The sequence below is a fragment of the Leuresthes tenuis genome, unplaced genomic scaffold (assembly GCF_036924035.1).
Source record: "Leuresthes tenuis unplaced genomic scaffold, fLeuTen1.0.hap1 SCAF_71, whole genome shotgun sequence".
Taxonomy (NCBI): domain Eukaryota; kingdom Metazoa; phylum Chordata; class Actinopteri; order Atheriniformes; family Atherinopsidae; genus Leuresthes; species Leuresthes tenuis.
In genome coordinates, this window is record NW_027325425.1 from 212,981 (window position 1) to 285,069 (window position 72,089).

The 72,089-nt window shown below is 43.2% G+C and overlaps 8 non-coding genes and 4 pseudogenes across 8 annotated transcripts; 8 read left to right on the forward strand and 4 right to left on the reverse strand.

Annotated features, from left to right (window-relative positions):
- The first annotated feature begins 139 nt into the window (after positions 1–139).
- LOC140286054 (U2 spliceosomal RNA) lies at positions 140–329 on the forward strand. Its single transcript, XR_011910962.1, has one exon. It is a non-coding gene; the product is annotated as a U2 spliceosomal RNA (small nuclear RNA).
- A 411-nt stretch (positions 330–740) lies between these two features.
- LOC140286084 (U5 spliceosomal RNA) lies at positions 741–854 on the forward strand. The gene has a single exon (XR_011910977.1). It is a non-coding gene; the product is annotated as a U5 spliceosomal RNA (small nuclear RNA).
- A 275-nt stretch (positions 855–1,129) lies between these two features.
- On the forward strand, positions 1,130–1,317 carry LOC140286060 (U2 spliceosomal RNA). The gene has a single exon (XR_011910967.1). It is a non-coding gene; the product is annotated as a U2 spliceosomal RNA (small nuclear RNA).
- A 2,513-nt stretch (positions 1,318–3,830) lies between these two features.
- LOC140286074 (U2 spliceosomal RNA) lies at positions 3,831–4,037 on the forward strand (annotated as a pseudogene).
- Positions 4,038–7,804: 3,767 nt separating this feature from the next.
- On the reverse strand, positions 7,805–7,954 carry LOC140286076 (U2 spliceosomal RNA; annotated as a pseudogene).
- Positions 7,955–18,090: 10,136 nt separating this feature from the next.
- Positions 18,091–18,257, forward strand: LOC140286064 (U2 spliceosomal RNA; annotated as a pseudogene).
- Positions 18,258–30,062: 11,805 nt separating this feature from the next.
- Positions 30,063–30,253, reverse strand: LOC140286057 (U2 spliceosomal RNA). The gene has a single exon (XR_011910964.1). It is a non-coding gene; the product is annotated as a U2 spliceosomal RNA (small nuclear RNA).
- A 13,576-nt stretch (positions 30,254–43,829) lies between these two features.
- Positions 43,830–43,943, forward strand: LOC140286082 (U5 spliceosomal RNA). Its single transcript, XR_011910975.1, has one exon. It is a non-coding gene; the product is annotated as a U5 spliceosomal RNA (small nuclear RNA).
- A 308-nt stretch (positions 43,944–44,251) lies between these two features.
- On the forward strand, positions 44,252–44,435 carry LOC140286061 (U2 spliceosomal RNA). Its single transcript, XR_011910968.1, has one exon. It is a non-coding gene; the product is annotated as a U2 spliceosomal RNA (small nuclear RNA).
- Positions 44,436–47,679: 3,244 nt separating this feature from the next.
- LOC140286080 (U5 spliceosomal RNA) lies at positions 47,680–47,793 on the reverse strand. The gene has a single exon (XR_011910973.1). It is a non-coding gene; the product is annotated as a U5 spliceosomal RNA (small nuclear RNA).
- Positions 47,794–53,582: 5,789 nt separating this feature from the next.
- LOC140286065 (U2 spliceosomal RNA) lies at positions 53,583–53,749 on the forward strand (annotated as a pseudogene).
- A 13,913-nt stretch (positions 53,750–67,662) lies between these two features.
- Positions 67,663–67,853, reverse strand: LOC140286058 (U2 spliceosomal RNA). Its single transcript, XR_011910965.1, has one exon. It is a non-coding gene; the product is annotated as a U2 spliceosomal RNA (small nuclear RNA).
- Between the last annotated feature and the right edge of the window lie 4,236 nt (positions 67,854–72,089).

Below are 72,089 nucleotides of genomic sequence, written 5' to 3' on the forward strand. Positions count from 1 at the left end.
TACCATTTAAAAGGGCTGAAGAGTGCTCAGTGCAGCGGGTGGGCGGAGGTGCAAAGTGACACTATGGCCATAAAAAGAACACCGCTACAAGTGCGCATTGTGCCAGGAAGGGCCCTCGGACGTGAACCAGTGGACAGTTATCGCTTCTCGGCCTTTTGGCTAAGATCAAGTGTAGTATCTGTTCTTATCAGTTTAATGTCTGATATGTCCTCTATGCGAGACTACATATTAAATGGATTTTTATCAATAGGAGTTGAAAAAGGAGCTTGCTCCGTTCACTCCAAGCATCGACCCGGTACTGCAGTGCCGCTGGGAACGGTGCGCTCTCCTCTGCTCTTGTGAAAAAGCAAACAGCGGTGCAGGATGGAAGTTTCAGGGAGCCTAAGATGAAACTTTCTTTTAATCTGCTGATAAAAGAGAGTGAATGCGAAGCAGACTTTAACACGGCTCTGGGAGCGAGCCGAGTGCGGGCTAACCGGGAGAATTGCTTGAAAGAAACGCGACACCGAATGAGCAGTCAGATCAAAGCCTCAATACGGTGTTCCCGTGTTGTTTGTGGCTGCCTTGTCTTTTGCACAGAGTAAAAGACAAGGCAGCCATCGAATAGGGCCCGATTGTTCCTACTTGGTCAGCCGAGGAGCAAGGGGGGGGAGCAAGCGTCTCAACCAAGCAAAGCTCACCATGGGGAAGGTGGCTATGCCAACTAGCCTGATGCCCTGCTCCCGCAGTGATGGATAATCATACACTGGTTTCTCTTCATAATGTACAAGTCTTTCGCCTTTTACTAAAGACTTCCGTGGAGAGCAGCACTAATGAATTGTTTCTATTTTTGGCAGGCTTTACCTTTGCGGGTGAAGCCCTTTCTGTCTGTGCAAAAGAAATCTTGTTACTGTGCAGAGTGACTTCTCTGAGTAGAGTCGCCTTACTTGTTGCGACTGTGCCGATGTTGCTTGAATGGTGCTCGCTGGAGCGTGCGGTAGTGTAAAGTTATACCATTTAAAAGGGTTGAAGAGTGCTCAGTGCAGCGGGTGGGCGGAGGTGCAAAGTGACACTATGGCCATAAAACGAACACCGCTACAAGTGCGCATTGTGCCAGGAAGGGCCCTCGGACGTGAACCAGTGGACAGTTATCGCTTCTCGGCCTTTTGGCTAAGATCAAGTGTAGTATCTGTACTTATCAGTTTAATATGTGATATGTCTATGCAAGGACTACATATTAAATGGATTTTTATCAATAGGAGTTGAAAAAGGAGCTTGCTCCGTTCACTCCAAGCATCGACCCGGTACTGCAGTGCCGCTGGGAACGGTGCGCTCTCCTCTGCTCTTGTGAAAAAGCAAACAGCGGTGCAGGATGGAAGTTTCTTTAATCTGCTGAGAAAAGAGAGTGAATGCGAAGCAGACTTTAACACGGCTCTGGGAGCGAGCCGAGTGCGGGCTAACCAGGAGAATTGCTTGAAAGAAACGCGACACCGAATGAGCGGTCAGAACAAAGCCTCAATACGGTGTTCCTGTGGTGTTTTTATAAAATGCGGTGTAAAAAAAGGTGTGAATGCCCCATAGAAAACTAAAAGGTGGAGCGGAAGTGTTCGGCTGCAAGAAGGTGTGAATGTCCGACTATATTTGGTGAAAAGCAGGTGAAGCAAGGTCTGAATGCCCAACCTTACATCATCAAAAGCGAGATCAGAGGTTTTTGGCTGCAAGAAGGCCATAGTTTGCCAAAAGCGGGTAAGGTGCGAATGATCGGCTAAATATCAACAAAAGTGGGGGCGGAGGTCTTCGGATGCAAGTGGGTGTGAATATCCCACCATACAAGTATGGTGGAGAGGAAGCTGTGAATGGCCGACCATAGTTTGCAAAAAGCGGGTGAGAAAAGGTGCGAATGTCCAACCATACATGATCAAAACAGGGAGCGAATGGAAAGCTATAGGCCGATCACGTTGCTCTGTGTGGACTACAAAATTGTGGCTCGAGTCCTAGTTGGTCGTCTTCGGAAGGCTCTACCTCATGTAATCCATGAGGATCAGACGTGTGGGGTGGAGGGAAGGCTAATACAGTGGAATCTGGGATTGGTGAGGGACTGTATTCATTGGGTGGAGGAGCGGGGGATCAATATGAGTTTGGTGGGGTTAGATATGGAGAAAGCGTTTGACAGGGTGAACCACAGGTTTCTTTTTGCAGTTTTGGAGAGGATGGGATTTGGGCCCCGTTTTATAGAGTGGTTGGAGATCATGTACAAGGGGGTGGGGAGCAGAGTTATGGTGAACGGGCACTTGGGTACAGTGGTGGCACAGAGAACTGGGGTGAGGCAGGGATGCCCACTCTCCCCGCTGCTCTTTGTGGCTTACATGGAGCCGCTGGGTTCGGTGGTGCGGGGGGACCCGGGTGTGGTGGGTCTGCACCTTCCTGGAGCAGGTCCGGACAAGTTGACAGTGATGCAGTATGCGGATGACATGACCTTTTTTTTGACAACAGAGAGGTCGGTCACACGGCTGTTGAAAGTGGTGGAGAGTTTTTCAATAGTGTCGGGGGCCAAGGTGAACTTAGGCAAGTCCACCATTAAGTTTTTTGGACCATGGGCTGGTAGGGTGGGAGGCCTAGCTGGTCTGCCCCAGTGCCAGGGCCCAGTGAGAGTCCTGGGGGTAGAGTTTCAGGGAGAAGGGAGTGCAGCATTAAATTGGGGAAGGCGTCTGGCTGCAGCCCGTTCGCGGATGGGGCTGTGGAAATCCCGGCAACTTTCCTTAAGTGGTAGAGTGCTGGTTTTGAAGGCTGATATTTTGCCATTTTTGGTATACCTAGCGTATGTTTTTCCTTTACCTCCTCAATATAGGAGAAGTTTCATGAGAGATGTTTTTTCCTTTGTATGGGGGGGGTATGAATATGTGAGAAGGGAGTGGATGTACCAGGAAGTTCGGATGGGAGGGAGGGGTGTGCCGGACATCCCACTTAAGTTGGATGTGGTTTTCTTTTCCTTTTTGTGCAGGTCTGTGCAACAGACAAGTGGCCATCATTTTCAGGCACTTTTGCTGTTTTGGTTGTCATTCCCCTTCAGGAGATTGGTGTCCTGGGACAATAGAAGGCCAAAGGGGGATGTCTTACCCCCGTATTATAGGCAGGTGGTATGCTGGGGGAAAAAGCACCCAGAGTGTCAGGAGGGGGACCTGTGCTTCAGTCACCGGCGCCTGTACAGGGCTCTGGTGGAAAAAAGGGGGCTGGTGGGGGTGTATGGGGTGGGGCAACAAGGGTGGGTTTTCACACAGCAGAAAGGTCTCACAAACAGGGCGAGGGATATAAATTGGCTCGCCTTACACAGGAGGTTGCCAGTCAGGGAAGTTTTAAATAGACACGGGTTGACACGGGGGAGTTTGTGCCCAAGGGAGGGGTGTGGGGCTGATGAGACAATTGAGCATGTGTTTTGGGAATGTGGGTTTGCAACAAAAGTGTGGGTTGAGTTGGTTCTTTTTTTTCCAAGATTGGGGTCTTTAAAGTATGACATGATAATGCTGGGCTTGGGTTTAAGGGGGAAAGGTAGGGAGGGTTTTCTGTTATGGTTGGTTCTGTCTATGGGAAAGGTGGCGCTGTGGGATGCAAGGACGGCGTTGATTAAAAACAATGTGGACTGGCAGGTGGGAAGGGTGGTGGCAAGGGTGAGGGCAGAGATTGGATGCATGAGAAGAATGGAGGAGGAAAAGTACGGGTATCACGCTGCAAGAGAGCGATGGAAGACTTTATTTTCATGAGCGGGTAGTGTTTCTTTGTGGTTGTTTCTTATGTTTGTATGGTTTTTGTGTCGGACATGTAAAGCATTACTTTGACTGTTTTGTCATGTTGTTCTAAATGTTTCTTGGAAGTTTTGTAATAAAAAAAAAAAAAAAAAAAAAAAAAAAAAATCTGTACTTATCAGTTTAATATGTGATATGTCTATGCAAGGACTACATATTAAATGGATTTTTATCAATAGGAGTTGAAAAAGGAGCTTGCTCCGTTCACTCCAAGCATCGACCCGGTACTGCAGTGCCGCTGGGAACGGTGCGCTCTCCTCTGCTCTTGTGAAAAAGCAAACAGCGGTGCAGGATGGAAGTTTCTTTAATCTGCTGAGAAAAGAGAGTGAATGCGAAGCAGACTTTAACACGGCTCTGGGAGCGAGCCGAGTGCGGGCTAACCAGGAGAAGTGGTTTAGAATTTCCAACCATTATCTATAAAATGCGGTGAAAAAAAAGGTGTGATAGAACACTAAAAGGTGGAGCGGAAGTGTTCGGCTGCAAGAAGGTGTGAATGTCCGACTATATTTAGTGAAAAGCAGGTGAAGCAAGGTCTGCATGCCCAACCTTACATCATGAAAAGCGAGATCAGAGGTGTTTGGCTGAGAGAAGGCCACAGTTTGCGATGCAATAATTAAAGGCCTCATGCCAGATGTCGCCACTGAAGTAAAGAACATTTACGTGGGATGGTATGAGGGTCCTCGTTTGGCTGACGTTCGCCGATATGCTCGCCATGCTCAGAACCAAGTTGAGACGCGTAAGACAACCAAAAGGGACAAGTGTGAAAAGGAGCTGCATTTGGCAGCCATGACCATGTATTACGCAGTTGGTGTAAACAGAGCACGAGGCCGAAGTCGAAGACGTGGACGTGTGAGAGAGGAGGTCGAAATGGGCCACGCCAGAGCTATGATCCGAATATTTGTTTTTACTGTGGCCAGACTGGACACTGGAAGAAGGACTGTCCACAGCTGAAAAGTGATGAAATTTGGCCAAAGGCTGACTGAGGGTGGGAGGCAGGTTCTGGACGTCACGCGGCAGCGGAGCCTCCACTAATGGGTGATAGCACAAACACACTCACACATTTTTCCTGCTCTGTGTAGTGAAGAAACGCTTGCCGACTGTGATTCACGTAGTAAAGTTTTGCATGCTATTTCCGTCCTAGAGCAAAGATATTTCTCTCAGAATATAGGAACTTATGTTCATCAGTAGTGACGTCAGGGGAGTTTGATTGTCCTCCAAAGTTAAGTGGAAACCACGTTTACTCTATGTCTGCATCAGGCCAGGTTGTGAAGGAGAAAATGACATCGCCCATTGCGTGTGTCACTCCCGATGGGCTCTCCTTCAAACACTCATTTTTGTTATCAGAGTTGTGTCCCATTAACCTAATGGGCTGTGATCTCATGTGTAAATTAGGCATTATTTTAACTTCTACACCAGAGGGTATTAACGTTATGTTACAGCCTGACAAAGTTTTCACAGCAGTGCAGTTTGATTCATCTGCACTTACATATGCTTATGAGTGGAAACTTCCCAGCTCTCCTTTTTCACAACAACTAGTGGAAGAAGCAAAAGCGTTAGTTTCACCCCTTTCTGATTTCATGCAACCTGCTGATTTGCACTGCACATCACACATTTCTTTGGGGCCTGACAATGACTATGAGAAGAAGTGAAAAAATATGTGCGCCTACTTTATTGGCTGTGTCGCTCACTCCAGAGCAATTCGATTTTTTTAATGTTTGTGGTACTCGCCCTCACATTTCCTTGGCCAAACCTACACACTGGCATTGACAAGGTGTGGGAGAGTTTGTTGCTACATGTCAGAAAGAAACGGATTGGACCGTTTCACCTGCTGATCCAAATTTGATGTTTTCTGAACGATTGTCAGCATACAAAAAAATATTTTTGAGTACAATGCATTGTCAAAGAACTGTGGAATTAATTCCTACCACAGAATCACATTTTGAAGCATGTTTTTAATCTGAAAAAGATTTGTCTTCGATACCCATGTTGGCTGAAGTGCCCAATGATCTTTGGGCGAAGAGCAAATATGATGTGGGGTTGTTTATTGTTGAAACTAGATTAGAAGTAGATAAATATGAAGGACAAAGCAGTTTGAACTTGGTTTGAGAGAAGGAATTAATTTTATTGCAAAATCCGAATTCATGCATAACTCGTCAAATAGATAGTGATGTGTCGTTCGTGAGCGATTCGTTCGACATGAACAAATTTTTTATATGACTCGGGAGTAACGAGTTGTCTCAGTGAGTGATTCGTTCATTTTCATGCAGTACCCTTCCTCACCACATGGCAGGCGGCAGCTTCATAAGCTCAGTCAGCAGGACAGGAAACAGTATTGATTCGTTCATGACTCAACTCCTCGACTGACAGGTCCTCGCACAGGAAACAGTATTGATTAGTTTACGACTCAACTCCTTGGGTCTTCGTTCATTTGTCACGTTTTAAATTCTACGTTTCATTTGACAGGCTGAAGAGCAGTAGGCACAACAGTTCGTTCACAAACCGGATCATTAATCTCATAGACTACTCTACCATCAACAACTTGGAAACCACAATCGACTCTCTAGATGCAGAAAAAGCATTTAATGGAGTGAACTGGAAATTTTTTTACAAACTATGCTCGGACATTCAAACCTTCTTGTAACCGAACACATCCAGTCCTGCTTTTGATGATGTATGGTTGGGCATTCGCACCTTTTTTTTTACCCATTTTTGAGGAATTATGGGTGGACATTCATACCTTCTTGAAGCTGAACACCTCCTCTCCCACTTATGATCATGTGCGGTTGGATATTCGAACATTTTTTTTCATGTTTTCTAGCAATTATTGATGGACATTCAGACCTTCTTGCAGCTGAACACCTCCGCTCCCGCTTTTGATGGTGTATAGTCGGGCTTCCGAGCCTTTTCTTCCCCGGTTTTTACAAATTATGGTTGGACATTTAGACCTTCTTGCAGCCGAAAACCTCCGTTCCCTCTTTTGATCATACATTGTCCGGCATTCGCACCTTTTCTTACCCGCTTTTTACAAACCATGGTCGGACTTTCACACCTTTTAGTAGCCAAACAACTCCGCTCCCGCTATTGATTGTGTACAGTCGGGTATTTTAACCTTTTCTTACCCGCTTTTTACCAATTATGGTCGGACATTCACACCTTCTTACAGCGGAACACCTCCGCTCCCTGTTTTGATAATTTATGGTCTGGCAATACTACCTTTTCTTACCCGTTTTTGAGTAATTATGGCTGGACATTCACAGCTTCTTGTAGCCGAACACATCCACTCCTGCTTTTGATGATGTATGGTATGGCATTCGAACCTACTTGTTGCCCGCTTTTCATTAATTATGGGTGGACATTCACACCTTGTCGCAGCCAAACACCTCCGCTCCCTGTTTTGATCATGTATGGTTGGACATTCGCACCTTTTCTCACCCGCTTTTTGCAAACTATGGTCGGCCATTCACAGCTTCCTCTCCACCATACTTGTATGGTGGGATATTCACACCCACTTGCATCCGAAGACCTCCGCCCCCACTTTTATTTATATTTTACTTCACTTTTACTTGATATTTAGTCGGTCATTCGCACCTTACCCGCTTTTGGCAAACTATGGCCTTCTTGCAGCCAAAAACCTCTGATCTCGCTTTTGATGATGTAAGGTTGGGCATTCAGACCTTGCTTCACCTGCTTTTCACCAAATATAGTCGGACATTCACACCTTCTTGCAGCCGAACACTTCCGCTCCACCTTTTAGTTTTCTCTGGGGCATTCACACCTTTATTTTCACTGCATTTTATAAAAACACCACAGGAACACCGTATTGAGGCTTTGTTCTGACCGCTCATTCGGTGTCGCATTTCTTTCAAGCAATTCTCCTGGTTAGCCCGCACTCGGCTCGCTCCCAGAGCCGTGTTAAAGTGTACTTCGCATTCACTCTCTTTTCTCAGCAGACTAAAAGAAAGTTTCATCTTGGGGTCCCTGAAACTTCCATCCTGCACCGCTGTTTGCTTTTTCACAAGAGCAGAGGAGAGCGCACCGTTCCCAGCGGCACTGCAGTACCGGGTCGATGCTTGGAGTGAACGGAGCAAGCTCCTTTTTCAACTCCTATTGATACAAATCCATTTAATATGTGGTCCTTGCATAGACATATCACAACTTGGTTTGAGTGAAGGAATTAATTTTATATCAAAATCCGGAATTGTGTAGAACTCGTGAAACGACGCTTATTCTCGGATTCCTGAAAAGGTTTAGTGTTGTTCTCTCCTATCCTGCAAAGTACAACGTTCTTTTTTGTTTAAAGCTATTTGGACATGGATAAATATGAAGGACAAAGAAGTTTTAACTTAGTTTGAGTGAAGGAATTCATTTTATATCAAAATCCGAAATTGTGTAGAACTCGTAAAAATAAGCTTATTCTCGGATTCCTAAAGGTTTAGTGTTGTTGTTTCCTATCCTGCAAAGTACAACGTTCTTTTTTGTTCAAAGCTATTTAGACATGGATAAATATGAAGGAAAATGCAGTTTTAACTTGGTTTGAGTGAAGGAATTCATTTTATATCAAAATCCGGAATTGTGCATTATGGCAGCAGAATTGTAGTCTGAATACCTTTATGCCAAACAGATTTGCTTTGCCAAGGGAAGTTTTATAATTGTTTATTGTTTATGTTTACAATATATAAACTAGCAGAATAATTAATTCATCCTCCTGTTCCCTCCCACCCCGGAGAGGGCAGCCAGAGACTGGCTGCAATAGGCATCCCCGCTACCTGGGACCCAACACAGGGCAGGAGGGCCTGATGTCCACCAGGCTCGGGGCCTGCAGTCACCATATTCCGGGAACTACTGTACCCCCAGAAGGAACCCATCCCGCCCCACCCCACTCAACCCAACCCCACCCCAGAGGACCTCTACAAAAACAAACAAACAACAACAAAAATCAAACAAACAAACAAACAAATCACCCGGTTACACCAGTCGCAGCAGCCCGGGCCTGAGACCCACCATCACCCAGGCCCCCCCAGGCCCCCCCCAACAGGGGAAAAGCACACCCCCATACAGACCCCCTCCTCCTCACCGCACGCCCCAACACCCTAAAAAAAACAACCACCTGCGGACACCTTGGAGTTCCCAGAGCAACAAGGCCGGCACCAGGACCTGCACCAACCCACGCATACTGTGGCATGTCCAGGGCAACCCAGACCCCCCAGGCACAGGCAGGGCCCCGCCCCGGGCACAAGGCAGCGGCAAGCCACCAGGTCCAGGCCCAGCTCCACCACCCACGCCAGAGCGGCCCCGTCACCCGGTACAGAGCCAGCAGCCACCACCCCAAGGCCCCTAAGGGACCCCGCCCCACACCGCAAGACAGCCCCACCCGCAAGCCCCCAAAACTGCCCTCCAAGCCCGACACACAGTCCCCCCCAGCAATGACCAACCCGGTCCCCACGACCCGAGAGACCACCAGACGCCCGAAGCCACACAGCCCCCCCCCAGCACACACCCAACCGCCCAGAGCGACGGGACATCAACCCACCACCAACACTATGTGATCAAGCTAATCAGAGGGGACCAGAGAGAATTAAATTCAGCCAATTGATGTTTTGAGGAAGCAGACATTGTTTCCATGCTAATATAATCTAAAAGAAAATTTCTAAACTGGTTAATACACAGATTGTTCTTCGCTTTCCAGTTCATGAGAATAGTTTTCTTTGCTATACATAACACTGTGAGGATCATGTGTGCTAAGCTAAATTCCACGTTGATGTTGTCTAAGTCACCCAGTATGCACAGTGTGGGGCATGCAGGAATGCTACACTTTAGCCATGTTGATAGGTCCGCACAGACTTCAAGCCAGAACTTCTGGACAGGCGCACAAAACCACAAAGCGTGTGCATAATCATCAGGTGTGTTATCTGTGCAATGTGAGCAGATGTTTGAGTGTGTTAGACCCATCCTGAACATCCTTTGTCCGGTATAGTGTGTTCTATGAAGAATTTTGTATTGTATGAGCTGTAAATTAGGATTTCGAGTCATTCTGAAGGTGTTCAAACATATTTGTGGCCAGAAGCTATGACTAGAACTGATGGATAAATCTGCCTCCCATTTTGAGGACGGTAGAGACATTGTGTCATCTATCTTAGACAATAATTTATATATTTTTGATAGTAGTTTTGGGGTGCAGATGCTTAGAAATTCTGCTACCCTAATCGGGAGTTGTAAGTCTGGTTGGTGGAGGATATATTTCTTTGTTATTATAGACTTAAGTTGTTGATATTCTAGGAATTTATTGCTGCCTATCTCATGTTGTGATATGAGCTCATCAAATGAAATAAAATGTCCATTTTGGATTATATGTTCCAGATGTTTGATTCCTTTGATCTTCCACAGAGTAAAGTTTAGCATTTTTTTGTTTTGCAGGATGTCAGGATTGTTCCAGATGGGTGTAAGCTTACACGGGACAAGTGAAGACTTTGTTATTTTAAGAAATTCCCACCAGGCTGTCAGAGAGGTGCTGATGTTAATGCTTTTGAAACATTTGTGATTTTTCACTATTTGACTAATAAGTGGCAGGTCAGAGATTTCCAGATTATCACACAATGCTTGTTCTATACTTATCCATGTTCATCTATTGGGCTAGGTTTAAACCATTTTGATATATACTGTAACCTATTGGCTAAGGAATAGTGCTGAAAATTAGGTAAATCTAATCCACCCTGTCCTTGGTCTTCTGTAGGGTTTTTAAACTAATACGTGGTGGTTTGTTTTTCCACAGAAATTTAGAGATGCATGAATCTAGTGACTTAAACCAAGTAGCAGGTGGTTTTATGGGGATCATTGAGAACAGATAGTTAACTTTTGGTAGTATCATCATTTTAATGGTTGTAACTCTCCCGATAAGTGATATAGGTAAGGACTTCCAACGAGAGAGATCGTCCTTTACTGTCTTTAATAATTCCACATTGAGGCGGCCTGTTGCCACTGCGGGTTCTTTCAGAGAGACTCAGAGACAGAGGACGGTTCAACGTATAGTTTATTTAACCCTTTTTCATGAATGTGGAGTCGTTCGCAGGCCTTCCCTCCCGGTTCGTGCTGCCGACTCCACTTCAATCCTCCTTACAGCTCTGAGTTTTTTAAAGAGGAGAGTGATTAGACAAGTGACTGCCGGTGTACTAATCACTCACCTAGTCCTGCTCCCCAGAGCTCTCTCCACAGCTCTCTCCTGCAGCTGATGCACCACGCCCCCTCCACATACCTCCACCGCCTGACCTTGCGGTCCGGCCTAACCCCCCCCCCCCCCCCCCCCCCCACACACACACACACACACCTCGCCATGCGAGCTGTAAAGGAAGTCGGCCACAGCCATCTGTGCCCCCGGCCTATGGACCACTTTGAATTTAAAAGGCTGTAGTGCCAGATACCAGCAGGTGATCCGTGCATTGACATTTTTCATTCGGTGGAGCCACTGGAGGGGAGCAAGGTCCGAGCAAAGGGTGAATGGGCGCCCCAGCAAGTAATACCGCAGAGCGCCGACCACGCACCGGATGGCCAGGCACTCCCTCTCCACCGTGTTGTATCTGGTCTCCCTCTCGGATAGTTTCTGGCTGATGTAAAGCACTGGGTGGTCAACGCCCCGCACCTGCTGGGACAGAACAGCCCCCAACCCCCTTCCCGATGCATCAGTCTGCAGGACAAATGGGAGAGAGGAGTTAGGTGTGTGGAGAAGAGGCTCCCCACAGAGGGTCTGCTTTACCCTCTCAAGTGACACCTGGCACTGCTTCGTCCACCGGACCGGATCAGAGGCACCTTTTCGGGTAAGGTTGGTCAAAGGGCTGGTCAGCTCCGCGAAGTTGGGAATAAATCGCCGGTAATATCCGGCCAGCCCCAAAAACCGCCTCACCTCTTTCTTGGTCTTAGGTTTTGGGCAGGCTGCAATCGCTGCTGTCTTGTCTACCTGTGGACGCACCTGTCCGCCGCCCAAGTGGTACCCCAGATACCGTACCTCCCTCCATCCAACTGCACACTTCTTTGGGTTGGCCGTGAGCCCCGTGACTCCAGCACTGCCGCCATCTGCTGAACATGCTCCGCCCAGCTGTTGCTATGGATGATGACGTGATCCAGGTAAGCGGCAGCATACGCAGGAACTTACATCATGAAAAGCGAGATCAGAGGTGTTTGGCTGAGAGAAGGCCACAGTTTGCGATGCAATAATTAAAGGCCTCATGCCAGATGTCGCCACTGAAGTAAAGAACATTTACGTGGGATGGTGTGAGGGTCCTCGTTTGGCTGACGTTCGCCGATATGCTCGCCATGCTCATAACCAAGTTGAGACGCGTAAGACAACCAAAAGGGACAAGTGTGAAAAGGAGCTGCATTTGGCAGCCATGACCATGTATTACGCAGTGTGTGTAAACAGAGGACGAGGCCGAAGTCGAAGACGTGGACGTGTGGGAGAGGAGGTCGAAATGGGCCACGCCAGAGCTATGATCCGAATATTTGTTTTTACTGTGGCCAGACTGGACACTGGAAGAAGGACTGTCCACAGCTGAAAAGTGATGAAATTGGGCAAAAGGCTGACTGAGGGTGGGAGGCAGGTTCTGGACGTCACGCGGCAGCGGAGCCTCCACTAATGGGTGATAGCACAAACACACTCACACATTTTTCCTGCTCTGTGTAGTGAAGAAACGCTTGCCGACTGTGATTCACGTAGTAAAGTTTTGCATGCTATTTCCGTCCTAGAGCAAAGATATTTCTCTCAGAATATAGGAAATTATGTTCATCAGTAGTGACGTCAGGGGAGTTTGATTGTCCTCCAAAGTTAAGTGGAAACCACGTTTACTCTATGTCTGCATCAGGCCAGGTTGTGAAGGAGAAAATGACAATGCCCATTGCGTGTTGTCACTCCCGATGAGCTCTCCTTCAAACACTCATTTTTGTTATCAGAGTTGTGTCCCATTAACCTGATGGGCTGTGATCTCATGTGTAAATTAGGCATTATTTTAACTTCTACACCAGAGGGTGTTAAGGTTATGTTACAGTCTGACAAAGTTTTCACAGCAGTGCAGTTTGATTCATCGGCACTTACATATGCTTATGAGTGGAAACTTCCCAGCTCTCCTTTTTCACAACAACTAGTGGAAGAAGCAAAAGCGTTAGTTTCACCCCTTTCTGATGTCATGCAACCTACTGATTTGCACTGCACATCACACATTTCTTTGGGGCCTGACAATGACTATGAGAAGAAGTGAAAAAATATGTGCGCCTACTTTATTGGCTGTGTCGCTCACTCCAGAGCACTTCGATTTTTTTAATGTTTGTGGTACTCGCCCTCACATTGCCTTGGCCAAACGTACACACTGGCAGTGACAAGGTGTGGGAGAGTTTGTTGCTACATGTCAGAGAGAAATGGAGTGGACCGTTTCACCTGCTGATCCAAATTTGATGTTTTCTGAACGATTGTCAGCGTACAAAAAAACATTTTTGAGTACAATGCATTCTCAAAGAACTGTGGACTTAATTCCTACCACAGAATCACATTTTGAAGCATGTTTTTTATCTGAAACAGATTTGTCTTCGATACCCATGTTGGCTGAAGTGCCCAATGATCTTTGGGCTAAGAGCAAATATGATGTGGGGTTGATAAAAGGCTGTGAACCAGTAATTGTCACCCCTAAATCAGACTTTTGTCCATGTAAAAAACAATACCCTTTTAAGCCTGAAGCAATTAAAGGGATTAAACCTGTTTTTCAATCTTTTCAGAAAACAGGCGTTATTGTTCCTTTTGAAAATTCACCTGTGCTTACTCCATTGTTTCCTGTTAAAAAGATTAAAGATGCTGGCCAGCCAGATGAATGGCGTTTTGTACAGGACCTCCAAGCGGTGAATGCTGCAGTTCAGCCACATGCTCCTACTGTGCCCAACCCACACACTATTTTGTCTCAAATTACATCAGATGCACAGTTTTTCTCAGTGGTTGACTTGTCGCCAGTGCACCCTGATAGCCCATTTTGGTTTGCTTTTTAGTTTGAAGGGAGATCTTGGACTTTTACCCGGTTATGCCAGGGGTACTGTGAAAGTCCCACTATTTACAATGCTGCCCTCAAAGCTAGTCTGGATTAACTTCAATCAACCACAGGCTCCGCTCTTTTGCAGTATGTGGATGACATCCTTTTATGTAGTCCATCTAAACAACAGTGTGAAAAAGACAGTGAATCTGTTGAAACATCTTCCTTCTTATGGCCATAAAGCCAGCCTTTCTAATTTACAGTTTGTACAGGACGAAGTCACCTTTTTGGGTCATGTGATTTCTAAGGATGGGCGCTCACTTTCTCCTAAACGTGTTGCTGCAGTTCAGATCATTCCTAAACCGGTTACTAAAAAACAGCTTATGTCATTCTTAGGTATAACATCTTACTGCAGGAACTTTATTCCTAACTACTCTTTTCTCGAAGCTCTCTTAGGTGCTCTTATCCATGGTAAAGGCCTCCAGTCAGCTGATCGTGTTCCATGGACTCCTGAGGCTGAATCAGCCTTTAGTCAGCTTAAGCTGGCTCTTCAAACAGCACCAACACTTGGCATTCCAGATCCTCATAAACCTTTCATACAGGCAGTTGATGAGAAGCATGGTTGTATGACATCTGTTCTTATGCAGGAACATGGGGCAGGCAAAGGCCAGTGGCTCATTTCTCAGCAAAACTGGACTCTGTGGCTGCAGGCCTGCCTGGTTGTCTTCGTGCTGTTGCAGCTGCAGAGAAAGCTGTCCTGGCCTCCCAAGATATTGTGGGCTACGCTAATTTGACTGTTTTGGTTCCTCATGCTGTTGCCATTATTCTTCTCGAGCAGAAAACTTCACATCTTTCAACTGCTCGTTGGCTCAGATACACCTCTGTGATATGCCAAATGTCACTGTTAAACGTTGTACTGTTCTGAATCCTGCTACTTTGCTTCCAACTCCTGAGGATGGGGAGCCTCATGACTGTGAAGCTGTTTTGGAACAAGTTTGTACACCCCGACCTGATCTTTTAGAGACTCCTCTTCCAAACTCTGACATGATTCTTTTTGTAGATGGATCAGCTTTGCGTGATCCAGCCACAGGTACTAACTGTGTTTGGTTTGCAGTATGTTCTTCACATGACACTTTGTTGTCTGGTTCTCTTCCTAAACATTTCTCTGCTCAAACTACTGAGCTTATTGCACTTACTGAAGCTTGTAAGTTGGCAGCTGGTAAGTCACTATTTACACAGATTCCAGATATGCTTTTGGTGTTGTTCATGACTTTGGTGCGCTGTGGAAACACAGGCATTTCCTTAAATCAGATGGTAAAACTATTCTGAACTCCAAGCAGGTTTCTGATCTTCTTGATGCGATCCTTTTGCCTACAGCAATCTCGGTCTGTAAGTGTGCGGCTCACACTAACTCAGACGATCCTGTTGCTTGTGGCAATGCCAGAGCTGATGCTGCAGCTAAGCAAGCAGCTAAATCTTTTCCTGTTTTCGCTTCCCTCTCTTTGCAGGCAGAAGACTCCCTCACAGATCTCCATGCTTTGCAAACTTTTGCCTCTGCAGATGAAATTTGGTCACACTTAGCATACTGACTGTCAGTGTAAACGTTAACAACCTTTTTGTTATTTAATTTACAAGCTTCAGTTAAAGCTACCAATTCGACCGCTTGAACAGAGTAATTTTTTGGTAGTGGTTGTTTTAAGAAAACTTCAGTTTTTGTTACTACTGTAAATCCTGTAGCATTTGTGCCATCAGGGTTTTTTGCTTGACCTGTTGAATAAATATAGTTATTTCTGCATTTTCATAACGTATATCAGTTAAGTCTGGCCTGGGTAAAACACTGATGGTTATTTCTGACATGCAATCATGAGGCTTTCCATCTGTGGGGTAGGTAGCAGTGTGGATGGATTAAGTGTAGCACATCTCTCGACAACAAGGTGTGGCTGTGAAAGAAGAACTGTTATGTAGGAGAGATGTCTGGTAAAGATATTTTGTTAAGTAACCATATCACAGCCACTGCATGAGGTACCTTAAGTGTTAATGGGTGAAATAACACCATTATTGTTGATGCCTGCACTGCCAATGGCTTCTGGCCATTGATTCAAAAGTACGATCTCGTCCCTTTTTCCCCCTTTCAGTGGACACTGGCCCCTAATTACCGCAATTCAGCAGGGGGTCTTTCATTAGGAGTACTGGACTCCCCCGTGCACGGTTTCAGCTCCGACCCTGGACAGCGGAAAAAACGTTGAGATCTGGTTTGAGGACCCAATTGTTGAGAAAAGTCTCTCAATGAGACTCAGAGTTGCTGGAGTCAGTTAATGCAAAGGTTTAATCTTGCAGCAAGTTCAAGAATGTGTGTGTGTATGGGTGTATGTGTGCGAACGTGTGTGAGTTTGTGAGAGTTTAAAGAACCTGTTATCCACAGGCAGGTCTTAACTAGTATGGCACGGGTCCAGCCTGTCTCATCTTTTTTGGAAGGTCCAGCGCTCGGCCGTAACCCTTCTGTCTGTTTGGACTCTCACATACATTCGGTTAATCATAGAAAAACGAGAACAAAACTTTTTAGCCCCTTAAATTCATAAAACAGACATGGTGCAGTTATTTCCATTCTAGAAAATAAGAGTAATCACCACCATTTCTATAAATTCTGGATATTCTAACAATCTGAATCTTTTTTAAATGTTCGATGAAGCCCTTTGCTGTTCTGTTTAGAGACTCAGCTGATCATAAACCAAGTTTTGCTCTTGAACCAAGCTTCTAAACTCTTCACCTTTTTCATTTCTCAGTTAGTATTCACTTTAAAACTGATTAAAAGAAAAATTAAATGAATGCCTATCAACAAATGTGGGATCTAAACTCTAGTGCTTCCTCTAAAATAATTTCCTTTCTCAATTCAGAAATGTGTGTGTTTAAGTCACAACTCCCGTGACACCAAAACGGCTTTCTTTTCTCTCTTTTCTCTACACTCTGCACTGTGAGCACACACACCAAATCAGAAAGGCTTTTTTCTCTCTTTTCTACATTATGGACTGTGGGGACACAAAACCGCTCTCTCTTTTTTTTTTTTTGATTGTGTGCCAGGGCGTTGTCTCACGTATTTGATTATGCTTAAGATACGAATGGGTTTATCAGTCACATCAGAATCCATACATACTGATCCTCCCATAATAAAATGGTCGGATCTTATCAAACACACTTTGTTTCTTGTGACAAGTCAGCGAAACAGCGTATACACGTCAAGACACTGAATCAAGTTTGCCACAAGAACTCATAAGTTTGGCAGTATTGCTCTGCCGTCAGCAATCATACACCCATTTTATTTTCATGAGACATGTGCAGGCACCTGTTCATCTACTGTTCTATCACTATGAATTAGTTTATCTATTATCAATAAGGATACTTCTACAACTACTATCAAAGATGTCCGGACTTCTTATGTTGTCAGTTGCTATATATGAATAAGTGGGTTGCTACTGAAAAGCATTAAGCATGTCACACAGCCCAAACATATAACATTTCAGGACACACCACACAGTTAACAACCACAGTGAAGCGTGTCAAAGCCCAAACATGTAACATTCAACAGGACACTTACACAACATATTCAAATCAAACAGTCAGACAACATACAAGAACATATACCCCAGCCGGCATTGCTCCCTGCCTATTTTCCTACAACTCACTATGTGTGCGCACACCTTTATTCACAAACTCTTCAACTTATACTCTTTTACCGAAGCTGCTACAGCTCGATTGGCCAAATACCCTTAGATCCTATTTCGGTGAATTTGACATCTGCCTTGCATTTAACAGATTAGCGGTTTAGCAGTTTTAATTTAGTTTGAGTGAAGGAATTCATTTTATAGCAAAATCCAAAATCGTGAAGAAGAAAGAAGAAAGTAAGCTTATTCTCGGATTCCTGAAACTTTAGATTTGCTCTTTCTTTTACTGCAAAGTACAACGTTGAGCAGCACTAATGAGTTGTTTCTATTTTTGGCAGGCTTTACCTTTGTGGATGAAGCCCTTTCTGTCTGTGCAAAAGAAATCTTGTTACTGTGCAGAGTGACTTCTCTGAGTAGAGTCGCCTTACTTGTTGCGACTGTGCCGATGTTCAAAGCTGGAGTGCAAAGTTGTTGCTTGAATGGTGCTCGCTGGAGCATGCGGTAGTGTAAAGTTATACCATTTAAAAGGGTTGAAGAGTGCTCAGTGCAGCGGGTGGGTGGAGGTGCAAAGTGACACTATGGCCATAAAAAGAACACCGCTACAAGTGCGCATTGTGCCAGGAAGGGCCCTCGGACGTGAACCAGTGGACAGATATCGCTTCTCGGCCTTTTGGCTAAGATCAAGTGTAGTATGTGATATGTCTATGCAAGGACTACATATTAAATGGATTTTTATCAATAGGATTTGAAAAAGGAGCTTGCTCCGTTCACTCCAAGCATCGACCCGGTACTGCAGTGCCGCTGGGAACGGTGCGCTCTCCTCTGCTCTTGTGAAAAAGCAAACAGTGGTGCAGGATGGAAGTTTCTTTTAGTCTGCTGAGAAAAGAGAGTGAATGCGAAGTAGACTTTAACACGGCTCTGGGAGCGAGCCGAGTGCGGGCTAACCAGGAGAATTGCTTGAAAGAAACGCGAACCGAATGAGCGGTCAGAACAAAGCCTCAATACGGTGTTCCTGTGGTGTTTTTATAAAATGCGTTGAAAAAAAAGGTGTGAATGCCCCAGAGAAAACTAAAAGGTGGAGCGGAAGTGTTCGGCTGCAAGAAGGTGTGAATGTCCGACTATATTTGGTGAAAAGCAGGTGAAGCAAGGTCTGAATGCCCAACCTTACATCATCAAAAGCGAGATCAGAGGTTTTTGGCTGCAAGAAGGCGATAGTTTGCCAAAAGCGGGTAAGGTGCGAATGACCGACTAAATATCAACAAAAGTGAGGGCGGAGGTCTTCGGATGCAAGTGGGTGTGAATATCCCACCATACAAGTATGGTGGAGAGGAAGCTGTGAATGGCCGACCATACATGATCAAAACAGGGAGCGGAGGTGTTTGGCTGCGACAAGGTGTGAATGTCCACCCATAATTAATGAAAAGCGGGCAACAAGTAGGTTCGAATGCCCAACCATACATCATCAAAAGCAGGAGTGGATGTGTTCGGCTACAAGAAGGTTTGTATGTCTGAGCATAGTTTGTAAAAAGCGGGTAAGAAAAGGTTCGAATGCCCGAACATACACCATCAAAAGAGGGAGCGGAGGTGTTCCGCTGTAAGACTGTGTGAATGTCCGACCATATTTGGTAAAAAGTGGGTATGAAAAGGTTCGAATGCCCAAATTCGGCTGCAAAAAACTGTGTTCGGCTGCAAAAAGGTGTGAATGTTTGACTAAAGTTTGTAAAAAGCGGGTAAGACAAGGTGCGAATGCCTGACAATGTATGATCAAAAGCGGGAGCGGAGGTGTTCAGCTGCAAGAAGGTCTAAATGTCCATCATTAATTGCTAGAAAACATGAAAGAAAATTTTCGAAAATCAATCCGCACATGATCATAAGTGGGAGAGGAGGTGTTCAGCTGCAAGAAGGTGTGAATGTCCTACCATAATTGCTGAAAAATGTGTTAGAAACGGTAAGAATGCCGGACCATACATCATCAAAAGCTAGAGAGGTGGTGTTCGGCTGCAAGTAGGTGTGAATGTCTGACTAAAGTTCAAATATATTAACAAAAGCGGGAGGAGAGGTCTTCGGATGAGTGGTTGAGAATTTCCGACCATAATCTATAAAATGCGGTGAAAAAAAAGGTGTGATAGAAACCTAAAAGGTGGAGCGGAAGTGTTCGGCTGCAAGAAGGTGTGAATGTCCATCTATAGTTGGTGAAAAGCAGGAAAAGCAAGGTCTGAATGCCCAATCTTACATCATCAAAAGTGAGATCAGAGGTGTTTGGCGGCAAGAAAACGGGTAAGGTGTGAATGACCGACTAAATATCAACAAAAGTGGGGGCGGAGATCTTCGGATGCAAGTGGGTGTGAATATCCCACCATACAAGTATGGTGGAGAGGAAGCTGTGAATGACCGACCATAGTTTGCAAAAAGCGGGTGAGAAAAGGTGCGAATGTCCAACCATACATGATCAAAACAGGGAGCGGAAGTGTTTGGCTGCGACAAGGTGTGAATGTCCACCCATAATTAATGAAAAGCGGGCAACAAGTAGGTTCGAATGCCCAACCATACATCAACAAAAGCAGGAGTGGATGTGTTTGGCTACAAGAAGGTTTGAATGTCCGAGCATAGTTTGTAAAAAGCGGGTAAGAAAAGGTGCGAATGCCCGACAAAGTATGATCAAAAGAGGGAGTGGAGGTTTTCGGCTACAAGGTTTGAATGTCCGACCATAGTTTGTAAAAAGCGGGTAAGAAAAGGTGCGAATGCCCGAATATATACCATCAAAAGAGGAAGCGGAGGTGTTCGGCTGCAAGAAGGTGTGAACATCCGACCAAAGTTTGTAAAAAGCAGTTAAGAAAAGGTTCGAATATCCAACCAAACATAATCAAAAGTGGGAGCAGAGCTGTTCGACTGCAAGTAGGTGTGAATGTCCACCAATAATTCCTGAAAAATGGGTAACAAAAGGTGCGAATGCCCAACCATACATCATCAAAAGAAGAAGTGGATGTGTTCTGCTACAAGAAGGTTTGAATGTCCGACCATAGTTTGTAAAAAGTGGGTAAGAAAAACTTCGAATGCCCGAACATACACCATCAAAAGAGGGAGCGGAGGTGTTCCGCTGTAAGATGCTGCGAATGTCCGACCATAGTTGGTAAAAAGCGGGTAAGAAAAGGTTAAAAAACCCGACTGTACACAATCAATAGCGGGAGCGGAGTTGTTCGGCTACAAGAAGGTGTGAAAGTCCGACCATGGTTTGTAAAACGCGGGTAAGACAAGGTGCGAATACCCGACAATGTATGATCAAAAGAGGGAGCGGAGTTGTTCGGCTGCAAGGTCTGAATTTCCAACCATAATTTGTAAACACCGTTGAAGAAAAGCCTCGAAAGCCCGACTATACACCATCAAAAGCGGGAGCGGAGGTGTTCAGCTGCAAGAAGGTCTGAATGTCCACCAATAATTACTGAAAAATGGGTAAGAAAAGGTGTGAATGCCCAACTATACATCATCAAAAGCAGAAGTGGAAGTGTTCGGCCACAAGAAGGTTTGAATGTCCGACCATAGTTTGTAAAAGGCGGGTAAGAAAAGGTTCGAATGACCGAACATACACAATCAAAAGAGGGAGCGGAGGTGTTTCGCTGCAAGAAGGTGTGAATGTCCGACCATAGTTGGTAAAAAGCGGGTAAGAAAAGGTTAAAATACCCGACTCTACACAATCAATAGCGGGAGCGGAGTTGTTCGGCTAAAAGAAGGTGTGAAAGTCCGACCATGGTTTGTAAAAACCGGGTAAGAAAAGGTTCGAATGCCAAAATATACACCATCAAAAGCGGAAGCTGAGGTGTTCAGCTGCAAGTAGGTGTGAATGTCAGATCATAATTTGCAAAAAGCTGATGAGAAAGGTGTGAATGACCGACAATAATTGCTGAAAAATGTGTTAGAAAAGGTAAGAATGCCGGACCATTCATCATCAAAAGCAGGAGAAGAGGTGTTCGGCTGCAAGAAGCTGTGAATGTCCAGCCATAATTACTCAAAAATGGGTAAGAAAAGGTAGTATTGCCAGACCATAAATGATCAAAACAGGGAGCGGAGGTGTTCCGCTGTAAGAAGGTGTGAATGTCCGACCGTAGTTGGTAAAAAGCAAACAAAAAAGAAAGTATTACTTTGCAGTATAGGAAAGAACAACACTAAACCTTTAGTAATCCGAGAATAAGCTTCTTTTCACCAGTTCTACACAATTTCGGATTTTGATATAAAATGAATTCCTTCACTCAAACCAAGTTAAAACTGCTTTGTCCTTCATATTCATCTATGTCTGAATCGGTTTCAACAAAATAGAAAGTATTACTTTGCAGTATACCAAAGAACAACATTAAACCTTTAGGAATCAAAGAATAAACTTATTTCAACGAGTTCTACACAATTTCGGATTTTGATATAAAATGAATTCCTTCACTAGAACCAAGTGAAAACTGCTTTGTCATATTTTTCAGCAAGTATGGTCGGACATTCACACCTACTCACAGCCGAACACCTCCGCTCCCGCATTTGATGGTGTATAGTCAGGCATTCTCACCATTTCTCATCAGGTTTTTGCAAATTATGATCTGACATTCACACCGGCTTTTGATGATGTATGGTTGGGCATTCGTACCTTTTTTTACCCATTTTTCAGGAATTATGGGTGGACATTCACACCTTCTTGCAGCTGAACACCTCCTCTCTCGCATATGATCATGTGCGGTTTGATATTCGAAAATTTTCTTTCATGTTTTTTAGCAATTATTGATGGACATTGAGACCTTCTTGCAGCTGAACACCTCTGCTCCCGCTTTTGATGGTGTATAGTCGGGCTTTCGAGCCTTTTCTTCCCCGGTTTTTACAAATTATGGTTGGACATTCAGACCTTCTTGCAGCCGAAAACCTCCGCTCCCTCTTTTGATCATACATTGTCGGGCATTCGCACCTTTTCTTAAACGCTTTTTACAAAACATGGTCGGACTTTCACACCTTCTTGTAGCCGAACACATCCCTTCCCGCTATTGATTGTGTACAGTCGGGTATTTTAACCTTTTCTTACCCGCTTTTTACCAACTACGGTCGGACATTCACACCTTCTTATGGCGGAACACCTCCGCTCCCTCTTTTGATGGTGTAGGTTCGGGCATTCGAACCTTTTCTTACCCGCTTTTTACAAACTATGCTCGGACATTCAAACCTTCTTGTAGCCGAACACATCCAGTCCTGCTTTTGATGATGTATGTTGGGCATTCGCACCTTTTTTTTTTACCCATTTTTGAGGAATTATGGGTGGACATTCACACCTTGTTGCAGCTGAACACCTCCTCTCCCACTTATGATCATGTGCGGTTGGATATTCGAAAAAAAATTTTCATGTTTTCTAGCAATTATTGATGGACATTCAGACCTTCTTGCAGCTGAACCCCTCTGCACCCGCTTTTGATGGTGTATAGTCGGGCTTCCGAGCCTTTTCTTCCCCGGTTTTTACAAATTACGGTTGGACATTTAGACCTTCTTGCAGCCGAAAACCTCTGTTTCCTCTTTTGATCATACATTGTCCGGCATTCACACCTTTTCTTACCCGCTTTTTACAAACCATGGTCGGACTTTCACACCTTTTAGTAGCCAAACAACTCCGCTACCGCTATTGGTTGTGTACAGTCGGGTATTTTAACCTTTTCTTACCCGCTTTTTACCAATTATGGTCGGACATTCACACCTTCTTTCAGCGGAACACCTCCGCTCCCTGTTTTGATCATTTATGGTCTGGCAATACTACCTTTTCTTACCCGTTTTTCAGTAATTATGGCTGGACATTCACAGCTTCTTGCAGCCGAACACCTCTTCTCCCGCTTTTGATGATGAATGGTCCGGCATTCTTACCTTTTCTAACACATTTTTCAGCAATTATTGTCGGTCATTCACACCTTTCTCATCAGCTTTTTGCAAATTATGATCTGACATTCACACGTACTTGCAGCCGAACACCTCGGCTTCCGCTTTTGATGGTGTATATTTTGGCATTCGAACCTTTTCTTACCCGCTTTTTACAAACCATGGTCGGACTTTCACACCTTCTTTTAGCCGAACAACTCCGCTCTCGCTATTGATTGTGTAGAGTCGGGTATTTTAACCTTTTCTTACCCGCTTTTTACAAACTATGGTCGGACATTCACACCTTCTTACAGCGGAACACCTCCGCTCCCTCTTTTGATGGTGTATGTTCTGGCATTCGAACCTTTTCTTACCCACTTTTTACAAACTATGCTCGGACATTCACACCTTCTTGCAGCGAAACACCTCCACTCCCTCTTTTGATTGTGTATGTTCGGGCATTCGAACCTTTTCTTACCCGCCTTTTACAAACTATGGTCGGACATTCAAACCTTCTTATGGCCGAACACATCCACTTCTGCTTTTGATGATGTATAGTTGGGCATTCACACCTTTTCTTACCCATTTTTCAGTAATTATTGATGGACATTCAGACCTTCTTGCAGCTGAACACCTCTGCTCCCGCTTTTGATGGTGTATAGTCGGGCTTTCGAGGCTTTTCTTCAACATTGTTTACAAATTATGGTTGGAAATTCAGACCTTGCAGCCGAACACCTCCGCTCCCTCTTTTGATCATACATTGTCGGGCATTCGCACCTTGTCTTACCCGCGTTTTACAAACCATGGTCGGACTTTCACACCTTCTTGTAGCCGAACAACTCCGCTCCCGCTATTGATTGTGTACAGTCGGGTATTTTAACCTTTTCTTACCCGCTTTTTACCAATTATGGTCGGACATTCACACCGTCTTACAGCGGAACACCTCCGCTCCCTCTTTTGATGGTGTATGTTCGGGCATTCAAACTTTTTCTTACCCACTTTTTACAAACTATGGTCGGACATTCAAACCTTCTTGTAGCAGAACACCACCACTTCTTCTTTTGATGATGTATGGTTGGGCATTCGCACCTTTTCTTACCCATTTTTCAGGAATTATGGGTGGACATTCAAACCTACTTGCAGTCGAACAGCTCTGCTCCCACTTTTGATTATGTTTGGTTGGATATTCGAACCTTTTCTTAACTGCTTTTTACAAACTTTGGTCGGACGTTCACTCCTTCTTGCAGCTGAACACCTCCGCTTCCGCTTTTGATGGTATATATTCGGGCATTCGAACCTTTTCTTACCCGCTTTTTACCAACTATGGTCGGACATTCACACCATCTTAAAGCGGAACACCTCCGCTCCCTCTTTTGATGGTGTATGTTCGGGCATTCGCACCTTTTTTTACCTGCTTTTTACAAACTTTGGTCGGACGTTGACACCTTCTTGCAGCCGAACACCTCCGCTTCCGCTTTTGATGGTGTATATTCGGGCATTCGAACCTTTTCTTACCCGCTTTTTACCAACTATGGTCGGACATTCACACCATCTTACAGCGGAACACCTCTTCTCCCGCTTTTGATGATGAATGGTCCGGCATTCTTACCTTTTCTAACACATTTTTCAGCAATTATTGTCGGTCATTCACACCTTTCTCATCAGCTTTTTGCAAATTATGATCTGACATTCACACCTACTTGCAGCCGAACACCTCGGATTCCGCTTTTGATGGTGTATATTTTGGCATTCGAACCTTTTCTTACCCGCTTTTTACAAACCATGGTCGGACTTTCACACCTTCTTTTAGCCGAACAACTCCGCTCCCGCTATTGATTGTGTAGAGTCGGGTATTTTAACCTTTTCTTACCCGCTTTTTACCAATTATGCTCGGACATTCACACCGTCTTACAGCGGAACACCTCCGCTCCCTCTTTTGATGGTGTATGTTCGGGCATTCGAACTTTTTCTTACCCACTTTTTACAAACTATGTTCGGACATTCAAACCTTCTTGTAGCAGAACACATCCATTTCTTCTTTTGATGATGTATGGTTGGATATTCGCACCTTTTCTTACCCATTTTTCAGGAATTATGGGTGGACATTCACACCTACTTGCAGTCGAACAGCTCTCCTCCCACTTTTGATTATGTTTGGTTGGATATTCGAACCTTTTCTTAACTGCTTTTTACAAACTTTGGTCGGACGTTCACACCTTCTTGCAGCCGAATACCTCCGCTTCCGCTTTTGATGGTATATATTCGGGCATTCGAACCTTTTCTTACCCGCTTTTTACAAACCATGGTCGGACTTTCACACCTTCTTTTAGCCGAACAACTCCGCTCTCGCTATTGATTGTGTAGAGTCGGGTATTTTAACCTTTTCTTACCCGCTTTTTACAAACTATGGTCGGACATTCACACCTTCTTACAGCGGAACACCTCCGCTCCCTCTTTTGATGGTGTATGTTCTGGCATTCGAACCTTTTCTTACCCACTTTTTACAAACTATGCTCGGACATTCACACCTTCTTGCAGCGAAACACCTCCACTCCCTCTTTTGATTGTGTATGTTCGGGCATTCGAACCTTTTCTTACCCGCCTTTTACAAACTATGGTCGGACATTCAAACCTTCTTATGGCCGAACACATCCACTTCTGCTTTTGATGATGTATAGTTGGGCATTCACACCTTTTCTTACCCATTTTTCAGTAATTATTGATGGACATTCAGACCTTCTTGCAGCTGAACACCTCTGCTCCCGCTTTTGATGGTGTATAGTCGGGCTTTCGAGGCTTTTCTTCAACATTGTTTACAAATTATGGTTGGAAATTCAGACCTTGCAGCCGAACACCTCCGCTCCCTCTTTTGATCATACATTGTCGGGCATTCGCACCTTGTCTTACCCGCGTTTTACAAACCATGGTCGGACTTTCACACCTTCTTGTAGCCGAACAACTCCGCTCCCGCTATTGATTGTGTACAGTCGGGTATTTTAACCTTTTCTTACCCGCTTTTTACCAATTATGGTCGGACATTCACACCGTCTTACAGCGGAACACCTCCGCTCCCTCTTTTGATGGTGTATGTTCGGGCATTCAAACTTTTTCTTACCCACTTTTTACAAACTATGGTCGGACATTCAAACCTTCTTGTAGCAGAACACCACCACTTCTTCTTTTGATGATGTATGGTTGGGCATTCGCACCTTTTCTTACCCATTTTTCAGGAATTATGGGTGGACATTCAAACCTACTTGCAGTCGAACAGCTCTGCTCCCACTTTTGATTATGTTTGGTTGGATATTCGAACCTTTTCTTAACTGCTTTTTACAAACTTTGGTCGGACGTTCACACCTTCTTGCAGCTGAACACCTCCGCTTCCGCTTTTGATGGTATATATTCGGGCATTCGAACCTTTTCTTACCCGCTTTTTACCAACTATGGTCGGACATTCACACCATCTTAAAGCGGAACACCTCCGCTCCCTCTTTTGATGGTGTATGTTCGGGCATTCGCACCTTTTTTTACCTGCTTTTTACAAACTTTGGTCGGACGTTGACACCTTCTTGCAGCCGAACACCTCCGCTTCCGCTTTTGATGGTGTATATTCGGGCATTCGAACCTTTTCTTACCCGCTTTTTACCAACTATGGTCGGACATTCACACCATCTTACAGCGGAACACCTCTTCTCCCGCTTTTGATGATGAATGGTCCGGCATTCTTACCTTTTCTAACACATTTTTCAGCAATTATTGTCGGTCATTCACACCTTTCTCATCAGCTTTTTGCAAATTATGATCTGACATTCACACCTACTTGCAGCCGAACACCTCGGATTCCGCTTTTGATGGTGTATATTTTGGCATTCGAACCTTTTCTTACCCGCTTTTTACAAACCATGGTCGGACTTTCACACCTTCTTTTAGCCGAACAACTCCGCTCCCGCTATTGATTGTGTAGAGTCGGGTATTTTAACCTTTTCTTACCCGCTTTTTACCAATTATGCTCGGACATTCACACCGTCTTACAGCGGAACACCTCCGCTCCCTCTTTTGATGGTGTATGTTCGGGCATTCGAACTTTTTCTTACCCACTTTTTACAAACTATGTTCGGACATTCAAACCTTCTTGTAGCAGAACACATCCATTTCTTCTTTTGATGATGTATGGTTGGATATTCGCACCTTTTCTTACCCATTTTTCAGGAATTATGGGTGGACATTCACACCTACTTGCAGTCGAACAGCTCTCCTCCCACTTTTGATTATGTTTGGTTGGATATTCGAACCTTTTCTTAACTGCTTTTTACAAACTTTGGTCGGACGTTCACACCTTCTTGCAGCCGAATACCTCCGCTTCCGCTTTTGATGGTATATATTCGGGCATTCGAACCTTTTCTTACCCGCTTTTTACCGGTCGGACATTCGCACCATCTTACAGCGAAACACCTCCGCTCCCTCTTTTGATGGTGTATGTTCGGGCATTCGCACCTTTTCTTACCCGCTTTTTACAAACTATGGTCGGACATTCATACCTTCTTGTAGCCGAAAACCTCCACTCCCTCTTTTGATCATCCATTGTCGGGCATTCGCACCTTTTCTTACCCGCTTTTTACAAACTATGCTCGGACATTCAAACCTTCTTGTAGCCAAACACATCCACTCCTGCTTTTGTTGATGTATGTTTGGGCATTCGAACCTACTTGTTGCCCGCTTTTCATTAATTATGGGTGGACATTCACACCTTGTCGCAGCCAAACACCTCCGCTCCCTGTTTTGATCATGTATGGTTGGACATTCGCACCTTTTCTCACCCGCTTTTTACAAACTATGGTCGGACATTCATACCTTCTTGTAGCCGAAAACCTCCACTCCCTCTTTTGATCATCCATTGTCGGGCATTCGCACCTTTTCTTACCCGCTTTTTACAAACTATGCTCGGACATTCAAACCTTCTTGTAGCCAAACACATCCACTCCTGCTTTTGTTGATGTATGTTTGGGCATTCGAACCTACTTGTTGCCCGCTTTTCATTAATTATGGGTGGACATTCACACCTTGTCGCAGCCAAACACCTCCGCTCCCTGTTTTGATCATGTATGGTTGGACATTCGCACCTTTTCTCACCCGCTTTTTGCAAACTATGGTCGGCCATTCACAGCTTCCTCTCCACCATACTTGTATGGTGGGATATTCACACCCACTTGCATCCGAAGACCTCCGCCCCCACTTTTGTTGATATTTAGTCGGTCATTCACACCTTACCCGTTTTCTTGCAGCCAAACACCTCTGATCTCGCTTTTGATGATGTAAGATTGGGCAATAAGACCTTGCTTTTCCTGCTTTTCACCAACTATAGACGGACATTCACACCTTCTTGCAGCCGAACACTTCCGCTCCACCTTTTAGGTTTCTATCACACCTTTTTTTTCACCGCATTTTATAGATTATAGTTGAAAATTCTCAACCACTCATCCGAAGACCTCTCCTCCCGCTTTTGTTAATATATTTCAACTTTAGTCAGACACTCACACCTACTTGCAACCGAACACCACCTCTCTAGCTTTTGATGATGTATGGTCCGGGATTCTTACTGTTTCTAACACATTTTTCAGCAATTATGGTAGGACATTCACACCTTCTTGCAGCTGAACACCTCCTCTCCCACTTATGATCATGTGCGGATTGATTTTCGAAAATTTTCTTTCATGTTTTCTAGCAATTAATGATGGACATTTAGACCTTCTTGCAGCTGAACACCTCTTCTTCCGCTTTTGATCATACATTGTCAGGCATTCGCACCTTGTCTTACCCGCTTTTTACAAACTTTAGTCAAACATTCACACCTTTTTGCAGCCGAACACAGTTTTTTGCAGCCGAATTTGGGCATTCGAACCTTTTCATACCCACTTTTTACCAAATATGGTCGGACATTCACACCGTCTTACAGCGGAACACCTCCGCTCCCTCTTTTGATGGTGTATGTTCGGGCATTCGAACCTTTTCTTACCCGCTTTTTACAACCTATGCTCGGACATTCAAACCTTCTTGTAGCCGAACACATCCACTCCTGCTTTTGATGATGTATGGTTGGGCATTCGAACCTACTTGTTGCCCGCTTTTCATTAATTATGGGTGGACATTCACACCTTGTCGCAGCCAAACACCTCCGCTCCCTGTTTTGATCATGTATGGTTGGACATTCGCACCTTTTCTCACCCGCTTTTTGCAAACTATGGTCGGCCATTCACAGCTTCCTCTCCACCATACTTGTATGGTGGGATATTCACACCCACTTGCATCCGAAGACCTCCGCCCCCACTTTTGTTGATATTTAGTCGGTCATTCGCACCTTACCCGCTTTTGGCAAACTATGGCCTTCTTGCAGCCAAAAACCTCTGATCTCGCTTTTGATGATGTAAGGTTGGCCTTCAGACCTTGCTTCACCTGCTTTTCACCAAATATAGTCGGACATTCACACCTTCTTGCAGCCGAACACTTCCGCTCCACCTTTTAGTTTTCTATGGGGCATTCACACCTTTTTTTTTATAAAAACACCACAGGAACACCGTATTGAGGCTTTGTTCTGACCGCTCATTCGGTGTCGCATTTCTTTCAAGCAATTCTCCCGGTTAGCCCGCACACGGCTCGCTCCCAGAGCCGTGTTAAAGTCTGCTTCGCATTCACTCTCTTTTCTCAGCAGATTAAAAGAAACTTCCATCCTGCACCGCTGTTTGCTTTTTCACAAGAGCAGAGGAGAGCGCACCGTTCCCAGCGGCACTGCAGTACCAAGTCGATGCTTGGAGTGAACGGAGCAAGCTCCTTTTTCAACTCCTATTGATACAAATCCATTTAATATGTAGTCCTTGCATAGAGGACACATCAGACATTAAACTGATAAGTACAGATACTACACTTGATCTTAGCCAAAAGGCCGAGAAGCGATAACTGTCCACTGGTTCACGTTCGAGGGCCCTTCCTGGCACAATGCGCACTTGTAGCGGTGTTCTTTTTATGGCCATAGTGTCACTTTGCACCTCCGCCCACCCGCTGCACTGAGCACTCTTCAGCCCTTTTAAATGGTATAACTTTACACTACCGCACGCTCCAGCGAGCACCATTCAAGCAACAACTTTGCACTCCAGCTTCGAACATCGGCACAGTCGCAACAAGTAAGGCGACTCTACTCAGAGAAGTCACTCTGCACAGTAACAAAATTTCTTTTGCACAGACAGAAAGGGCTTCATCCGCAAAGGTAAAGCCTGCCAAAAATAGAAACAACTCATTAGTGCTGCTCAACGTTGTACTTTGCAGTAAAAGAAAGAGCAAATCTAAAGTTTCAAGAATCCGAGAATAAGCTTACTTCCATGAGTTCTTCACGATTTTGGATTTTGCTATAAAATGAATTCCTTCACTCAAACTAAATTTAAACTGCTAAACCGCTAATCTGTTACATGCAAGGCAGATGTCAAATTCACCGAAATAGGATCTAAGGGTATTTTGTAAATAAGGGCTTTGTAAACTATGTCATCTCACTGATGGCAAAGAACTTAAAATAGATCTTAGAAACCACTGTGATATAGAAGGTTTCGCTAACACATTGGAATTGTTTTACTATTTACATATGCATGTGCAGTGAAGAATTGCTTGCTGCTGATAAATGCAAAGAAGAACAGCTTACACATAGATGCTCACATATAGGCTGCTGAATGCAATGAAGACCTGCTTATCCAGTAAAGTTCAATGTCAATGTGTAATATTCAATTAGGATTTGCAAAACAGTGAAGTTAAACAATGAATGGGTCCATAGTCGGTATGAGAAGACTACAGGAATATTTACCTGGGTGTACGTTCAAACAGAGATGAGAAAATTGCGATAAATTATTGTTTGTTTGTTTGTTAGTATGTATATGAATGTTATGTGTATAAACTGTGTTGAGTTGTAGTTACTCAGTAGTGTCTCAGTGAAACAACCGACGGGGGAAGCCTTGCGGTGACAACAAAAGCAGTGTTTTACTGATCAGTCAAGTTGCTCCAGTGTACTCCATACAAACTGGTTGGCTACTGAAGGGATAGAAAATGGGGAATACTTGTTTTAAAGCAAACAAGGAATTAGATGGGAAAAATACATGTTTTAACGGGACCCAGACAATATTAAATACTCAGACAGATGGGAGAAGAAGTGTAGTTTTGTAGGAAATCACAAAATTATTACATAAAATTAGTGAAATCAATTGAAGAATGCCTTTCTGAAGAGCTGTTTACCACAGATGAGCAGCTTTGCGACCAAGCACATTGTAGATCGCTTTACTGCTAAAATGATCTAGTTTAATGGATTGGTTTAGACATGCATAACAGCATTTTAAGAACAAAGAGAGAAACAAAAAGGGACAACGCTTCATGGTGGAAGGTGATGTATAAATAACTGTGTATATGATGAAGGAGAGACCATTTGAGCAGCACAGCCATTTCGCAGCACAGGGACAGCAGTCCAAGTTAAAGGATCTCCCACGTGGTATCACCTGTCACACTGTGTCAAGGCATCAAAAGAAGAAAAAATCACCAAACTCAAGGACAAAGAGACGAAGACTCCGGTGAACGAAGAGAGAGGACTTACAAACCAGAAATACAAAAGGATGCTCGATATCAAGATCCAGAAGAAGAGGCTAACAATGCCACGAACACTTACGATGCTGGGAATGATGCCAGCAATGAACAGAGAAGAAGATTCAGTGTCATCAATCTGCAACACGTGCCTCTAATGAGGGGGTGAATATAGAATCCTCAACGATTACAACGTCTCTGGGAACTGTGACAACAACAAGGTTTAAACCATTTTGATATATATTGTAACCTATTGGCTAAGGAATAGTGCTGAAAATTAGGTAAATCTAATCCACCACTGTCCTTGGTCTTCTGTAGGGTTTTTAAACTAATACGTGGTGGTTTGTTTTTCCACAGAAATTTGGAGATGCATGAATCTAGTGACTTAAACCAAGTAGCAAATGGTTTTATGGGGATCATTGAGAACAAATAGTTAACTTTTGGTAGTATCATCATTTTAATGGTTGTAACTCTCCCCATAAGTGATATAGGTAAGGACTTCCAACGAGAGAGATCGTCCTCTACTCTCTTTAATAATTGCACATAATTTAGCTTTGTTAGCTCTGGGAGCCTGGAGGAAATGTTTATGCCTAAATATCTAATATTTCCTGACTGTAAAGTGATCGCAGGTATATTCTGGACCCTACAGTTAATGGGCAGAACTGTGGTCTTAGACCATTTGATAGAGTAGTCAGAAAGTGCCGAGAATTTATTTATGAGTGTGATCGTGTGAGTGAGAGACGTCTCTGAGTTCTGAAGGAAAAATAATACATCATCAGCATAAAGACTTATTTTATGCTCAATATTTTGGGGTTGGATGCCTTTAATATTTCTATCTTGTCTGATAGCAGCTGCTAAAGGTTTGATGAAAATAGCAAAAAGTGAGGGAGAAAGTGAGCAACCCTGTCTTGTACCTCTCTGCAGACTGAAGCTTGGAGAAGTTTGATCATTTGTCCTGACACTTGCATTTGGGGAGCTATATAATATCCTTATCCAGTTGATGAAGTGTGACCCAAACCCGAATTTGTTTTATGCTGCGAATAAAAATTTCCAGTTCCCTCCATTAAATGCTTTTTCTGCATCTAGAGAGTCGATTGTGGTTTCCAAGTTGTTGATGGTAGAATAGTCTATGAGATTAACGATGCGGTTTGTGAACGAACTGTTGTGCCTACTGCTCTTCAGCCTGTCAAATGAAACGTAGAATTTAAAACGTGACAAATGAACGAAGACCCAAGGAGTTGAGTCGTAAACTAATCAATACTGTTTCCTGTGCGAGGACCCGTCAGTCGAGGAGTTGAGTCATGAACGAATCAATACTGTTTCCTGTCCTGCTGACTGAGCTTATGAAGCTGCCGCCTGCCATGTGGTGAGGAAGGGTACTGCATGAAAATGAACGAATCACTCACTGAGACAACTCGTTACTCCCGAGTCATATAAAAAATTTGTTCATATCGAACGAATCGCTCACGAACGACACTTCACTATCTATTTGACGAGTTATGCATGAATTCGGATTTTGCAATAAAATTAATTCCTTCTCTCAAACCAAGTTCAAACTGCTTTGTCCTTCATATTTATCTATTTCTAATCTAGTTTCAACAATAAACAACCCCACATCATATTTGCTCTTCGCCCAAAGATCATTGGGCACTTCAGCCAACATGGGTATCGAAGACAAATCTTTTTCAGATTAAAAACATGCTTCAAAATGTGATTCTGTGGTAGGAATTAATTCCACAGTTCTTTGACAATGCATTGTACTCAAAAATGTTTTTTTGTATGCTGACAATCGTTCAGAAAACATCAAATTTGGATCAGCAGGTGAAACGGTCCAATCCGTTTCTTTCTGACATGTAGCAACAAACTCTCCCACACCTTGTCAATGCCAGTGTGTAGGTTTGGCCAAGGAAATGTGAGGGCGAGTACCACAAACATTAAAAAAATCGAATTGCTCTGGAGTGAGCGACACAGCCAATAAAGTAGGCGCACATATTTTTTCACTTCTTCTCATAGTCATTGTCAGGCCCCAAAGAAATGTGTGATGTTCAGTGCAAATCAGCAGGTTGCATGAAATCAGAAAGGGGTGAAACTAACGCTTTTGCTTCTTCCACTAGTTGTTGTGAAAAAGGAGAGCTGGGAAGTTTCCACTCATAAGCATATGTAAGTGCAGATGAATCAAACTGCACTGCTGTAAAAACTTTGTCAGGCTGTAACATAACGTTAACACCCTCTGGTGTAGAAGTTAAAATAATGCCTAATTTACACATGAGATCACAGCCCATCAGGTTAATGGGACACAACTCTGATAACAAAAATGAGTGTTTGAAGGAGAGCCCATCGGGAGTGACACACGCAATGGGCGATGTCATTTTCTCCTTCACAACCTGGCCTGATGCAGACATAGAGTAAACGTGGTTTCCACTTAACTTTGGAGGACAATCAACCTCCCCTGACGTCACTACTGATGAACATAAGTTCCTATATTCTGAGAGAAATATCTTTGCTCTAGGACGGAACTAGCATACAAAACTTTACTACGTGAATCACAGTCGGCAAGCGTTTCTTCACTACACAGAGCAGGAAAAATGTGTGAGTGTGTTTGTGCTATCACCCATTAGTGGAGGCTCCGCTGCCGCGTGACGTCCAGAACCTGCCTCCCACCCTCAGTCAGCCTTTTGCCCAATTTCATCACTTTTCAGCTGTGGACACAGCCACAGTAAAAACAAATATTCGGATCATAGCTCTGGCGTGGCCCATTTCGACCTCCTCTCCCACACGTCCACGTCTTCAACTTCGGCCTCGTCCTCTGTTTACACCAACTGCGTAATACATGGTCATGGCTGCCAAATGCAGCTCCTTTTCACACTTGTCCCTTTTGGTTGTCTTACGCGTCTCAACTTGGTTATGAGCATGGCGAGCATATCGGCGAACGTCAGCCAAACGAGGACCCTCACACCATCCCACGTAAATGTTCTTTACTTCAGTGGCGACATCTGGCATGAGGCCTTTAATTATTGCATTGCATGCAATACTCTCCCATGGTCCTGATTCATTACCCAAATCCCTTGGTCTCTGATGACCGCTGTGCTTGCTGACTTCCTCAAGGATGCGGTGTACAAAATCATCAGTCCCTTCACCGGGTTTCTGTTTGCAGGTGTAAATGTGGGACATATTGATTTTGGTTGGAAATTGAGTGGTGATGGCTTGACACAGTCTTTGGATGGCTGCTTCATATTGAGCGTTATCATTATGTCCTCGTTCACTGTTGGTAGGTCGCAAATCCAGTTGTAGCATACTGGCCTCTATTTTGCAGAGGTCGGTCAGTTTGAACTTTTTTGCCAATATGCGACGCAATTCAACCCCGGTCGGGCAGAATTGTGCGCAGAAATCTCGCAACTCGTCAGCAAAATGGGGTCCAGAAATCTCTGGATCTGGTAAGCATTGTTATGCTTCCATGATGTCAGTCTCAGTCCAGGGTCGATAAACCAGTAATGGTCCAGTGGGAACTGCAACTTTAACCATAGGCATGGTTTGAATCTGGTTTTGTTTTTTCTCACGTTTAGATCTCTGAAGTCCAGATTGTGGGTAAAGGATTTTTGTCACTTGCGTTAAAAGTTCTTGGGCAGGTACGCTGGAGAACCAAACGTCTTCCTTTTCCTCATCATCAGACCTATGTAACTGATGTTGTGAGAATGATGGAATTTCTTCCCGAGGGAGGATGGAAGAAGTCCCTTCTTCCCGAGAGCCAGAGGCTTGTGGCAGGGCTGGCTGTTGTTGTTGCAGGCGTTGTGGAGGGCAGGAGTCCAGGTCTGGATCCGGCACAGCGAGAGCGCTCAGGGTGGGGTAAAGAGGTGCAGAAGGAGAAAAAGTGTTATCAGTGGAATATGGTGGTGGTTTAAAAGAAGATTCAGTCTTAATCAGAGCTGAATTATGTTTTCGTCCACATACTAAATTATTATCATCATTCCGTCATGGCATTTGTTTAACATTTTCCTTTCTTTCTCTTAATACACTTTATTTTTTCCAACATTCTATACCTTTCTTACTTCTTATTTAAACTTAATTTTCTTTTTTTTTGCTTCATCTCTTTCTCATATTTGCAAAACTTTTCTTCTAATTTTCTTATTTCTAACATACTAAAAGAACCTTCAGGTGGAAAACCTCTGGACCATATTTCTTTTTCATTTCAACATACTTAGGTCCCCCGGTAGGGTCAAAAGTCTGAGACCTACTGTTTCCCATTCTCAGACTTGGAATGGGGAAATATATTCCTTCACTCAAAGGACGTCTCCAATGAGGACCTTTAATCTGTACTCACACTTCTTCGGAGTACTTCACACTTCTTCGGACTGCTTCAAAAGTTTCACTTACCCATGAAATCTCTGTCTCACTAATGACACAACCGGGAAACCCTCTTTTATTCAAATAAAAACTAAAAAGCAGTCCTATCGTCTCAGACTATCATATTTAAAAAATGATCCGAGCGCTGGTATTCAGGAAAAGGACCTGCCAGTCCTCTCTCTCAGAAAAGGCCTTGGAGGTATGAGGCTGGAACAGCTACTTCAGTCCAGGCTGGCCATGCACTGCGGTCCGGTCCAGAGACACCAGTCGAGGGATCCTGTTCGTGACGCCAAAATTGTGGACATTGAAGGGCATGTTGAAGGTGTGAATGTCCGACCATAGTTGGTAAAAAGCCGGTAAGAAAAGGTTAAAATACCCGACTCTACACAATCAATAGCGGGAGCGGAGTTGTTCGGCTAAAAGAAGGTGTGAAAGTCCGACCATGGTTTGTAAAAAGCGGGTAAGAAAAGGTTCGAATGCCAAAATATACACCATCAAAAGCGGAAGCCGAGGTGTTCGGCTGCAAGTAGGTGTGAATGTCAGATCATAATTTGCAAAAAGCTGATGAGAAAGGTGTGAATGACCAACAAAAGTTGCTGAAAAATGTGATTCTGTGGTAGGAATTAATTCCACAGTTCTTTGACAATGCATTGTACTCAAAAATGTTTTTTTGTATGCTGACAATCGTTCAGAAAACATCAAATTTGGATCAGCAGGTGAAACGGTCCAATCTGTTTCTTTCTGACATGTAGCAACAAACTCTCCCACACCTTGTCAATGCCAGTGTGTAGGTTTGGCCAAGGAAATGTGAGGGCGAGCACCACAAACATTAAAAAAATCGAATTGCTCTGGAGTGAGCGACACAGCCAATAAAGTAGGCGCACATATTTTTTCACTACTGTTTCCCATTCTCAGACTTGGAATGGGGAAATATATTCCTTCACTCAAAGGACGCTTTGCTGAAAAATGTGTTAGAAAAGGTAAGAATGCCAGACCATTCATCATCAAAAGCGGGAGTAGAGGTGTTCCGCTGTAAGATGGTGCGAATGTCCGACCATAGTTGGTAAAAAGCGGGTAAAAAAAGGTTCGAATGCCCGAATATATACCATCAAAAGCGGAAGCGGAGGTGTTCGGCTGCAAGAAGGTGTGAACGTCCGACCAAAGTTTGTAAAAAGCAGGTAAGAAAAGGTGCGAATGCCCGAACATACACCATCAAAAGAGGGAGCGGAGGTATTCCGCTGTAAGATGGTGCGAATGTCCGACCATAGTTGGTAAAAAGCGGGTAAGAAAAGGTTCGAATGCCCGAATATATACCATCAAAAGCGGAAGCGGAGGTGTTCGGCTGCAAGAAGGTGTGAATGTCCGACCAAAGTTTGTAAAAAGCAGTTAAGAAAAGGTTCGAATATCCAACCAAACAATCAAAAGTGGGAGCAGAGCTGTTCGACTGCAAGTAGGTGTGAATGTCCACCCATAATTCCTGAAAAATGGGTAAGAAAAGGTGCGAATGCCCAACCATACATCATCAAAAGAAGAAGTGGATGTGTTCTGCTACAAGAAGGTTTGAATGTCCGACCATAGTTTGTAAAAAGTGGGTAAGAAAAAGTTCGAATGCCCGAACATACACCATCAAAAGAGGGAGCGGAGGTGTTCCGCTGTAAGACGGTGTGAATGTCCGACCATAATTGGTAAAAAGCGGGTAAGAAAAGGTTAAAATACCCGACTGTACACAATCAATAGCGGGAGCGGAGTTGTTCGGCTACAAGAAGGTGTGAAAGTCCGACCATGGTTTGTAAAACGCGGGTAAGACAAGGTGCGAATGCCCGACAATGTATGATCAAAAGAGGGAGCGGAGGTGTTCGGCTGCAAGGTCTGAATTTCCAACAATAATTTGTAAACACCGTTGAAGAAAAGCCTCGAAAGCCCGACTATACACCATCAAAAGCGGGAGCAGAGGTGTTCAGCTGCAAGAAGGTCTGAATGTCCACCAATAATTACTGAAAAATGGGTAAGAAAAGGTGTGAATGCCCAACTATACATCATAAAAAGCAGAAGTGGATGTGTTCGGCCACAAGAAGGTTTGAATGTCAGACCATAGTTTGTAAAAGGCGGGTAAGAAAAGGTTTGAATGCCCGAACATACACAATCAAAAGAGGGAGCGGAGGTGTTTCGCTGCAAGAAGGTGTGAATGTCCGAGCATAGTTTGTAAAAAGTCGGTAAGAAAAGGTTCGAATGCCAGAACATACACCATCAAAAGAGGGAGCGGAGGTGTTCCGCTGTAAGAAGGTGTGAATGTCCGACCATAGTTGGTAAAAAGCGGGTAAGAAAAGGTTAAAATACCCGACTCTACACAATCAATAGCGGGAGCGGAGTTATTCGGCTAAAAGAAGGTGTGAAAGTCCGACCATGGTTTGTAAAAAGCGGGTAAGAAAAGGTTCGAATGCCAAAATATACACCATCAAAAGCGGAAGCCGAGGTGTTCGGCTGCAAGTAGGTGTGAATGTCAGATCATAATTTGCAAAAAGCTGATGAGAAAGGTGTGAATGACCGACAATAATTGCTGAAAAATGTGTTAGAAAAGGTAAGAATGCCGGACCATTCATCATCAAAAGCGGGAGAAGAGGTGTTCGGCTGCAAGAAGCTGTGAATGTCCAGCCATAATCACCTAAAAACGGGTAAGAAAAGGTAGTATTGCCAGACCATAAATTATCAAAACAGGGAGCGGAGGTGTTCCGCAACCATAATTTGTAAACACCGTTGAAGAAAAGCCTCCAAAGCCCGACTATACACCATCAAAAGCGGGAGCGGAGGTATTCAGCTGCAAGAAGGTCTGAATGTCCACCAATAATTACTGAAAAATGGGTAAGAAAAGGTATGAATGCCCAACTATACATCATCAAAAGCAGAAGTGGATGTGTTCGGCCACAAGAAGGTTTGAATGTCCGACCATAGTTTGTAAAAGGCGGGTAAGAAAAGGTTCGAATGCCCGAACATACACAATCAAAAGAGGGAGCGGAGGTGTTTCGCTGTAAGAAGGTGTGAATGTCCGACCATAGTTGGTAAAAAGCGGGTAAGAAAAGGTTAAATTACCCGACTCTACACAATCAATAGCAGGAGCGGAGTTGTTCGGCTAAAAGAAGGTGTGAAAGTCCGACCATGGTTTGTAAAAAGCGGGTAAGAAAAGGTTCGAATGCCAAAATATACACCATCAAAAGCGGAAGCCGAGGTGTTCGGCTGCAAGTAGGTGTGAATGTCAGATCATAATTTGCAAAAAGCTGATGAGAAAGGTGTGAATGACCGACAATAATTGCTGAAAAATGTGTTAGAAAAGGTAAGAATGCCGGACAATTCATCATCAAAAGCGGGAGAAGAGGTGTTCGGCTGCAAGAAGCTGTGAATGTCCAGCCATAATTACCTAAAAACGGGTAAGAAAAGGTAGTATTGCCAGACCATAAATGATCAAAACAGGGAGCGGAGGTGTTCCGCCGAAAGAAGGTGTGATTGTCCGACCATAATTGGTAAAAAGCGGGTAAGAAAAGGTTAAAATACCCGACTGTACACAATCAATAGCGGGAGCGGAGTTGTTTGGCTACTAAAAGGTGTGAAAGTCCGACCATGGTTTGTAAAAAGCGGGTAAGAAAAGGTTCGAATGCCAAAATATACACCATCAAAAGAGGGAGCGGAGGTGTTCAGCTGCAAGAAGGTCTGAATGTCCATCAATAATTGCTAGAAAACATGAAAAAAAAATTTCGAATATCCAACCGCACATGATCATAAGTGGGAGAGGAGGTGTTCAGCTGCAAGAAGGTGTGAATGTCCACCCATAATTCCTCAAAAATGGGTAAAAAAAAAGGTGCGAATGCCCAACCATACATCATCAAAAGCAGGACTGGATGTGTTTGGCTACAAGAAGGTGTGAATGTCCGACCATAGTTTGTAAAAAGCGGGTAAGAAAAGGCTCGAATGCCCGAACATACACCATCAAAAGAGGCAGCGGAGGTGTTCCGCCATAAGAAGGTGTGAAAGTCCGACAATGGTTTGTAAAAAGCGGGTAATAAAAGGTTCGAATGCCCGAATATACATCATCAAAAGCGGAAGCGGAGGTGTTCGGATGCAAGAAGGTGTGAACGTCCGACCAAAGTTTGTAAAAAGCAGTGAAAAGCGAGAAAAAGCTTTTCGTGAGTTCTGCATGATTTGGGTTTCACTCTAACTATGTTAAAACTGATTTGTCCTTCATATTTACCATGTCTAGAAAGATTTAAACAAAAAAACAACGTTGTACTTTGCAGTAAAAGAAAGAGCAAATCTAAAGTTTCAGGAATCCGAGTATAAGCCTGCTTTCATGAGTTCTGCACGATTTCGGATTTTGCTATAAAATGAATTGCTTTGCTCAAACCAAGTTAAAACTGCTTTGTCCTTCCATATTCATCAATGTCTAGATCGACTTCAACAAAGAAAAACATTGGACTTTGCAGTAGAAGAAGTTGAAATCCATCTACACATTGATAAATATGAAGGACAAAGCAGTTCCCACTTGCCCATAAGAAAATAAGCTTATTCTCGGATTCCTGATCCTTCAGTTTTGCTCTTTCTTCTACTACTTCATACATTGTCGGGCATTCGCACCTTTTCTTACCCGCTTTTTACAAACTTTAGTCGGACATTAACACCTTCTTGCAGCTTAACCACCTCCGCTCCCTGTTTTGATCATGTATGGTCTGGCAATACTACCTTTTCTTACACATTTGTGAGTAATTATGGCTGGACATTCACACCTACTTGCAGCCGAACACCACCTCTCCCGCTTTTGATGATGTATGGACCGGCATTCTTACCTTTTCTAACACATTTTTCAGCAATTATGGTTGGAGATTCACACCTACTCACAGCCGAACACCTCCGCTCCCACATTTGATGGTGTATATTCGGGCATACGAACCTGTTCTTACCCGCTTTTTACAAACCATGGTCGGACTTTCACACCTTCTTGTAGCTGAACAACTCCGCTCCCTCTTTTGATTGTGTACAGTCGGGCATACAAACCTGTTCTTACCCGCTTTTTACAAACTATGGTCGGACATTCAAACCTTCTTGTAGCCGAACACATCCACTCCTGCTTTTGATGATGTATGGTTGGGCATTCGCACCTTTTCTTACCCATTTTTCAGTAATTACGGGTGGATATTCACACCTTCTTGCAGCGGAACACCTCCTCTCCCGCTTATGATTATGTGCGGTTTGATATTCGAAAATTTTCTTTCATGTTTTATAGCAATTATTGATGGACATTCATACCTTCTTGAAGCCGAACACATCCACTCCTGCTTTTGATGATGTATGGTTGGGCATTCGAACCTACTTGTTGCCCGTTTTTCATTAATTATGGGTGGACATTCACACCTTGTCGCAGCCAAACACCTCCGCTCCCTGTTTTGATCATGTATGTTTTGACATTCGCACCTTTTCTCACCTGCTTTTTACTATTGTCGGCCAATCACAGCTTCCTCTCCACCATACTTGTATGGTAGGAAATTCTCACCCACTCTCATCCGAAGACCTCTCCTCCCGCTTTTGTTAATATTTAGTCGGGCATTCGAACCTTTTCTTACCCACTTTTTACAAATTATGGTCGAACATTCACACCTACTTGCAGCTGAATACTTCCGCTCCACCTTTTAGTGATGTATGGTTGGCATTTGCACCTTTTGTTACCCTCTTTTTATACTGATTGCTGAAGATTAAGTTGTTCTTTCTCAAACTACAATTTTTTTTTAATTGTTGAAACTTGATTTGAAGTGGATAAATAAGGAGGACAAACAGTTTTAAGTCACGCTGATAGAAGAAATGAATTTTATAGCAAAATCTGTATTTCGTCATATGTCGAGAGATGCTTATTGCTGAAGAAGTTCTTTCTCATTCTACAAAGTACAACGTTGTTTATCGTTGAAACTTGATTAGACATGAATAAATATGAAGGACAAAGCAGTCTTAACTTGGTTTGAGTTAATTAATTCGTTTTATAGGAGAATCCGAATTCGTGCTTATTTTCGGATTCCCGAAGAATGAGTCTGGTTCTTTCTCATAATACAAAGTTTGTTGTTTATTGTTGAAACTTCATCAGAAGTGAAGAAATAAATGAATGCCTATCAACAAATGTGGGATCTAAACTCTACTGCTTCCTCTAAAATAATTTCTTTTCTCAATTCAGAAATGTGTGTGTGTAAGTCACAACACCCGTGACACCAAAACGGCTTTCTTTTCTCTCTTTTCTCTACACTCTGCACTATGAGCACACACACCAAATCAGAAAGGCTTTTTTCTCTCTTTTCTACATTATGGACTGTGGGGACACAAAACCACTCTCTCTTTTTTTTTTTTGATTGTGTGCCAGGGCGTTGTCTCACGTATTAGATTATGCTTAAGATACGAATGGGTTTATCAGTCACATCAGAATCCATACATACTGATCCTCCCGTAATAAAATGGTCGGATCTTATCAAACACACTTTGTTTCTTGTGACAATCAAGTCAGCGAAACAGCGTATACACGTCAAGACACTGAATCAAGTTTGCTACAAGAACTCATAAGTTTGGCAGTATTGCTCTGCCGTCAGCAATCATACACCCATTTTATTTTCGTGAGACGTGCAGGCACCTGTTCATCTACTGTTCTATCACTATGAATTAGTTTATCTATTATCAATAAGGATACTTCTACAACTACTATCAAAGTATGTCCGGACTTCTTATGTTGTCAGTTGCTATATATGAATAAGTGGGTAGCTACTGACAAGCATTAAGCATGTCACACAGCCCAAACATATAACATTTCAGGACACACCACACAGTTAACAACCACAGTGAAGTGTCAAAGCCCAAACATTCAACAGGACACTTACACAACACATTCAAATCAAACAGTCAGACAACATACAAGAACATATACCCCAGCCGGCATTGCTCCCTGCCTATTTTCCTACAGCTCACTATGTGTGCGCACACCTTTATTCACAAACTCTTCAACTTATACTCTTTTACCGAAGCTGCTACAGCTCGATTGGCCGAATACCCTTAGATCCTATTTCGGTGAATTTGACATCTGCCTTACATGTAACAGATTAGCGGTTTAGCAGTTTTAATTTAGTTTGAATGAAGGAATTCATTTTATAGCAAAATCCGAAATCGTGAAGCACTCCTGAAAGTAAGCTTATTCTCGGATTCCTGAAACTTTAGATTTGCTCTTTCTTTTACTGCAAAGTACAACGTTGTTTTTTTTGTTTAAATCTTTCTAGACATGGTAAATATGAACGACAAAGCAGTTTTAACATAGTTTGAGTGAAGGAATTCATTTTATAGATAAAATCCCAAGAGTCTGCAGAGAAAAGAGAGTGAATGCGAAGTAGACTTTAACACGGCTATGGGAGCGAGCCGAGTGTCGGCTAACCGGGAGAATTGCTTGAAAGAAACGCGACACCGAATGAGCGGTCAGAACAAAGCCTCAATACGGGATTCTCGCTCACCATGGGGAAGGTGGCTAAACCAACTAGCCTGATGCCCTGCTCCCGCAGTGACGGATAATCGTACTTTGGTTTCTCTTCATAACATACAAGTCTTTCGCCTTTTACTAAAGACTTCCGTGGAGAGCAGCACTAATGAGTTGTTTCTATTATTGGCAGGCTTTACCTTTGCGGGTGAAGCCCTTTCTGTCTGTGCAAAAGAAATCTTGCTACTTTGCAGAGTGACTTCTCTGAGTAGAGTCGCCTTACTTGTTGCGACTGTGCCGATGTTCGAAGCTGGAGTGCAAAGTTGTTGCTTGAATGGTGCTTGCTGGAGCATGCGGGAGTGCAAAGTTATACCATTTAAAAGGGCTGAAGAGTGCTCAGTGCAGCGGGTGGGCGGAGGTGCAACGTGACACTCTGGCCACCTATGGCCATAAAAAGAACACTGCTACAAGTGCGCATTGTGCCAGCAAGGGCCCTCGGACCTGAAACAGTGGACAGTTATCGCTTCTCGGCCTTTTGGCTAAGATCAAGTGTAGTATCTGTTCTTATCAGTTTAATATGTCCTCTATACGAGAACAACATATTAAATGGATTTTTAAGAATAGGAGTTGAAAAAGAAGCTTGCTCCGTTCACTCCAAGCCTCGACCCGGTACTGCAGTGCCGCTGGGAACGGTGCGCTCTCCTCTGCTCTTGTGAAAAAGCAAACAGCGGTGCAGGATGGAAGTTTCAGGGAGCCCAAGATGAAACTTTCTTTTAATCTATTGAGAAAGGAGAGTGAATGCGAAGTGGACTTTAACACGGCTCTGGGAGCGAGCCGAGTGCGGGCTAACCGGGAGAATTGCTTGAAAGAAACGCGACACCGAATGAGTGGTCAGAACAAAGCCTCAATACGGTGTTCCCGTGGTGTTTGTGGCTGCCTTGTCTTTTGCACAGAGTAAAAGACAAGGCAGCCATCGAATAGATTGTTTCTACTTGGTCAGCCGAGGAGCAGGGGGGGGGGGCAAGCGTCTCAACCAAGCAAAGCTCACCAAGTAGGAACAATCGGGCCCTTTTCGATGGCTGCAACACCTGAAAGAGATATTGATGCGAGACCCGATCAAATGCTTTTTCAAAGTCTAAATTTAAGATGACAAGCCGGGTGTTTCTGTCTCTAGCGTAATCAATGATGTCTCGAATCAGTACGAGGCTGTCGGTGAGTTGTCTCCCTGAGATGGCACAAGCTTGGTCTGGGTGAATTACCTCCTCTAAAACAGAGGACATCCGTGTCGCTAAAACCTTGCTAAAAAGTTTACAGTCAAAGTTTAAAAGTGTGATGGGCCTCCAATTCTTTAGGTCAGTCTTATCATTTTTTTTATAAAGTAGAGTCACTATTCCCACTCTAAAACTGTCAGGCAGTCGGTCGAGTTTTTCAAAATCTTTAAAAACATCTAAAATGTCTGATGATAAAAGGTCCCAATAGGTCAGATAGAATTCTGCAGGAAGCCCGTCTAAACCCGGAGCTCGACTTCTCTTAAAACCTGTTAGGCATTTTTTTAACTCTAAAGCAGTAAAATTCTGTGTCAAGTGTGCATTCTCTTTTACGGTTTTGTCAACGAATTTTAAGATTTCTGCCGATGTTTCCAAGTGCACTGGTTTCTCTTTGTACATGTTACTATAAAAGGTATGTACAGTTTCAATCATCTCTTGTGTGGATTTTGTTAAAAACCCATCTTCTCTTTTTAGATTTTGATTACACTCCTTTTTATTTATAACTTTCTTTCTTTTTCACCTTCCTCAATTTCCTGCTCCCTGCTTCTTACAAAAATTCCTTTACTCTTTATTTCTGCTAAAACTGACATTTCCTTTTTGACATCTTTGATTTCTTCTTTAAAGTCTATGCCACACTGATTTAGTTTAAAGTTGCGCTGTAAGCGTTTATGTAGTCCCATCATACATCTATTCTCTTTCCTTTTTTTACGTTTACCTTGCTGTTTAAAAAAAGTCTGGGTCGTTTCCTTCACCATTTCCCACCATTGTGCATGTGTTTCGTAGAGGTCTTGAAGGGTCTGCCACTCTTTATAACATTCCCTGTACTGACTGACTATGATTTCATCCTCCAACAGGGAACAGTTGAGTTTCCACAGACCACTTCCTACCGTCACACCAGAAGGGGGTGAAAGGGTGCAGGAGAGCATAAGGTGGTCTGAAAAGAAAACAGGGGTTAATCTAACATCAGTGGGTGGGCAATCTCTAGTAAAGAAATAATCAATGCGAGAGGCTCTGGTGCCATCATGACTAAACCAGGTGAAGCCCTCCTCTCTGGGATGCATGGTTTTAAAACAGTCAGTAAGCTTAAAATCCCTGCATATGCCCTGAAGTAAAATCGAAGTCTTATCCACTTTAAAATCTACCCCTGCTCTTTTTCTATCTTTCCTGCTCAAGATACAGTTAAAATCCCCTCCTACAACTAAAGGTACTTGCCCTAGCATGTAAAGCTGTATATCTTCTAAAAGGTCATACCTTTCATTTTTTCCATTGAAACCATAAATATTTAAGAGGTTAAAGTCTTGCCCCATAAAATTCAAGTGTGCTAAAAGTGCCCGTCCGTCTCTCACCACTGTGCTACCTTTCACCAGAACATGCAGATTTTTAATTAGAATGGCCACACCATCATTTTTATTTTGATTTGAGCCACTCCATATCGATAAATGGGGCCACATTTCCTCCCATTGTCTATGTTTTTTTAAAAAAGGTAGTCCACATTCTTGTATTAAAAACACATCTGATTTTATGGAGTCTAAGAAGGATAAAATACTCTGGGCTCTTGTCTTTGATTTCACACTTCTCACATTTAGTGTTGAGAAGGTGAGAACCATTAAAAGCATAAAGGAAAGTAGGTATGTCATTTTCGTTTTTCTAAGTTATCAAAACAAATTACACACAGGTTATTTCTTGGGAAACTAGCTCTTCCTTCATTTCTTTAGGTGAAAAGTGAGTAGGGTGATCTATATTTCCTTTTCGGACTCTCGATGTTGGCCTCTGACGCAATGTTGCATTTAACTTTGAGTCCCTGGGGGTCGATTGCAGAGCTGAAGTTAAAAAGGAGACCTCATTTGGTGAGTCGGAGGGGAAGACTCTAGGTTCTTCCACTGAAGAACTGTCTGAAAGGGACCTAACCCTTCCCCTCTTCTCTGATACCACTGGGGAATCAGAGGCTCAGATGCCGTCCTCTTCGGCTGTTGACCTTCGGGGAGGTGAGTATCTTCACTAGACTCACCTGTCTGCTCTTCCTCCTCATTTAGCGTAGCTCCACCCTCTGCCTGTGAATTCTCACAGACTTCAACACTGAGTGGTGAGGCCTCTACAGGCCCCTCCCCTTTTTGCTCCTCACTTCCAATCCAAGCTTTTTGCGGGAAGTTTGAATTTATTGGGTCAACCTCTTCACTTTGTTCACCAACTGCCACCTTTGGTCCTTCTCTTTGTTGGCTTGACTGTGGCTTTACCGTCTTTAATTTGTTGGCAAAAGATTTAGGGCAATCTCTGAAGAGGTGATTTAATTCTCCACAGAGATTACATTTCCTGCCATTTGGACACTCTCCAAAAGTTTGCCCAATTTCTCTGCTCTTCCCACATAACACCTTGGTACAAGCCTCAACCAGGTGCCCATGCTCACCACACTTGCGGCAGAACTTGGGCTGCCCCTGGTAGTGGATGTAACCTCGGTTTTCAAGGTGGCCAGAGTGTCGCCCACCCGCTGCACTGAGCACTCTTCAGCCCTTTTAAATGGTATAACTTTGCACTCCCGCACGCTCCAGCAAGCACCATTCAAGCAACAACTTTGCACTCCAGCTTCGAACATCGGCACAGTCGCAACAAGTAAGGCGACTCTACTCAGAGAAGTCACTCTGCACAGTAAGAAGATTTCTTTTGCACAGACAGAAAGGGCTTCACCCGCAAAGGTAAAGCCTGCCAAAAATAGAAACAACTCATTAGTGCTGCTCTCCACAGAAATCTTTAGTAAAAGGCGAAAGACTTGTACGTTATGAAGAGAAACCAGAGTACGATTATCCGTCACTGCGGGAGCAGGGCATCAGGCTAGTTGGCATAGCCACCTTCCCCATGGTGAGCTTTGCTTGGTTGAGACGCTTGCTCCCCCCCCCTTGCTCCTCGGCTGACCAAGTAGGAACAATCGGGCCCTATTCGATGGCTGCCTTGTCTTTTACTCTGTGCAAAAGACAAGGCAGCAACAAAAACACCACGAGAATCCCGTATTGAGGCTTTGTTCTGATCGCTCATTCGGTGTCGCGTTTCTTTCAAGCAATTCTCCCGGTTAGCCCACACTCGGCTCGCTCCCATAGCCGTGTTAAAGTCTACTTCGCATTCACTCTCTTTTCTCAGCAGACTCTTGGGATTTTATCTATAAAATGAATTCCTTCACTCAAACTATGTGAAAACTGCTTTGTCCTTAATATTTACCATGTCTAGAAAGATTTAAACAAAAAAAAAACAACGTTGTACTTTGCAGTAAAAGAAAGAGCAAATCTAAAGTTTCAGGAATCCGAGAATAAGCTTACTTTCATGAGTTCTTCACGATTTCGGATTTTGCTATAAAATGAATTCCTTCACTCAAACTAAATTAAAACTGCTAAACAGCTAATCTGTTACATGCAAGGCAGATGTCAAATTCACCGAAATAGGATCTAAGGGTATTTGGCCAATCGAGCTGTAGCAGCTTCGGTAAAAGAGTATAAGTTGAAGAGTTTGTGAATAAAGGTGTGCGCACACATAGTGAGTTGTAGGAAAATAGGCAGGGAGCAATGCCGGCTGGGGTATAGGTTCTTGTATGTTGTCTGACTGTTTGATTTGAATGTGTTGTGTAAGTGTCCTGTTGAATGTTACATGTTTGGGCTTTGACACGCTTCACTGTGGTTGTTAACTGTGTGGTGTGTCCTGAAATGTTATATGTTTGGGCTGTGTGACATGCTTAATGCTTGTCAGTAGCTGCCCACTTATTCATATATAGCAACTGACAACATAAGAAGTCCGGACATACTTTGATAGTAGTTGTAGAAGTATCCTTATTGATAATAGATCACCAATTCATAGTGATAGAACAGTAGATGAACAGGTGCTTGCACATGTCTCACGAAAATAAAATGGGTGTATGATTGCTGACGGCAGAGCAATACTGCCAAACTTATGAGTTCTTGTGGCAAACTTGATTCAGTGTCTTGACGTGTATACGCTGTTTCGCTGACTTGATTGTCACAAGAAACAAAGTGTGTTTGATAAGATCCGACCATTTTATTACGGGAGGATCAGTATGTATGGATTCTGATGTGACTGATAAACCCATTCGTATCTTAAGCATAATCTAATACGTGAGACAACGCCCTGGCACACGATTAAAAAAAAAAAAGAGAGAGAGCGGTTTTGTGTCCCCACAGTCCATAATGTAGAAAAGAGAGAAAAAAGCCTTTCCGATTTGGTGTGTGTGCTCATAGTGCAGAGTGTAGAGAAAAGAAAGCCGTTTTGGTGTCATGGGTGTTGTGACTTACACACACACATTTCTAAATTGAGAAAGGAAATTATTTTAGAGGAAGCACTAGAGTTTAGATCCCACATTTGTTGATTCAAAGCTAGTCTGGATTAACTTCAATCAACCACAGGCTCCGCTCTTTTGCAGTATGTGGATGACATCCTTTTATGTAGTCCATCTAAACAACAGTGTGAAAAAGACAGTGAATCTGTTGAAACATCTTCCTTCTTATGGCCATAAAGCCAGCCTTTCTAATTTACAGTTTGTACAGGACGAAGTCACCTTTTTGGGTCATGTGATTTCTAAGGATGGGCGCTCACTTTCTCCTAAACGTGTTGCTGCAGTTCAGATCATTCCTAAACCGGTTACTAAAAAACAGCTTATGTCATTCTTAGGTATAACATCTTACTGCAGGAACTTTATTCCTAACTACTCTTTTCTCGAAGCTCTCTTAGGTGCTCTTATCCATGGTAAAGGCCTCCAGTCAGCTGATCGTGTTCCATGGACTCCTGAGGCTGAATCAGCCTTTAGTCAGCTTAAGCTGGCTCTTCAAACAGCACCAACACTTGGCATTCCAGATCCTCATAAACCTTTCATACAGGCAGTTGATGAGAAGCATGGTTGTATGACATCTGTTCTTATGCAGGAACATGGGGCAGGCAAAGGCCAGTGGCTCATTTCTCAGCAAAACTGGACTCTGTGGCTGCAGGCCTGCCTGGTTGTCTTCGTGCTGTTGCAGCTGCAGAGAAAGCTGTCCTGGCCTCCCAAGATATTGTGGGCTACGCTAATTTGACTGTTTTGGTTCCTCATGCTGTTGCCATTATTCTTCTCGAGCAGAAAACTTCACATCTTTCAACTGCTCGTTGGCTCAGATACACCTCTGTGATATGCCAAATGTCACTGTTAAACGTTGTACTGTTCTGAATCCTGCTACTTTGCTTCCAACTCCTGAGGATGGGGAGCCTCATGACTGTGAAGCTGTTTTGGAACAAGTTTGTACACCCCGACCTGATCTTTTAGAGACTCCTCTTCCAAACTCTGACATGATTCTTTTTGTAGATGGATCAGCTTTGCGTGATCCAGCCACAGGTACTAACTGTGTTTGGTTTGCAGTATGTTCTTCACATGACACTTTGTTGTCTGGTTCTCTTCCTAAACATTTCTCTGCTCAAACTACTGAGCTTATTGCACTTACTGAAGCTTGTAAGTTGGCAGCTGGTAAGTCACTATTTACACAGATTCCAGATATGCTTTTGGTGTTGTTCATGACTTTGGTGCGCTGTGGAAACACAGGCATTTCCTTAAATCAGATGGTAAAACTATTCTGAACTCCAAGCAGGTTTCTGATCTTCTTGATGCGATCCTTTTGCCTACAGCAATCTCGGTCTGTAAGTGTGCGGCTCACACTAACTCAGACGATCCTGTTGCTTGTGGCAATGCCAGAGCTGATGCTGCAGCTAAGCAAGCAGCTAAATCTTTTCCTGTTTTCGCTTCCCTCTCTTTGCAGGCAGAAGACTCCCTCACAGATCTCCATGCTTTGCAAACTTTTGCCTCTGCAGATGAAATTTGGTCACACTTAGCATACTGACTGTCAGTGTAAACGTTAACAACCTTTTTGTTATTTAATTTACAAGCTTCAGTTAAAGCTACCAATTCGACCGCTTGAACAGAGTAATTTTTTGGTAGTGGTTGTTTTAAGAAAACTTCAGTTTTTGTTACTACTGTAAATCCTGTAGCATTTGTGCCATCAGGGTTTTTTGCTTGACCTGTTGAATAAATATAGTTATTTCTGCATTTTCATAACGTATATCAGTTAAGTCTGGCCTGGGTAAAACACTGATGGTTATTTCTGACATGCAATCATGAGGCTTTCCATCTGTGGGGTAGGTAGCAGTGTGGATGGATTAAGTGTAGCACATCTCTCGACAACAAGGTGTGGCTGTGAAAGAAGAACTGTTATGTAGGAGAGATGTCTGGTAAAGATATTTTGTTAAGTAACCATATCACAGCCACTGCATGAGGTACCTTAAGTGTTAATGGGTGAAATAACACCATTATTGTTGATGCCTGCACTGCCAATGGCTTCTGGCCATTGATTCAAAAGTACGATCTCGTCCCTTTTTCCCCCTTTCAGTGGACACTGGCCCCTAATTACCGCAATTCAGCAGGGGGTCTTTCATTAGGAGTACTGGACTCCCCCGTGCACGGTTTCAGCTCCGACCCTGGACAGCGGAAAAAACGTTGAGATCTGGTTTGAGGACCCAATTGTTGAGAAAAGTCTCTCAATGAGACTCAGAGTTGCTGGAGTCAGTTAATGCAAAGGTTTAATCTTGCAGCAAGTTCAAGAATGTGTGTGTGTATGGGTGTATGTGTGCGAACGTGTGTGAGTTTGTGAGAGTTTAAAGAACCTGTTATCCACAGGCAGGTCTTAACTAGTATGGCACGGGTCCAGCCTGTCTCATCTTTTTTGGAAGGTCCAGCGCTCGGCCGTAACCCTTCTGTCTGTTTGGACTCTCACATACATTCGGTTAATCATAGAAAAACGAGAACAAAACTTTTTAGCCCCTTAAATTCATAAAACAGACATGGTGCAGTTATTTCCATTCTAGAAAATAAGAGTAATCACCACCATTTCTATAAATTCTGGATATTCTAACAATCTGAATCTTTTTTAAATGTTCGATGAAGCCCTTTGCTGTTCTGTTTAGAGACTCAGCTGATCATAAACCAAGTTTTGCTCTTGAACCAAGCTTCTAAACTCTTCACCTTTTTCATTTCTCAGTTAGTATTCACTTTAAAACTGATTAAAAGAAAAATTAAATGAATGCCTATCAACAAATGTGGGATCTAAACTCTAGTGCTTCCTCTAAAATAATTTCCTTTCTCAATTCAGAAATGTGTGTGTTTAAGTCACAACTCCCGTGACACCAAAACGGCTTTCTTTTCTCTCTTTTCTCTACACTCTGCACTGTGAGCACACACACCAAATCAGAAAGGCTTTTTTCTCTCTTTTCTACATTATGGACTGTGGGGACACAAAACCGCTCTCTCTTTTTTTTTTTTTGATTGTGTGCCAGGGCGTTGTCTCACGTATTTGATTATGCTTAAGATACGAATGGGTTTATCAGTCACATCAGAATCCATACATACTGATCCTCCCATAATAAAATGGTCGGATCTTATCAAACACACTTTGTTTCTTGTGACAAGTCAGCGAAACAGCGTATACACGTCAAGACACTGAATCAAGTTTGCCACAAGAACTCATAAGTTTGGCAGTATTGCTCTGCCGTCAGCAATCATACACCCATTTTATTTTCATGAGACATGTGCAGGCACCTGTTCATCTACTGTTCTATCACTATGAATTAGTTTATCTATTATCAATAAGGATACTTCTACAACTACTATCAAAGATGTCCGGACTTCTTATGTTGTCAGTTGCTATATATGAATAAGTGGGTTGCTACTGAAAAGCATTAAGCATGTCACACAGCCCAAACATATAACATTTCAGGACACACCACACAGTTAACAACCACAGTGAAGCGTGTCAAAGCCCAAACATGTAACATTCAACAGGACACTTACACAACATATTCAAATCAAACAGTCAGACAACATACAAGAACATATACCCCAGCCGGCATTGCTCCCTGCCTATTTTCCTACAACTCACTATGTGTGCGCACACCTTTATTCACAAACTCTTCAACTTATACTCTTTTACCGAAGCTGCTACAGCTCGATTGGCCAAATACCCTTAGATCCTATTTCGGTGAATTTGACATCTGCCTTGCATTTAACAGATTAGCGGTTTAGCAGTTTTAATTTAGTTTGAGTGAAGGAATTCATTTTATAGCAAAATCCAAAATCGTGAAGAAGAAAGAAGAAAGTAAGCTTATTCTCGGATTCCTGAAACTTTAGATTTGCTCTTTCTTTTACTGCAAAGTACAACGTTGAGCAGCACTAATGAGTTGTTTCTATTTTTGGCAGGCTTTACCTTTGTGGATGAAGCCCTTTCTGTCTGTGCAAAAGAAATCTTGTTACTGTGCAGAGTGACTTCTCTGAGTAGAGTCGCCTTACTTGTTGCGACTGTGCCGATGTTCAAAGCTGGAGTGCAAAGTTGTTGCTTGAATGGTGCTCGCTGGAGCATGCGGTAGTGTAAAGTTATACCATTTAAAAGGGTTGAAGAGTGCTCAGTGCAGCGGGTGGGTGGAGGTGCAAAGTGACACTATGGCCATAAAAAGAACACCGCTACAAGTGCGCATTGTGCCAGGAAGGGCCCTCGGACGTGAACCAGTGGACAGATATCGCTTCTCGGCCTTTTGGCTAAGATCAAGTGTAGTATGTGATATGTCTATGCAAGGACTACATATTAAATGGATTTTTATCAATAGGATTTGAAAAAGGAGCTTGCTCCGTTCACTCCAAGCATCGACCCGGTACTGCAGTGCCGCTGGGAACGGTGCGCTCTCCTCTGCTCTTGTGAAAAAGCAAACAGTGGTGCAGGATGGAAGTTTCTTTTAGTCTGCTGAGAAAAGAGAGTGAATGCGAAGTAGACTTTAACACGGCTCTGGGAGCGAGCCGAGTGCGGGCTAACCAGGAGAATTGCTTGAAAGAAACGCGAACCGAATGAGCGGTCAGAACAAAGCCTCAATACGGTGTTCCTGTGGTGTTTTTATAAAATGCGTTGAAAAAAAAGGTGTGAATGCCCCAGAGAAAACTAAAAGGTGGAGCGGAAGTGTTCGGCTGCAAGAAGGTGTGAATGTCCGACTATATTTGGTGAAAAGCAGGTGAAGCAAGGTCTGAATGCCCAACCTTACATCATCAAAAGCGAGATCAGAGGTTTTTGGCTGCAAGAAGGCGATAGTTTGCCAAAAGCGGGTAAGGTGCGAATGACCGACTAAATATCAACAAAAGTGAGGGCGGAGGTCTTCGGATGCAAGTGGGTGTGAATATCCCACCATACAAGTATGGTGGAGAGGAAGCTGTGAATGGCCGACCATACATGATCAAAACAGGGAGCGGAGGTGTTTGGCTGCGACAAGGTGTGAATGTCCACCCATAATTAATGAAAAGCGGGCAACAAGTAGGTTCGAATGCCCAACCATACATCATCAAAAGCAGGAGTGGATGTGTTCGGCTACAAGAAGGTTTGTATGTCTGAGCATAGTTTGTAAAAAGCGGGTAAGAAAAGGTTCGAATGCCCGAACATACACCATCAAAAGAGGGAGCGGAGGTGTTCCGCTGTAAGACTGTGTGAATGTCCGACCATATTTGGTAAAAAGTGGGTATGAAAAGGTTCGAATGCCCAAATTCGGCTGCAAAAAACTGTGTTCGGCTGCAAAAAGGTGTGAATGTTTGACTAAAGTTTGTAAAAAGCGGGTAAGACAAGGTGCGAATGCCTGACAATGTATGATCAAAAGCGGGAGCGGAGGTGTTCAGCTGCAAGAAGGTCTAAATGTCCATCATTAATTGCTAGAAAACATGAAAGAAAATTTTCGAAAATCAATCCGCACATGATCATAAGTGGGAGAGGAGGTGTTCAGCTGCAAGAAGGTGTGAATGTCCTACCATAATTGCTGAAAAATGTGTTAGAAACGGTAAGAATGCCGGACCATACATCATCAAAAGCTAGAGAGGTGGTGTTCGGCTGCAAGTAGGTGTGAATGTCTGACTAAAGTTCAAATATATTAACAAAAGCGGGAGGAGAGGTCTTCGGATGAGTGGTTGAGAATTTCCGACCATAATCTATAAAATGCGGTGAAAAAAAAGGTGTGATAGAAACCTAAAAGGTGGAGCGGAAGTGTTCGGCTGCAAGAAGGTGTGAATGTCCATCTATAGTTGGTGAAAAGCAGGAAAAGCAAGGTCTGAATGCCCAATCTTACATCATCAAAAGTGAGATCAGAGGTGTTTGGCGGCAAGAAAACGGGTAAGGTGTGAATGACCGACTAAATATCAACAAAAGTGGGGGCGGAGATCTTCGGATGCAAGTGGGTGTGAATATCCCACCATACAAGTATGGTGGAGAGGAAGCTGTGAATGACCGACCATAGTTTGCAAAAAGCGGGTGAGAAAAGGTGCGAATGTCCAACCATACATGATCAAAACAGGGAGCGGAAGTGTTTGGCTGCGACAAGGTGTGAATGTCCACCCATAATTAATGAAAAGCGGGCAACAAGTAGGTTCGAATGCCCAACCATACATCAACAAAAGCAGGAGTGGATGTGTTTGGATACAAGAAGGTTTGAATGTCCGAGCATAGTTTGTAAAAAGCGGGTAAGAAAAGGTGCGAATGCCCGACAAAGTATGATCAAAAGAGGGAGTGGAGGTTTTCGGCTACAAGGTTTGAATGTCCGACCATAGTTTGTAAAAAGCGGGTAAGAAAAGGTGCGAATGCCCGAATATATACCATCAAAAGAGGAAGCGGAGGTGTTCGGCTGCAAGAAGGTGTGAACATCTGACCAAAGTTTGTAAAAAGCAGTTAAGAAAAGGTTCGAATATCCAACCAAACATAATCAAAAGTGGGAGCAGAGCTGTTCGACTGCAAGTAGGTGTGAATGTCCACCAATAATTCCTGAAAAATGGGTAACAAAAGGTGCGAATGCCCAACCATACATCATCAAAAGAAGAAGTGGATGTGTTCTGCTACAAGAAGGTTTGAATGTCCGACCATAGTTTGTAAAAAGTGGGTAAGAAAAACTTCGAATGCCCGAACATACACCATCAAAAGAGGGAGCGGAGGTGTTCCGCTGTAAGATGCTGCGAATGTCCGACCATAGTTGGTAAAAAGCGGGTAAGAAAAGGTTAAAAAACCCGACTGTACACAATCAATAGCGGGAGCGGAGTTGTTCGGCTACAAGAAGGTGTGAAAGTCCGACCATGGTTTGTAAAACGCGGGTAAGACAAGGTGCGAATACCCGACAATGTATGATCAAAAGAGGGAGCGGAGTTGTTCGGCTGCAAGGTCTGAATTTCCAACCATAATTTGTAAACACCGTTGAAGAAAAGCCTCGAAAGCCCGACTATACACCATCAAAAGCGGGAGCGGAGGTGTTCAGCTGCAAGAAGGTCTGAATGTCCACCAATAATTACTGAAAAATGGGTAAGAAAAGGTGTGAATGCCCAACTATACATCATCAAAAGCAGAAGTGGAAGTGTTCGGCCACAAGAAGGTTTGAATGTCCGACCATAGTTTGTAAAAGGCGGGTAAGAAAAGGTTCGAATGACCGAACATACACAATCAAAAGAGGGAGCGGAGGTGTTTCGCTGCAAGAAGGTGTGAATGTCCGACCATAGTTGGTAAAAAGCGGGTAAGAAAAGGTTAAAATACCCGACTCTACACAATCAATAGCGGGAGCGGAGTTGTTCGGCTAAAAGAAGGTGTGAAAGTCCGACCATGGTTTGTAAAAACCGGGTAAGAAAAGGTTCGAATGCCAAAATATACACCATCAAAAGCGGAAGCTGAGGTGTTCAGCTGCAAGTAGGTGTGAATGTCAGATCATAATTTGTAAAAAGCTGATGAGAAAGGTGTGAATGACCGACAATAATTGCTGAAAAATGTGTTAGAAAAGGTAAGAATGCCGGACCATTCATCATCAAAAGCAGGAGAAGAGGTGTTCGGCTGCAAGAAGCTGTGAATGTCCAGCCATAATTACTCAAAAATGGGTAAGAAAAGGTAGTATTGCCAGACCATAAATGATCAAAACAGGGAGCGGAGGTGTTCCGCTGTAAGAAGGTGTGAATGTCCGACCATAATTGGTAAAAAGCGGGTAAGAAAACGTTAAAATACCCGACTGTACACAATCAATAGCGGGAGCGGAGTTGTTTGGCTACTAAAAGGTGTGAAAGTCCGACCATGGTTTGCAAAAAGCGGGTAAGAAAAGGTGCGAATGCCGGACAATGTATGATCAAAAGAGGGAACGGAGGTTTTCGGCTGCAAGAAGGTCTAAATGTCCAACCATAATTTGTAAAAACCGGGGAAGAAAAGGCTCGAAAGCCCGACTATACACCATCAAAAGCGGGAGCAGAGGTGTTCAGCTGCAAGAAGGTCTCAATGTCCATCAATAATTGCTAGAAAACATGAAAGAAAATTTTTTGAATATCAAACCGCACACAATCATATGCGGGAGAGGAGGTGTTCAGCTGCAAGAAGGTGTGAATGTCCACCCATAATTCCTGAAAAATGGATAAAAAAAGGTGCGAATGCCCAACCATACAACATCAAAAGCAGGTGTGAATGTCAGATCATAATTTAAAAACCTGATGAGAAATGGTGAGAATGCCCGACTATACACCATCAAATGCGGGAGCGGAGGTGTTCAGCTGTGAGTAGGTGTGAATGTCCAACCATACTTGCTGAAAAATATGACAAAGCAGTTTTCACTTAGTTTGAGTGAAGGAATTAATTTTATATCAAAATCCGAAATTGTGTAGAACTCGTGGAAATAAGTTTATTCTCGGATTCCTAAAAGTTTAGTGTTGTTCTTTGGTATACTGCAAAGTAATACTTTCTATTTTGTTGAAACCGATTCAGACATGGATAAATATGAAGGACAAAGCAGTTTTAACTGGGTTTGAGTGAAGGAATTCATTTTATATCAAAATCCTAAATTGTGTAGAACTGGTGAAAAGAAGCTTATTCTCGGATTACTAAAGGTTTAGTGTTGTTCTTTCCTATACTGCAAAGTAATACTTTCTTTTTTGTTGAAACCTATTCAGACATGGATAAATATTAAGGACAAAGCAGTTTTAACTTGGTTTGAGTGAAGGAATTCATTTTATATCAAAATCCGGAATTGTGTAGAACTCGTGAAAAGAAGCTTATTATCGGATTCATGAAAAAAATTAGTGTTGTTCTTTCCTATCCTGCAAAGTACTACGTTCTTTTTTGTTTAAAGCTATTTAGACATGGGTAAATATGAAGGACAAAGCAGTTTTAACTTGGTTTGAGTGAAGGAATTCATTTTATATCAAAATCCGAAATTGTGTAGAACTGGTGACAAGAAGCTTATTCTCGGATTCCTAAAGGTTTAGTGTTGTTCTTTGGTATACTGCAAAGTAATACTTTCTTTTTTGTTGAAACCTATTCAGACATGGATAAATATGAAGGACAAAGCAGTTTTAACTTGGTTTGAGTGAAGGAATTCATTTTATATCAAAATCCGAAATTGTGTAGAACTCGTCAATCGACGCATATTCCCGGATTCCTGAAAAGGTTTAGAGTTGTTCTTTCCTATCCTGCAAAGCACAACGTTCTTTTTTTGTTTAAAGCTATTTAGACATGGATAAATATGAAGGACAAAGCAGTTTTAACTTGGTTTGAGTGAAGGAATTCATTTTATATCAAAATCCGAAATTGTGTAGAACTCGTGAAAATAAGATTATTCTCGGATTCCTAAAGGTTTAGTGTTGTTATTTCCTATCCTGCAAAGTACAACGTTCTTTTTTTCTTTAAAGCTATTATGACATGGATAAATATGAAGGACAAAGCAGTTTTAACTTGGTTTGAGTGAAGGAATTCATTTTATATCAAAATCCAGAGTTGTGCATTATGGCAGCAGAATTGTAGTCTGCATACCTTTTATGCCAAACAGATTTGCCTTTCCAAGGGAAGTTTTATAAATGTTTATTGTTTATGTTTAAAATATATAAACTAGCAGAATAATTAATTCATCCGCCTGGTCCCTCCCACCCCGGAGAGGGCAGCCAGAGACTGGCTGCAATAGGCATCCCCGCAACCTGGGACCCAACACAGGGCAGGAGGGCCTTATGTCCACCAGGCTCAGGGCCTGCAGTCACCATATTCCGGGAGCTACTGTACCCACAGAAGGAACTGCTTTGTCCTTCATATTTATCCATGTCTAAATAGCTTTAAACAAAAAAAGAACGTTGTACTTTGCAGGATAGGAAAGAACAACTCTAAACCTTTTCAGGAATCCGAGAATAAGCGTCGATTGACAAGTTCTACACAATTTCGGATTTTGATATAAAATGAATTCCTTCACTCAAACCAAGTTAAAACTGCTTTGTCCTTCATATTCATCTATGTCTGAATCGGTTTCAACAAAATAGAAAGTATTACTTTGCAGTATACCAAAGAACAACATTAAACCTTTAGGAATCAAAGAATAAACTTATTTCAACGAGTTCTACACAATTTCGGATTTTGATATAAAATGAATTCCTTCACTAGAACCAAGTGAAAACTGCTTTGTCATATTTTTCAGCAAGTATGGTCGGACATTCACACCTACTCACAGCCGAACACCTCCGCTCCCGCATTTGATGGTGTATAGTCAGGCATTCTCACCATTTCTCATCAGGTTTTTGCAAATTATGATCTGACATTCACACCGGCTTTTGATGATGTATGGTTGGGCATTCGTACCTTTTTTTACCCATTTTTCAGGAATTATGGGTGGACATTCACACCTTCTTGCAGCTGAACACCTCCTCTCTCGCATATGATCATGTGCGGTTTGATATTCGAAAATTTTCTTTCATGTTTTTTAGCAATTATTGATGGACATTGAGACCTTCTTGCAGCTGAACACCTCTGCTCCCGCTTTTGATGGTGTATAGTCGGGCTTTCGAGCCTTTTCTTCCCCGGTTTTTACAAATTATGGTTGGACATTCAGACCTTCTTGCAGCCGAAAACCTCCGCTCCCTCTTTTGATCATACATTGTCGGGCATTCGCACCTTTTCTTAAACGCTTTTTACAAAACATGGTCGGACTTTCACACCTTCTTGTAGCCGAACACATCCCTTCCCGCTATTGATTGTGTACAGTCGGGTATTTTAACCTTTTCTTACCCGCTTTTTACCAACTACGGTCGGACATTCACACCTTCTTATGGCGGAACACCTCCGCTCCCTCTTTTGATGGTGTATGTTCGGGCATTCGAACCTTTTCTTACCCGCTTTTTACAAACTATGCTCGGACATTCAAACCTTCTTGTAGCCGAACACATCCAGTCCTGCTTTTGATGATGTATGTTGGGCATTCGCACCTTTTTTTTTTACCCATTTTTGAGGAATTATGGGTGGACATTCACACCTTGTTGCAGCTGAACACCTCCTCTCCCACTTATGATCATGTGCGGTTGGATATTCGAAAAAAAATTTTCATGTTTTCTAGCAATTATTGATGGACATTCAGACCTTCTTGCAGCTGAACCCCTCTGCACCCGCTTTTGATGGTGTATAGTCGGGCTTCCGAGCCTTTTCTTCCCCGGTTTTTACAAATTACGGTTGGACATTTAGACCTTCTTGCAGCCGAAAACCTCTGTTTCCTCTTTTGATCATACATTGTCCGGCATTCACACCTTTTCTTACCCGCTTTTTACAAACCATGGTCGGACTTTCACACCTTTTAGTAGCCAAACAACTCCGCTACCGCTATTGGTTGTGTACAGTCGGGTATTTTAACCTTTTCTTACCCGCTTTTTACCAATTATGGTCGGACATTCACACCTTCTTTCAGCGGAACACCTCCGCTCCCTGTTTTGATCATTTATGGTCTGGCAATACTACCTTTTCTTACCCGTTTTTCAGTAATTATGGCTGGACATTCACAGCTTCTTGCAGCCGAACACCTCTTCTCCCGCTTTTGATGATGAATGGTCCGGCATTCTTACCTTTTCTAACACATTTTTCAGCAATTATTGTCGGTCATTCACACCTTTCTCATCAGCTTTTTGCAAATTATGATCTGACATTCACACGTACTTGCAGCCGAACACCTCGGCTTCCGCTTTTGATGGTGTATATTTTGGCATTCGAACCTTTTCTTACCCGCTTTTTACAAACCATGGTCGGACTTTCACACCTTCTTTTAGCCGAACAACTCCGCTCTCGCTATTGATTGTGTAGAGTCGGGTATTTTAACCTTTTCTTACCCGCTTTTTACAAACTATGGTCGGACATTCACACCTTCTTACAGCGGAACACCTCCGCTCCCTCTTTTGATGGTGTATGTTCTGGCATTCGAACCTTTTCTTACCCACTTTTTACAAACTATGCTCGGACATTCACACCTTCTTGCAGCGAAACACCTCCACTCCCTCTTTTGATTGTGTATGTTCGGGCATTCGAACCTTTTCTTACCCGCCTTTTACAAACTATGGTCGGACATTCAAACCTTCTTATGGCCGAACACATCCACTTCTGCTTTTGATGATGTATAGTTGGGCATTCACACCTTTTCTTACCCATTTTTCAGTAATTATTGATGGACATTCAGACCTTCTTGCAGCTGAACACCTCTGCTCCCGCTTTTGATGGTGTATAGTCGGGCTTTCGAGGCTTTTCTTCAACATTGTTTACAAATTATGGTTGGAAATTCAGACCTTGCAGCCGAACACCTCCGCTCCCTCTTTTGATCATACATTGTCGGGCATTCGCACCTTGTCTTACCCGCGTTTTACAAACCATGGTCGGACTTTCACACCTTCTTGTAGCCGAACAACTCAGCTCCCGCTATTGATTGTGTACAGTCGGGTATTTTAACCTTTTCTTACCCGCTTTTTACCAATTATGGTCGGACATTCACACCGTCTTACAGCGGAACACCTCCGCTCCCTCTTTTGATGGTGTATGTTCGGGCATTCAAACTTTTTCTTACCCACTTTTTACAAACTATGGTCGGACATTCAAACCTTCTTGTAGCAGAACACCACCACTTCTTCTTTTGATGATGTATGGTTGGGCATTCGCACCTTTTCTTACCCATTTTTCAGGAATTATGGGTGGACATTCAAACCTACTTGCAGTCGAACAGCTCTGCTCCCACTTTTGATTATGTTTGGTTGGATATTCGAACCTTTTCTTAACTGCTTTTTACAAACTTTGGTCGGACGTTCACACCTTCTTGCAGCTGAACACCTCCGCTTCCGCTTTTGATGGTATATATTCGGGCATTCGAACCTTTTCTTACCCGCTTTTTACCAACTATGGTCGGACATTCACACCATCTTAAAGCGGAACACCTCCGCTCCCTCTTTTGATGGTGTATGTTCGGGCATTCGCACCTTTTTTTACCTGCTTTTTACAAACTTTGGTCGGACGTTGACACCTTCTTGCAGCCGAACACCTCCGCTTCCGCTTTTGATGGTGTATATTCGGGCATTCGAACCTTTTCTTACCCGCTTTTTACCAACTATGGTCGGACATTCACACCATCTTACAGCAGAACACCTCTTCTCCCGCTTTTGATGATGAATGGTCCGGCATTCTTACCTTTTCTAACACATTTTTCAGCAATTATTGTCGGTCATTCACACCTTTCTCATCAGCTTTTTGCAAATTATGATCTGACATTCACACCTACTTGCAGCCGAACACCTCGGATTCCGCTTTTGATGGTGTATATTTTGGCATTCGAACCTTTTCTTACCCGCTTTTTACAAACCATGGTCGGACTTTCACACCTTCTTTTAGCCGAACAACTCCGCTCCCGCTATTGATTGTGTAGAGTCGGGTATTTTAACCTTTTCTTACCCGCTTTTTACCAATTATGCTCGGACATTCACACCGTCTTACAGCGGAACACCTCCGCTCCCTCTTTTGATGGTGTATGTTCGGGCATTCGAACTTTTTCTTACCCACTTTTTACAAACTATGTTCGGACATTCAAACCTTCTTGTAGCAGAACACATCCATTTCTTCTTTTGATGATGTATGGTTGGATATTCGCACCTTTTCTTACCCATTTTTCAGGAATTATGGGTGGACATTCACACCTACTTGCAGTCGAACAGCTCTCCTCCCACTTTTGATTATGTTTGGTTGGATATTCGAACCTTTTCTTAACTGCTTTTTACAAACTTTGGTCGGACGTTCACACCTTCTTGCAGCCGAATACCTCCGCTTCCGCTTTTGATGGTATATATTCGGGCATTCGAACCTTTTCTTACCCGCTTTTTACAAACCATGGTCGGACTTTCACACCTTCTTTTAGCCGAACAACTCCGCTCTCGCTATTGATTGTGTAGAGTCGGGTATTTTAACCTTTTCTTACCCGCTTTTTACAAACTATGGTCGGACATTCACACCTTCTTACAGCGGAACACCTCCGCTCCCTCTTTTGATGGTGTATGTTCTGGCATTCGAACCTTTTCTTACCCACTTTTTACAAACTATGCTCGGACATTCACACCTTCTTGCAGCGAAACACCTCCACTCCCTCTTTTGATTGTGTATGTTCGGGCATTCGAACCTTTTCTTACCCGCCTTTTACAAACTATGGTCGGACATTCAAACCTTCTTATGGCCGAACACATCCACTTCTGCTTTTGATGATGTATAGTTGGGCATTCACACCTTTTCTTACCCATTTTTCAGTAATTATTGATGGACATTCAGACCTTCTTGCAGCTGAACACCTCTGCTCCCGCTTTTGATGGTGTATAGTCGGGCTTTCGAGGCTTTTCTTCAACATTGTTTACAAATTATGGTTGGAAATTCAGACCTTGCAGCCGAACACCTCCGCTCCCTCTTTTGATCATACATTGTCGGGCATTCGCACCTTGTCTTACCCGCATTTTACAAACCATGGTCGGACTTTCACACCTTCTTGTAGCCGAACAACTCCGCTCCCGCTATTGATTGTGTACAGTCGGGTATTTTAACCTTTTCTTACCCGCTTTTTACCAATTATGGTCGGACATTCACACCGTCTTACAGCGGAACACCTCCGCTCCCTCTTTTGATGGTGTATGTTCGGGCATTCAAACTTTTTCTTACCCACTTTTTACAAACTATGGTCGGACATTCAAACCTTCTTGTAGCAGAACACCACCACTTCTTCTTTTGATGATGTATGGTTGGGCATTCGCACCTTTTCTTACCCATTTTTCAGGAATTATGGGTGGACATTCAAACCTACTTGCAGTCGAACAGCTCTGCTCCCACTTTTGATTATGTTTGGTTGGATATTCGAACCTTTTCTTAACTGCTTTTTACAAACTTTGGTCGGACGTTCACACCTTCTTGCAGCTGAACACCTCCGCTTCCGCTTTTGATGGTATATATTCGGGCATTCGAACCTTTTCTTACCCGCTTTTTACCAACTATGGTCGGACATTCACACCATCTTAAAGCGGAACACCTCCGCTCCCTCTTTTGATGGTGTATGTTCGGGCATTCGCACCTTTTTTTACCTGCTTTTTACAAACTTTGGTCGGACGTTGACACCTTCTTGCAGCCGAACACCTCCGCTTCCGCTTTTGATGGTGTATATTCGGGCATTCGAACCTTTTCTTACCCGCTTTTTACCAACTATGGTCGGACATTCACACCATCTTACAGCGGAACACCTCTTCTCCCGCTTTTGATGATGAATGGTCCGGCATTCTTACCTTTTCTAACACATTTTTCAGCAATTATTGTCGGTCATTCACACCTTTCTCATCAGCTTTTTGCAAATTATGATCTGACATTCACACCTACTTGCAGCCGAACACCTCGGATTCCGCTTTTGATGGTGTATATTTTGGCATTCGAACCTTTTCTTACCCGCTTTTTACAAACCATGGTCGGACTTTCACACCTTCTTTTAGCCGAACAACTCCGCTCCCGCTATTGATTGTGTAGAGTCGGATATTTTAACCTTTTCTTACCCGCTTTTTACCAATTATGCTCGGACATTCACACCGTCTTACAGCGGAACACCTCCGCTCCCTCTTTTGATGGTGTATGTTCGGGCATTCGAACTTTTTCTTACCCACTTTTTACAAACTATGTTCGGACATTCAAACCTTCTTGTAGCAGAACACATCCATTTCTTCTTTTGATGATGTATGGTTGGATATTCGCACCTTTTCTTACCCATTTTTCAGGAATTATGGGTGGACATTCACACCTACTTGCAGTCGAACAGCTCTCCTCCCACTTTTGATTATGTTTGGTTGGATATTCGAACCTTTTCTTAACTGCTTTTTACAAACTTTGGTCGGACGTTCACACCTTCTTGCAGCCGAATACCTCCGCTTCCGCTTTTGATGGTATATATTCGGGCATTCGAACCTTTTCTTACCCGCTTTTTACCGGTCGGACATTCGCACCATCTTACAGCGAAACACCTCCGCTCCCTCTTTTGATGGTGTATGTTCGGGCATTCGCACCTTTTCTTACCCGCTTTTTACAAACTATGGTCGGACATTCATACCTTCTTGTAGCCGAAAACCTCCACTCCCTCTTTTGATCATCCATTGTCGGGCATTCGCACCTTTTCTTACCCGCTTTTTACAAACTATGCTCGGACATTCAAACCTTCTTGTAGCCAAACACATCCACTCCTGCTTTTGTTGATGTATGTTTGGGCATTCGAACCTACTTGTTGCCCGCTTTTCATTAATTATGGGTGGACATTCACACCTTGTCGCAGCCAAACACCTCCGCTCCCTGTTTTGATCATGTATGGTTGGACATTCGCACCTTTTCTCACCCGCTTTTTACAAACTATGGTCGGACATTCATACCTTCTTGTAGCCGAAAACCTCCACTCCCTCTTTTGATCATCCATTGTCGGGCATTCGCACCTTTTCTTACCCGCTTTTTACAAACTATGCTCGGACATTCAAACCTTCTTGTAGCCAAACACATCCACTCCTGCTTTTGTTGATGTATGTTTGGGCATTCGAACCTACTTGTTGCCCGCTTTTCATTAATTATGGGTGGACATTCACACCTTGTCGCAGCCAAACACCTCCGCTCCCTGTTTTGATCATGTATGGTTGGACATTCGCACCTTTTCTCACCCGCTTTTTGCAAACTATGGTCGGCCATTCACAGCTTCCTCTCCACCATACTTGTATGGTGGGATATTCACACCCACTTGCATCCGAAGACCTCCGCCCCCACTTTTGTTGATATTTAGTCGGTCATTCACACCTTACCCGTTTTCTTGCAGCCAAACACCTCTGATCTCGCTTTTGATGATGTAAGATTGGGCAATAAGACCTTGCTTTTCCTGCTTTTCACCAACTATAGACGGACATTCACACCTTCTTGCAGCCGAACACTTCCGCTCCACCTTTTAGGTTTCTATCACACCTTTTTTTTCACCGCATTTTATAGATTATAGTTGAAAATTCTCAACCACTCATCCGAAGACCTCTCCTCCCGCTTTTGTTAATATATTTCAACTTTAGTCAGACACTCACACCTACTTGCAACCGAACACCACCTCTCTAGCTTTTGATGATGTATGGTCCGGGATTCTTACCGTTTCTAACACATTTTTCAGCAATTATGGTAGGACATTCACACCTTCTTGCAGCTGAACACCTCCTCTCCCACTTATGATCATGTGCGGATTGATTTTCGAAAATTTTCTTTCATGTTTTCTAGCAATTAATGATGGACATTTAGACCTTCTTGCAGCTGAACACCTCTTCTTCCGCTTTTGATCATACATTGTCAGGCATTCGCACCTTGTCTTACCCGCTTTTTACAAACTTTAGTCAAACATTCACACCTTTTTGCAGCCGAACACAGTTTTTTGCAGCCGAATTTGGGCATTCGAACCTTTTCATACCCACTTTTTACCAAATATGGTCGGACATTCACACCGTCTTACAGCGGAACACCTCCGCTCCCTCTTTTGATGGTGTATGTTCGGGCATTCGAACCTTTTCTTACCCGCTTTTTACAACCTATGCTCGGACATTCAAACCTTCTTGTAGCCGAACACATCCACTCCTGCTTTTGATGATGTATGGTTGGGCATTCGAACCTACTTGTTGCCCGCTTTTCATTAATTATGGGTGGACATTCACACCTTGTCGCAGCCAAACACCTCCGCTCCCTGTTTTGATCATGTATGGTTGGACATTCGCACCTTTTCTCACCCGCTTTTTGCAAACTATGGTCGGCCATTCACAGCTTCCTCTCCACCATACTTGTATGGTGGGATATTCACACCCACTTGCATCCGAAGACCTCCGCCCCCACTTTTGTTGATATTTAGTCGGTCATTCGCACCTTACCCGCTTTTGGCAAACTATGGCCTTCTTGCAGCCAAAAACCTCTGATCTCGCTTTTGATGATGTAAGGTTGGCCTTCAGACCTTGCTTCACCTGCTTTTCACCAAATATAGTCGGACATTCACACCTTCTTGCAGCCGAACACTTCCGCTCCACCTTTTAGTTTTCTATGGGGCATTCACACCTTTTTTTTTATAAAAACACCACAGGAACACCGTATTGAGGCTTTGTTCTGACCGCTCATTCGGTGTCGCATTTCTTTCAAGCAATTCTCCCGGTTAGCCCGCACACGGCTCGCTCCCAGAGCCGTGTTAAAGTCTGCTTCGCATTCACTCTCTTTTCTCAGCAGATTAAAAGAAACTTCCATCCTGCACCGCTGTTTGCTTTTTCACAAGAGCAGAGGAGAGCGCACCGTTCCCAGCGGCACTGCAGTACCAAGTCGATGCTTGGAGTGAACGGAGCAAGCTCCTTTTTCAACTCCTATTGATACAAATCCATTTAATATGTAGTCCTTGCATAGAGGACACATCAGACATTAAACTGATAAGTACAGATACTACACTTGATCTTAGCCAAAAGGCCGAGAAGCGATAACTGTCCACTGGTTCACGTTCGAGGGCCCTTCCTGGCACAATGCGCACTTGTAGCGGTGTTCTTTTTATGGCCATAGTGTCACTTTGCACCTCCGCCCACCCGCTGCACTGAGCACTCTTCAGCCCTTTTAAATGGTATAACTTTACACTACCGCACGCTCCAGCGAGCACCATTCAAGCAACAACTTTGCACTCCAGCTTCGAACATCGGCACAGTCGCAACAAGTAAGGCGACTCTACTCAGAGAAGTCACTCTGCACAGTAACAAAATTTCTTTTGCACAGACAGAAAGGGCTTCATCCGCAAAGGTAAAGCCTGCCAAAAATAGAAACAACTCATTAGTGCTGCTCAACGTTGTACTTTGCAGTAAAAGAAAGAGCAAATCTAAAGTTTCAAGAATCCGAGAATAAGCTTACTTCCATGAGTTCTTCACGATTTTGGATTTTGCTATAAAATGAATTCCTTCACTCAAACTAAATTTAAACTGCTAAACCGCTAATCTGTTACATGCAAGGCAGATGTCAAATTCACCGAAATAGGATCTAAGGGTATTTTGTAAATAAGGGCTTTGTAAACTATGTCATCTCACTGATGGCAAAGAACTTAAAATAGATCTTAGAAACCACTGTGATATAGAAGGTTTCGCTAACACATTGGAATTGTTTTACTATTTACATATGCATGTGCAGTGAAGAATTGCTTGCTGCTGATAAATGCAAAGAAGAACAGCTTACACATAGATGCTCACATATAGGCTGCTGAATGCAATGAAGACCTGCTTATCCAGTAAAGTTCAATGTCAATGTGTAATATTCAATTAGGATTTGCAAAACAGTGAAGTTAAACAATGAATGGGTCCATAGTCGGTATGAGAAGACTACAGGAATATTTACCTGGGTGTACGTTCAAACAGAGATGAGAAAATTGCGATAAATTATTGTTTGTTTGTTTGTTAGTATGTATATGAATGTTATGTGTATAAACTGTGTTGAGTTGTAGTTACTCAGTAGTGTCTCAGTGAAACAACCGACGGGGGAAGCCTTGCGGTGACAACAAAAGCAGTGTTTTACTGATCAGTCAAGTTGCTCCAGTGTACTCCATACAAACTGGTTGGCTACTGAAGGGATAGAAAATGGGGAATACTTGTTTTAAAGCAAACAAGGAATTAGATGGGAAAAATACATGTTTTAATGGGACCCAGACAATATTAAATACTCAGACAGATGGGAGAAGAAGTGTAGTTTTGTAGGAAATCACAAAATTATTACATAAAATTAGTGAAATCAATTGAAGAATGCCTTTCTGAAGAGCTGTTTACCACAGATGAGCAGCTTTGCGACCAAGCACATTGTAGATCGCTTTACTGCCAAAATGATCTAGTTTAATGGATTGGTTTAGACATGCATAACAGCATTTTAAGAACAAAGAGAGAAACAAAAAGGGACAACGCTTCATGGTGGAAGGTGATGTATAAATAACTGTGTATATGATGAAGGAGAGACCATTTGAGCAGCACAGCCATTTCGCAGCACAGGGACAGCAGTCCAAGTTAAAGGATCTCCCACGTGGTATCACCTGTCACACTGTGTCAAGGCATCAAAAGAAGAAAAAATCACCAAACTCAAGGACAAAGAGACGAAGACTCCGGTGAACGAAGAGAGAGGACTTACAAACCAGAAATACAAAAGGATGCTCGATATCAAGATCCAGAAGAAGAGGCTAACAATGCCACGAACACTTACGATGCTGGGAATGATGCCAGCAATGAACAGAGAAGAAGATTCAGTGTCATCAATCTGCAACACGTGCCTCTAATGAGGGGGTGAATATAGAATCCTCAACGATTACAACGTCTCTGGGAACTGTGACAACAACAAGGTTTAAACCATTTTGATATATATTGTAACCTATTGGCTAAGGAATAGTGCTGAAAATTAGGTAAATCTAATCCACCACTGTCCTTGGTCTTCTGTAGGGTTTTTAAACTAATACGTGGTGGTTTGTTTTTCCACAGAAATTTGGAGATGCATGAATCTAGTGACTTAAACCAAGTAGCAAATGGTTTTATGGGGATCATTGAGAACAAATAGTTAACTTTTGGTAGTATCATCATTTTAATGGTTGTAACTCTCCCCATAAGTGATATAGGTAAGGACTTCCAACGAGAGAGATCGTCCTCTACTGTCTTTAATAATTGCACATAATTTAGCTTTGTTAGCTCTGGGAGCCTGGAGGAAATGTTTATGCCTAAATATCTAATATTTCCTGACTGTAAAGTGATCGCAGGTATATTCTGGACCCTACAGTTAATGGGCAGAACTGTGGTCTTAGACCATTTGATAGAGTAGTCAGAAAGTGCCGAGAATTTATTTATGAGTGTGATCGTGTGAGTGAGAGACGTCTCTGAGTTCTGAAGGAAAAATAATACATCATCAGCATAAAGACTTATTTTATGCTCAATATTTTGGGGTTGGATGCCTTTAATATTTCTATCTTGTCTGATAGCAGCTGCTAAAGGTTTGATGAAAATAGCAAAAAGTGAGGGAGAAAGTGAGCAACCCTGTCTTGTACCTCTCTGCAGACTGAAGCTTGGAGAAGTTTGATCATTTGTCCTGACACTTGCATTTGGGGAGCTATATAATATCCTTATCCAGTTGATGAAGTGTGACCCAAACCCGAATTTGTTTTATGCTGCGAATAAAAATTTCCAGTTCCCTCCATTAAATGCTTTTTCTGCATCTAGAGAGTCGATTGTGGTTTCCAAGTTGTTGATGGTAGAATAGTCTATGAGATTAACGATGCGGTTTGTGAACGAACTGTTGTGCCTACTGCTCTTCAGCCTGTCAAATGAAACGTAGAATTTAAAACGTGACAAATGAACGAAGACCCAAGGAGTTGAGTCGTAAACTAATCAATACTGTTTCCTGTGCGAGGACCCGTCAGTCGAGGAGTTGAGTCATGAACGAATCAATACTGTTTCCTGTCCTGCTGACTGAGCTTATGAAGCTGCCGCCTGCCATGTGGTGAGGAAGGGTACTGCATGAAAATGAACGAATCACTCACTGAGACAACTCGTTACTCCCGAGTCATATAAAAAATTTGTTCATATCGAACGAATCGCTCACGAACGACACTTCACTATCTATTTGACGAGTTATGCATGAATTCGGATTTTGCAATAAAATTAATTCCTTCTCTCAAACCAAGTTCAAACTGCTTTGTCCTTCATATTTATCTATTTCTAATCTAGTTTCAACAATAAACAACCCCACATCATATTTGCTCTTCGCCCAAAGATCATTGGGCACTTCAGCCAACATGGGTATCGAAGACAAATCTTTTTCAGATTAAAAACATGCTTCAAAATGTGATTCTGTGGTAGGAATTAATTCCACAGTTCTTTGACAATGCATTGTACTCAAAAATGTTTTTTTGTATGCTGACAATCGTTCAGAAAACATCAAATTTGGATCAGCAGGTGAAACGGTCCAATCCGTTTCTTTCTGACATGTAGCAACAAACTCTCCCACACCTTGTCAATGCCAGTGTGTAGGTTTGGCCAAGGAAATGTGAGGGCGAGTACCACAAACATTAAAAAAATCGAATTGCTCTGGAGTGAGCGACACAGCCAATAAAGTAGGCGCACATATTTTTTCACTTCTTCTCATAGTCATTGTCAGGCCCCAAAGAAATGTGTGATGTTCAGTGCAAATCAGCAGGTTGCATGAAATCAGAAAGGGGTGAAACTAACGCTTTTGCTTCTTCCACTAGTTGTTGTGAAAAAGGAGAGCTGGGAAGTTTCCACTCATAAGCATATGTAAGTGCAGATGAATCAAACTGCACTGCTGTAAAAACTTTGTCAGGCTGTAACATAACGTTAACACCCTCTGGTGTAGAAGTTAAAATAATGCCTAATTTACACATGAGATCACAGCCCATCAGGTTAATGGGACACAACTCTGATAACAAAAATGAGTGTTTGAAGGAGAGCCCATCGGGAGTGACACACGCAATGGGCGATGTCATTTTCTCCTTCACAACCTGGCCTGATGCAGACATAGAGTAAACGTGGTTTCCACTTAACTTTGGAGGACAATCAACCTCCCCTGACGTCACTACTGATGAACATAAGTTCCTATATTCTGAGAGAAATATCTTTGCTCTAGGACGGAACTAGCATACAAAACTTTACTACGTGAATCACAGTCGGCAAGCGTTTCTTCACTACACAGAGC